The sequence below is a fragment of the Amia ocellicauda genome, chromosome 1 (genome assembly GCF_036373705.1).
Source record: "Amia ocellicauda isolate fAmiCal2 chromosome 1, fAmiCal2.hap1, whole genome shotgun sequence".
In the NCBI taxonomy this organism is placed as follows: domain Eukaryota; kingdom Metazoa; phylum Chordata; class Actinopteri; order Amiiformes; family Amiidae; genus Amia; species Amia ocellicauda.
Genome location: NC_089850.1, coordinates 61,440,648 through 61,502,529, shown reverse-complemented (window position 1 = coordinate 61,502,529; position 61,882 = coordinate 61,440,648). Strand labels below are relative to the sequence as shown.

Here is a 61,882-nt window from a genome sequence, read left to right as displayed (position 1 = left end):
ATATAAACCCACAACAAAACACTCCATAATAAAAAAACATAATCAATAAACACATCAATTATTATTTGGCAATACAAATCACCCCTCCCAGCACCTCTTGTAATACTTATACAGTGAGGGAAAAAAGTATTTGATCCCCTGCGGATTTTGTACGTTTGCCCACTGACAAAGAAATGATCAGTCTATAATTTTAATGGTAGGTGTATTTTAACAGTGAGAGACAGAATAACAACAAAAAAATCCTGAAAAACACATTTCAAAAAAGTTATAAATTGATTTGCATGTTAATGAGGGAAATAAGCGTACAAAATACAAAAACAAAAACGTACAAAATCAGCAGGGGATCAAATACTTTTTTCCCCCACTGTATATATATATATGATATATATAGCTCCTGTTTAGGTTTCTCTTTCTTGGTTTCTCCATTTCTTGCTCACTCACGGTTTCAGTTAATGCCACTGCAGCTGTCGGTAACTGTGCTCCATCATTTAAAGACTTGAGAATGCTTGGAATGGAATGCGGTGCTCAATGCTCATTAGCTAGGCAATCAGTGCAATCAATAAAACACAACTCGTGTAAAACCCAATAATCATAAGTGTATAAATCACAAATAAAGTGTCAAAGAACTCAAACAAGCAAGTGTTAAATGTATAGGAACAAATTCACGTTCTCTTGGTGTAGCAGTGAATAACAGAGAGGAAGCAGGGTTCAACAAACAGGAAGTTTATTTGGGCACAGTGCTACTTCAGGCTGGAGACACTCCTCAATCACGCATGGCTCAGCTGTGCACTCTTGCTGGAACTCACTGTACTCTGGAACTCTCCCAACGACTCAAACTGATTCGGCGGGCACCGGGCACCCATATTTAAGCCCTCTAGCCCTGTGACCGGCTCCTCCAATCACAGCGCCCCCTGTATTCCCGTGCTGGGCAGACCCTTCACCCCAGAACTACCCCCCCCACAGTAACTAGCACGCATGTGAACCACCAAGCACGCACGCACACCATAAACCACCCCCCCAACACACACACATATACACATGTCCATGCCCCCCCCAGTCCCAGATCGCTACAGTATATAAACAAATACGTATAATAAGTATAAAAACAAAAAACAAAAAAGTAAAACCAAGCTAATTAAGTATCAATGTACGATGGGAGACATGCATATTAGTTTGGAGAGGGACGCTGATACGTGTTTAGTTAGACTCAGTGAAGAGTTAGGTTTTTGCTTTTGGATTCCTTGATCACACTAAACAAAACCACTTAATCCAATGGATTCAAAAACATGAAGAACAGATTCTACTTTTTACAATTTTAAAAATAGTTTATTTGTTCAAAACAAACAGAATTAAAAACAAAATAACACAACAATGAGAATGACATTGAATATTTAACATGGCAGTAAAATACAGCAGAATATGAACAAACCATATTGAATATGTTACAACCTGCAAATATAATTAATAAGTATAGCCGGTATTATTGTGTATATATATATATATATATATAAATATTTATACTGTAAAAGTTGCTCATATCAGAATAGTAATTGGAGTCTTAAATTGTAATAGACAGATATATCATAGAGACTGCCTCCATCCCTATTTCTCCTGACTCTCCTCCTCTTTCTCCCTCTCTCCCTCTCTCAGAAAGAGCTGACAGCGCACTGAGGTATTCCCACACTAACTCGACGGCAGTGTCCTCTGCGGCAGTATATACACAGTATTATACACCGGGCAGCAGAAACAGAAGCTACTCCCAATCATGGTCCCAAAACTGGCCTCCAGAAAATACTCCTTCTTCTGTCTGCTCTCTTCTCCTCTCCTCTCCTCCCCCTCTTCCTCTCTTCCCTCTTCCTCCTTCTCTCAGGGTCCATAGAACGTTTTGGGTTGAGGACTGCAGTCAGACAGGGGGGGGGGCGTTATAGAGGTACACAGAAACAGACAGACCGCGGGGGCAAAGCGAGAGACAGACAGGCAGACACACACACACACACTGACATACAGTAGACAGACACACACACACTAACAGAGAGACGCAGATAGAGACACACAGACATATACACCCACAGACACACACACACAAATACAAATGCACAGACACACAAACACATAGAGACAGACACACACACACACACTCACTGTTTGCATCGACAGTATCTTGTCTTGCGTTTCTTGGTCCTCCTGAACGCGTGGTTCTGTAAAAACAACAGAGCTGTATTGTATCCAACTGTATAGTATCACACTATACTGTATTACACTGTACTGTATTAGACTGTACTGTATTACATTGTAACCTACACTATTATATTTATACTGTATTTGTACTGTACTATATTACAATGTAGTGTATGACACTGTGCTGTGTTAAACTCTGTTGTATTGTATTGTATGACGCTGTGCTGTCAATAGGGAGATATCCAATCCCTTGATAGATAGGTGGACAAGGAAGACTCAGGGCCCGATTTCATTAGAAAAACACCAAAGCAGTTTATTCAACAATAACAACCACATTAACACAAATGTCTCTGGAGCAACACACCACACTCAGATTCTCACATGGGTTACACAATCTTGCTGCAACAATGGGGCATGTGGCCTCCAGACAGGGAAGTGCGTTAAACTTTCTTGTACTGAATTGCACTACGCTGGGCCACGATGAACTCGACGGCACCGTGCTGCGCTGTACTGACCTGTCTGCACCTCCGCAGGACACAGATGAGGAGGAGGAGGAGCGAGAGGAAGAGGAACACCCCTGAGCACACCAGCACCAGCAGCCAGACCTTGACCGGGGCCCGCTCTGCACAACACAAACACAGCACAACAATCCGTCAATGCAATCCACAGCCCGATCGACATACAACGCAGCACGAGGAGCACATGGCACAGGAAATACACATAGCACGAGCGGCCACACGGGAGACGACACAACTCAAACACAACAGCAACACATTCAATACACAGCACGGCTAATACATAACTCATACACCTCACAAGTGAAATGCAGCCTCCCTCTCTCACTCAGTCCCTCCACCCCCTTCTCTCTCTCTCCTCGCACCTATCTCTCTACACCCCCTCTATCTCTCTCCCCATCCCTCTCACTCCCTCTCATCTCTACCTCTCTTCCTCTCTCTCCCCTCCCCCTCTCTTACCAATCCTCAGAGTGAATTCCACAGAGGTCAGCACTGCATTCCCCTTCTTTATGCTACACTTCCACCGGCCCTTCTCTTGCTCCGTCGCTCCCTCCTTCCTGCTCACTACCCCCCCCTTCACGGATACCAGGCCCTGAAGGAAGTGTCGGTAGGTCCAAGTCAGCTGGAGGTCAGGGGTCAGAGGTCGGCCCAGGTCGCAGGTCAGATTGAAAGGCTGTCCCTCAAACAGGGTGGCGTTGGGAGAGAGGACGACTGAGAGAGAGAGGGAGAGGAATGAGAGGAAGGCGGTGAGGGAAGGGGGAGAGAAAGAGGAGTTAGTGTGGGACATACACACTGACTGAGAGACACTACAGTACTCTATTATTATTATTATTATTTTATTTCTTGGCAGACACCCTTATCCAGGGCGACTTACAACAGAAGTGCAAAACAAAGTGCAAAAATACAGTGAAGTACAAGGCATCAATCATTACAAATTCAATTTACATAAAACATAGCAATTCAAAATATAATACATTTTACAACTTCCAATTTACAATTTACAACTCTACCCCCCCGCGCCGTCTCCTACTCCGCCACCCCCCCTCACCTCTCAGCACGTTCAACTCGACTGTCCTCTGTAAGACAGTCCCGTCTTTAAAGAAAAGTGAGCACGTGTAATTCCCTGCGTCCCCCTCCTGGATTCTGTCTATCGTGATGGACAGATTGTGGGGGAGGGATGAGGAGATGTACCGGGGGTTTAGCGAGTTCCCCCACATCTCGCCAGTTTCCAGGGAGAGGAGAGGAGAGGGAGAGAGAGAGAGAGAGAGAGGGGTGAACGTCCACTTTATTGCCAACAGCCCAGCTCTGCGCAGGGAGGAGAGAGGGAGAGGGGGAGAGGGCGAGAGGAGGCAGGGGAGGAGGAGGGAGCGGGCGCCGGGGAAGGAGAAGATGGTGGAGGGGTACGCTGAAGAGAAGTCTGAGAGAGAGAGAGAGAGAGAGAGAGAGAGAGAGAGCTATTAGTATATGAACTTGTTGACCCTACAGTACATTAACACTGACTGACTGGACACTACAGCACATTAACACTGACTGACTGACTGGACACTACAGCACATTAACACTGACTGACTGGACACTACAGCACATTAACACTGACTGACTGATTGGACACTACAGCACATTAACACTGACTGACTGGACACTACAGCACATTAACACTGACTGACTGGACACTGCAGCACATTAACACTGACTGACTGACTGGACACTACAGTACATTAACACTGACTGACTGGACACTACAGCACATTAACACTGACTGACAAACTGGACACTACAGCACATTAACACTTACTGACTGGACACTACAGCACATTAACACTGACTGACTGGACACTACAGTACATTAACACTGACTGACTGGACACTACAGTACATTAACACTGACTGACTGACTGGACACTACAGCACATTAACACTAACTGACTGACTGGACACTACAGCACATTAACACTGACTGACTGGACAATACAGGACAGTACTGGACACTACTGGACACACTGACCTATCACAGTCACTTGCACAGAGGCCAGCGTCTGCCTGTCATCATACTTGAGTCTGCAGTGCCATTTCCCAGTATCATTTGCTGTCAGCTCCCTCAGGGTCAGGCTGTTGTTGTGAGTGTGGAGAGAGAGACGCCCATCCTGCTGTAATTGGTTGTTTTGAGGCCCCACCCACTGTACGCTGACTGAGACTGAAGTGAGATCATAGACACACTGGAGAGAGAGGGACTGGGAGGCGATCGGAGTGAAGGGCGAGGTCAGGTTGAGGGAGATGACTGAAGGAGACAGAGAGAAGGGGACAGAAGGGGAGAGGGGAGAGAGAGGAGGAGCAAGGAGAGGGAAAAGGAGGCAAGAGAGGTGGTTGGAAGGAAGGGGGCAAGAGAGAGAAAATGTAATTTAGTCAGTATATCACAGTACATACCTGTGCAGTAACAGTGCCCCCTAGTGGCAGACATAATACTAATAGAATCAAAAATAAAGATTCATACCACCAGTGCAGAACGTATCTATATAAGTTGTTATTATTATTATTATTATTATTATTATTATTATTATTATTATTATTATTGGTGATATATTAAAATTAAAAGTGTAACATTATGCCTTTTCTCTATTCCCCTTTCTCCCCCATCCTCTATTTCTCTCTATTTCTATCTTTTTCTCTTCAAAATCATATTCAAATTGCTTTATTGACCAGAATCAGTTCTGCCAAAGCACTATTGATAAATGTCAAATGGTACAAACACACATATATACATAATTATATTGATGGTCAACAAATAGAAAGTAAAAATTATAAACAGGTCAATTTATATAAATAGTATGTCAAGTAATACATGATTAAATAGATACATAATATAAATCATATAAAAATTACACAGTAATTATATATAATTTATTATATTTATAATAAATATCACAAGTCTCTCTCTACCAGTCACTCTGCTCAGTCTGTAGATAGTTTCTATAGAATTGCTATCTTCTCTCAGCAGACACCGATAGAAGCCAAAATCCTTCTCCCCCAGGTTCTTAATACGAAGGGACTTCTCAGAGGGAGCGAGAGACACCCTACCAGAGCGACTGGGATCTGAGAGAGAGAGAGAGAGAGAGAGAGAGAGAGCAAGATTAATATTATACCTACAAACTGGCTGAATATACACAGAAAGAGGGAGAGGGTAGATGGGCAAGGAGAGGGAAGCAGAGGGAGGGAGAGGAGGAAATAAGGAAATGGACCGGGAGAGAGTGAGAGCGAGAGAGAGACACACACACACACACACATAGACACCGACACACACATATACAAACACATACGCACACTCACCTGTCCTGGGAGCACCGCTGTATGTCTCAGAATAAACCTCATTGTTGATCATTGAGGAGTCTGATCCAAAATACCAGAAAGTATTGACCTTGTGCCCCCCCCACTTAGAGTGGGGCAGGGTGACTTCCGTTCCCACCTGACCATAGACCACAGTCTCTGACCCCGCCTCACAGCCTAAGAGGGAGAGAGAGAGAGAGAGAGAGAGAGAGTGAGAGAGAGATGTGCATACACTACAGTACATGAACACTGACTGAGACAGATAGATAAAGCAGGACAGCTCAACACTCGGAAGAACTCTACTGCCACACAGTGGTGTAATTAATTATTGCACATAACATTACATACCTGTAGACAATACTGCTTCTAAGAATACTGCAATTACTGCTATGAATGTTAGAGCCACTACTAGTATTACTAATGTTATTATTTGTACGGTAGCTAATTATCACAATATTAATAATAATAAACAGACATACTCATTAGACACTTACTTGTAAGAAACACTGAGGTGATAATTAGGGTAACAAGGTTCTGATTAAAATCCATCCGCACTTCAGGTCCTCTGCAGAACTAAATTCATTATACAGTGCAAATAAATAATTAATAAAATAGCTTGGTTCATTAAATATAACATTTCTCTATACACACAGTCCGTTCGCAGGTGTCCATAAGGGGATCTGGGTTATTAAATGGGAGACAAAGAAGTGAGATCGAATGAGTGACAGAGTGAGAGAAAGAGAGGGGAGGGGGTGGAGGAGAGAGAGGGGGCTGTGGTCTGCGACGCTGGGAGCTGCGGAGCGAGAGAGAGCGAGAGAGGGAGGGGGTGGAGGTTAGCTGTGATTGTGAAAGATGAAGAGGGGGATGGAGAGAGCGAGAGAGAGAGTGGGGATTGCGGTGGGCTCTGGGCTGAGAGGCAGGAGGAGAGGAAGAGAGAGAGAAAGTATGATGGGGGGATGTGGTGGGGTGTGATTTTTTCAGAAGCTGAAGATTTGTTATCCATCTTCTTATCTCTCTCTCTGTCTGTCATGCACCCTCCCTCTTTCCTGCATTCCACGAAAGGCAGGTTTGTGTCGTTTACCAAGAGAAATTCAGTGATTTTTGAAAATATTCTCATAGAGAAAAGTGACTGACTGACACACTGACTGACTGACAGACTGACACACTGACTGACTGACACACTGACTGACTGACAGACTGACACACTGAGTGACTGACACACTGACTGACTGACAGACTGACACACTGACTGACTGACACACTGACTGACAGACTAACTGACACACTGACTGACTGACAGACTGACACACTGACTTCTGACTGTGTGTGTCTGTAGGTGTGTCTCAACAAGTTTGTGGCTCCCCCCCTCTCTTCAGGAAATGTGCTGTGGTTGCAGTAGCTGACTGAACTACAAACAACCTCCAGCTCTCTCTTGCTCTTTCTTTGAAGCCCTTGTCATTCTCTGTTCTTTCCTTTCTCTCTCTCCCACTATTTCTCTCTACCTCTTTCTCTCTCTGTCTGTCTTGTTCTGTCCTTCTTGTCCATTAATTCGTTCATTCTTTCTTGATCTTCTCAGAGAAAGAGATTGAGACAGAGAGAGAGAGAGACAGAGAGACTGAGAGGGAGACTGCGAGCAAGGGAGTCAGAGAGAAAGACACTACCACCTGAAGAGTTAACCTAGAAAAAATAAGAACAGATGAGAGATTGTGGTCAGGAGGTTAAACAGAAAAAGAGATAGTGAGTAAAATATGGTCTGCGTAAGTGTGTGTGTATCTATGTCTATATATGTGTGTGTGCGTTTGTGTTTGTGTCTCTGTGTGTCGATGTGCCTACGTGTGAGTTTGTGTGTCAGTTGATCTGTCCATATGTGTGGGTCTGTGTGCATGTGTGTGTGTCTGGTTATTTTTATGGAGGCTACAAATTTTATTTTGGCCCAATATCGTATCGTTATGCTCTCATCTTATTACAGTATTGGCTCAATATCGTATCGTTATGCGCTCACCTTATTACAATATTGGCCGTATCATGAATGTGGTATTGTTAATGTGGTATTGTTATGGGCTCACCTTATTACAGTACTGACCCAATATCGTATTGTTTTGCTCTCAACTTATTACAATATTGGCCAAACATTGTATCGTTAATGTGGTATCGTTTGCGCTCACCTTATTACAGTATTGGCCCAATATCGTATCATTATGCGCTCACCTTATTACAGTATTGGAAGTACAGCGTTTTATTATGCTTCTTGCATTTTTGATTGTTTTCCTCCTTGCTCACTTTCCAGTAGCCCTTGACTGTGACCCTACATCTTGACAGCACTTAGCTTTTACTGTCCAGGATATATGACCTCACTTACTGTACTTGCCTGTGTAAATTGTAAATTGTAAGTGTAAAATGTATTATATTTTGAATTGCTATGTTTTATGTAAATTGAATTTGTAATGTTTGATGCCTTTACTTAACTGTATTTTTGCACTTTGTTTTGCACTTATGTTGTAAGTCGCCCTGGATAAGGACGTCTGCCAAGAAATAATAATAATAATAATAATAATAATAATAATAATAATAATAATAATAATAATAATAATTGGCAATAACGTGGGATATCTTTCCAACATTTATTAAAATATATATACAAAAATATATATGCATTTTTCCTATAGGACTTTATAGAGGTTATTATTACAAGGCAACAACTGCCCTGAAAATAGGACATGACAGACACAATAGATCTCTGTCTGTGTCTGTGTGTGAGTGTATCTGTGCATGTGTCCCTGTCCTAATGTGTCTCTGACTCTGTGTCTATGTGTGTGCTTGTTTCTTTCTCTCTCGGTGTCCCTGTGTGTGTCTGTCTCAAGTAGACCATTAGGCCCTGGTGAATTTAAATTTGGTTGCTTTAATGGTGTCAGCTAAAGAATAATAATAATAATAATAATAATAATAATAATAATAATAATAATAATAATAATAATAATCATTATAATCACAATAATCATAGCATTCAGTTGTTCATATAAACTTAATGAATACTATACTGATTGGGACGGTACTGGTATTACTACTACTGCTGTTAGTACTACATAGCAAAAACAACAACTATATTACTGTTAAAGATCAATTAAATTAACACGACCACTATTCTGCTAGCAGGGCTAACAATAACACCACTAATAATAATATTAATACTTACTTGGGACGGTAGACTAGGTAGCGTTGCTCTATCTTGGTGTAGCGAGGAAGACTGGCGAGAAAGTGACGCGAGCCTAGAGCAAAATCTTTGCCCTTCCGCTTGTGCAACTACCCGCCCTCTGATTGGTGGAGAGGACGGAAGCTTGGCGAGGGAGGGGAGTCACTGTTCTGCCTGGTAACAGCGCCGCCTCGCGTTCTGATTGGCTGGAGAGTGGACGAAAACGCACAAACGACCGTGATAAAATAACAATTGCTCTTTCAAACAATATTATAGAAATGCGCACTCGATATCTTATTATACCAGTGTTGCTGTCGCGCCTGTACGTGTTGTTTCTGTTGTTTTGTGTACACTTGTGTCTTGCTCTCAGTAGCGCCCCACGGTCAGATGCGCAGTGTCTGCGAGTGGAATGGCGTTGACATATCGTCATAATAAAAAAATAAAATACAAAAATAATTACATAATAATAGTAGTAATAATGCAAATTATATATATATATATATATATATATATATATATATATATATATATATATATATATATATATATAGAGAGAGAGAGAGAGAGAGAGAGAGAGAGAGAGAGAGAAATGTAATCCTATACTAATTTATCTTATTGCAACTGCCACATAATATCTGATGCTTTGAGTCAGTCTGCGTGTCAAAAACGGGGTTATTATTTTATTATTTTATTATTATATTAGTAGTAGTAGCTGCCAATACCAGAAGCACGTATGCTACACAAAGTGGGGAATGTGTATGTTTTTTGAAGACAAATGAATAACATATATTTACGCGTGTGTACTGCATTCACCATTACCATTGGGTGTGTGAGCAGGCCTATTGTAATTTACTCATGATATACTACTTCTACTGCTATTATTACTACTACTACTACTACTAGTAGTAGTAGTAGTAGTAGTAGTAGTAGTACTAATGGTATGCCTACTCATACTGCTACAATCACTGCTGAAAATAATAATAATAATAATAATAATAATAATAATAATAATAATTTTGATGATGATGATGATGATGATGATGATTATTATTATTATTATTATTATTATTATTATTATTATTATTACTTATAGGGCTACTGTTATTACGGTTACCATTATTACAACTACTACTAAAAATACGTATAAAGTACTTATAGTATAAACGTACCTTACAACTACGTTCTACAACTATTACATGAATATTGTTACTATTAATGTAACTAATACTACTACTAAGGACAATAATGATATTGCTGCTGTAACACACAGAATCAGTGGTAAAATGACAAAGACACATTTAAAGACGAATGTGCTTGTTGTTTTGAAAAAACACGGAGTACAACAAGCTTGTATGCCTCATCATCACAGACGCGCAGGTTTGGGATGGAGATTCAAAACAGCCACAGAGCACCGACGCAATTAAAAGCCTGTAGTTACTTAATTAGCAACATTGTCCCCTAATGTGCTAAAGTGAATATATATGTATATGTATTTGTGTGTGTGTGTGTGTGTATGTATGTATGTATGTATGTGTGGACGCTGTCCCTGGCGGCCCGGTCTGCAAGAGACACGCCGGGCGCTGCGAGGCTCCTCTGGACGCGCAGATCTGACCACTGAAGGTCACACGTCTCGTTCAAATTAAGAGAACTACATTTTGTGTTACCCAAATTGTATTATTTATTTATATATTTATTATTATTATTATTATTATTATTATTATTATTATTATTATTATTATTATGAACATAAGAACATAAGAACGTTTACAATCGAGAGGAAGCCATTCGACCAATCGTGCTCGTTTGGTGTAGTATAACATTATAATAGAATCTATTATGTACAGCACAGTGTAGTATATTACAGCATAATATAACATTTTATAGTATTGTATAGCATATTATAGTACAACACAATATAGTATAGCGCAAAATAAAATACATTGTATGGTAGAAGTACGATGGGTCGATGGCCTCCTCTCGTTTGTACATTTTCTTAAGTATATAGTATAATATAATACAATATAATATAATAAAATACAGTATAGCACAACACAGATAAAATCTATAGTATAGAACAATATAATATATACCACAGTACAGTAATTTAGTATAGTATACTTCAGTATAGTACAGTCTAGAACAGTACAATTATAATAGTATAGTATAGTAAAGTACAGTGCAGTATGGTATAGGAGAAGGAGGGTGAAAAATCACAGGAGTGGAAAGAAAGAACAAAGGAAAAAGAAAGATGGAACAGAGGGATGGAATAAAAAATAAAAATATATACCTCTTGATGTTCTCTCTCTCTGTCTCACTCTCTTGTTCTGAAATACCAAAACGAATACAGAGAGCATTAAAAACAGGAAGAAAGAGTGAGAGAGAGTGAGAGAGAGAGGGAAAAAATACAAAGAAGGGGAAAAGAGGAGGAAAAAGAAAGATGACTTGAAAGAATGTGAGAGAAAAGGCAAGAGGGACATACAAAAATAGCAAAATAAAAATGGTGAAAAAATTTAAGACAGAGAAAGAGACAGATAGATAGATAGATAGACAGAGGCCAGATATACATTTCCTTTTACCAGTCCTTTATTAACAAATTATTTTCCACTTAAGAGTATACAAGGTAAATAAATACAAAATCAACAGTTATGTTGTTGGCCACAGAGCATCAACACTAAAACTCAATATCACAATTTTCCTTTATCCTGCTTTATTTATTACTGTTATAATAAATATATAAATAATATAATATAAATAATCATTTCAAACAGAGCCCCATCTGCGCACCACAACACTTCAAACATGTCCAGCTTGTTGGTTTAAGTTTAATTCCAAGTAATTAGCAACACATTTTAAATACTAAGCAGATTTATGTTTTCGTTTCCAACAACTTCCACTTCCAGACAAATATTTATTTTGCCACCTAGCACAGAAATTTTTTATTCCTTCTATATTACACTCTCATGGTAAAAGAGAGAGAGAGAGCAGAGGGATATAAATACTTAAATACAAATTGTGAAAGAGTGAGAGAGAATGAGAGAGAAAGCAGAAAAGTAACATCTAATGCCGTTCACAGATAAACAGAGAGATGCAAAATGTTGAACGCAGGAAAGAGAGGGAGAGACAAAGTAGACGGAATAAAGTTAAGAGAAAAGCAGCAAAACATGACAGGAAGAATGGCAAAAGAACATGAAAGAGTGGCCAAGAGAGAAAAGAAAAAGAGTTAATGAGAGAGAAAGACACTGAAAGATGTAAAAATAATGAATGCATGGGAAAGAGAGAGAGAGATTTTTGAGTTTTACAAACACTATTGAAACAAAATTTAAAAACATGAAATCAAAGAGAGAGAACGAGTAAAATGGTAAATGAATGCTGTTTGTTGTCTTCCTAGAAGAACAGAGAGACAGAAAAGAACAAGAGAGAGAGAAGGAGGGAGAACATTAGGGAGATGAACAAATATTGAACCAATTGAAAAAAGCAGAGCGGGGGAGAAAGATTCGTTTTAGATTTTTGTGTTTCCAGTTTTTAAAACACTTTTATTCTGCAAACGACGCAAAGCCAACACAGTCTAGACAGACAGAGGTGAAGAAAGATTCCAGTACTATTAAAAATGCCTTTACAGCATTGATCTTTTGTTGTAGTTCTTAATTATTATACTGATTATGATGATGATGATGATGATGAATTTCATAGCAGGTGCTTCTCACCCTAGACAACTGACACTGAACAACTTTTTAAAGTACAACAGCATGCAGTGAAAGACACAAATTGCACAAATCTGTAAGAAGAGCACAAGCCTAGTGATTGTGGACAAAGGGTTCTTTAGTTGCCCTCTGGGAGCCTAAGATTGGACTGGAGGATCGAGGCTGCTAATCTTGCCCCCTGCACGGATGTGGGTTATTGGTGCGTGTCAAACGTAGCAAGAGGCACAACTCCGTGCTTGAAACCGATGACCCCCCAGCCCCTCAAGAAAATATACCCCGCTGAAATAGACAATATGTGTAAAAACATGAAGAGAGGACAGAAAAGTCAAATCGAATGTCTTTCATAGACAGATGGAAAATATTGCCTGCATGAAAGAGACAGGGAAAGAAAGAAAGGAGAATGCTGAAAGAAAGTAAGCAAATATGTGAAAGGGGGAAGACAGAGAGAACAGTAATAAAATCAAATGTCTTTTGTTGTCTGTAAGAGAATTTTATACGCTTGGTTTTGCAGTCAATCTAAATAAATAGTTGAACTGAAAACTCATAGGTCAATTGGTTTCTCTTTTAAGATTCTTTTTAGAGGGAAGATGCGGTCAAGTCACAGATGTGCAATAATAATTTATTTTGACAAAAATAGGAAATATCATTCAATTATATTACTGAAAATAAGTAATATTAAGCTTCTGCTGGATTACAGTAAGAAATAAATAAGTTTCTCCTTTCTCCACAGGACAGCTTAGGTGAGTCTGATCATGTAGGCAGCGGTGTGTCTCTCTCTGTCTCTCCTCTCCAGCTCTTTCTTGTGTCTCGTTGCAGAATGAAGAATTTAAGAGACTAAACTTCTTTTTGTTTTCCTTTTTATAAGGTTTCCTTCCAACCAATTGCATTTTGCCACCACCATGACTTGGGTGCCTTATACTAAAGTAATTTAGAAGTCTGGGGTCCTTTGGAATTTGGCTAGGAGCCAATAAGAGGACAGGTCCCTTTTGGTCTTCTGGACATACAGATAAGGTTACCAGGGGCTACCAGGGAACTTAGATAAAAGGAAGGAAGTCTGTTTCCTCTACCGAACCAGATAGAACAGAATTTCCCATAGAAAAATACATTCTAACAAATAATATCTTACATGTCTCTCGACCAAAGGACCAAATAAGGAAGAAACAGAAAAGAGAAGGAGAGAGAGGGTGAGAAAGGAATGGAAAGGAGCACATATTGAATGAATTATAAGAGGGAGAAAGAGAGAGGACGAATATTTTAAAAAGTCATTGTTTTCTTTCTTGACGAAAGAGAGAAGAAGAATGAAGAACATGTAAAAGAGATGATGAAAGAACAGAGGGAGAAAAAGAAATTGTGAAATGCTGAACAAATTAAAATAGAGAGTGCTGAGAGTAAAATGAATGTAATTTGTTGTTTCTCATCTAAAAAGAGTAGAAAACAAGAGAGAACAGCAGAGAATTAGGAAGACGTACAAATAGAAATTGAATGACTGAGAAAAGATATACAGAGAGGAATAGAAAATTAAATGTTTTGTATTGTGTTGTTTATCAAAGCACTTTTATATTTTAAATTACAATCCAGTTGGTTTGTATTGTTGTTTATCGGCTTGAATAATCTTTCTCTATCTGTCTCTGTCTCTATTTAGTGCAGCCTGGTGTAATATAGTATATTACAGTACAGTGAGTCAGTCAGTTTTAATGTGCATGTCTAACAGTCAGTGTCTGTATGCACTCCTCTCTCTCTCTCGCTCTCTCTCTCTCTTTTAGATGAAAGATGTAAGTATGTCACTAGTATTTACCCAATTTGAGAATAAAGGATGAGAGAAAGAGAGGGAGAGAAACAGAAGAGGGTTTAATACAGACATTGACTGACTGACTGGACACTACAGTGCTTTTACCCTGACAGAGGGAGAGAGAGAGAGGGAGGGAGGGCAGGAGGAGGGAGAGAGCGGTTGTAGTGAAGAACCACATGAGAACATCACCCAGGCCCCTCTCTCTCTTCCTCTGAGGTTTCTGCTGCTCTTTTTCTTTCTTTCTTTCTTCTATCTTCCACTCTTTCATTTTCATTTGAAATATGGCTTTTCTTTTTAAGAAGAGAGAGATTTGGTTTAGTTTGAACATTTTAACCCTCCACTCTCTCTCTCTCTCTCTCTCTCTCTCTCTCTCTCAGTCAGTGTTAATGTACTGTAGTGTCCATTCAGTCAGTGTTAATGTGCTGTAGTGTCCAGTCAGTCAGTGTTAATGTGCTGTAGTGTCCAGTCAGTCAGTCAGTGTTAATGTGCTGTAGTGTCCAGTCAGTCAGTCAGTGTTAATGTGCTGTAGTGTCCAGTCAGTCAGTGTTAATGTGCTGTAGTGTTCAGTCAGTCAGTCAATGTTAATGTGCTGTAGTGTCCAGTCAGTCAGTCAGTGTTAATGTGCTGTAGTGTCCAGTCAGTCAGTCAGTGTTAATGTACTGTAGTGTCCAGTCAGTCAGTGTTAATGTGCTGTAGTGTCCAGTCAGTCAGTGTTAATGTACTGTAGTGTCCATTCAGTCAGTGTTAATGTGCTGTAGTGTCCAGTCAGTTAGTGTTAAAGTGCTGTAGAGTCCAGTCAGTCAGTGTTAATGTGCTGTAGAGTCCAGTCAGTCAGTCAGTGTTAATGTACTGTAGTGTCCAGTCAGTCAGTCAGTGTTATTGTGCTGTAGTGTCCAGTCAGTCAGTGTTAATGTACTGTAGTGTCCAGTCAGTCAGTCAGTGTTAATGTACTGTAGTGTCCAGTCAGTCAGTCAGTGTTAATGTGCTGTAGTGTCCAGTCAGTCAGTGTTAATGTGCTGTAGTGTCCAGTCAGTGTTAATGTGCTGTAGTGTCCAGTCAGTCAGTGTTAATGTGCTGTAGTGTCCAGTCAGTCAGTGTTAATGTGCTGTAGTGTCCAGTCAGTCAGTGTTAATGTACTGTAGTGTCCAGTCAGTCAGTCAGTGTTAATGTACTGTAGTGTCCAGTCAGTCAGTCAGTGTTAATGTACTGTAGTGTCCAGTCAGTCAGTGTAAATGTTCTGTAGTGTCCAGTCAGTGTGTTTACACTGTATTTACCCCAAACTCTCTCTCTCTCTCTCTCTCTCTCTCTCTCTCTCTGTTGTATAAAAGCCCCAGTTAATTAGGGATGCCTCGTTAGTCATAGCCCTAATGAGAATTTTCTGTGTCCCACACAACTGTATCAGTTCTCAGTGGGAGAAACAGAGAGAGAGAAAGAGGAGGTGTCTTTCGAGAAATTCCCTCTACTTTCACTCTGTCCTCCCCTCTTCAATCTCTTTCTCTTTGTGTTTCCCCTGCTCTCTCCCACTGCCTCTTTCTCATTACATTTTTTAATTGCTTGTGTTTCTTGCTTAATTCTGCTATTTCCCTCCCCCCCGTTTGCAGCCATCTCAGCTTCACATGCTTCCTGTTTCTATTGACTGTTTAGCAGTTCGACAATATTACAGTATCAGACCAATTTAACACAATTACACAATAAACAATACAATAGAATACAGACCAGCCAATACAGTCCCACACAGACCAGTCTAAAACACTCCCGTCCAGTTCAGTCTAACAGTCCAATACAGTGCAGTTTCTCCTGTGCCTCCGTCTTATCTACAACTTCACGACATCATGTCTGCATTTGTTACCTCTCCGAACTAGGCTTTGTATTTTGTATTAACTGTGTTTCTGCATTTTTGTAATTCTTAAATTGTACGTTGTATGTATGCTTAATTTGAAATGTGTATTGAAGTGTATTGCTGCACTGTAATGCTTGTGTAACATGTAAGTCGACCTGGATACGGGTGTCTGCCAGTAAATAAATCATAATCATAAAAATACAGGCCAGTTGAACACAATAACAGATGAAGAGGCCACACTAATACAGTGCAATAGAGAGGAGTCCAGTGCAATTTAATACAGTGGAATAAAGTCTACTACATAATAAAGTCTAACGTGAAACAGTGCAGTTACAGTAATCAAAACTGAAATAACTACACACACACACACACACACATAGACACGCTACACAGGCTGAAGAGAGACAGAGAGAGAGAAAGAGAGAGAGGAAAGTTGGTCATACAAATATATTTGAAAGTAGTTCTGTAACAAACGGGTCGCAGCAACTGATTGAACGAACAAATTACAAAAACATCACCGAGAAGAAAAAAAAAACATGTTGGCAAAATAGAATTTAAATGTCAGTGGAAAAACCACAGAGAGAGAGAGAGAGAGAGAGAGACGTGACATTTGTAAGTTGTAAAATCGAGACAAATCCATTTTAGCAGCACAGAACAATTTCGCAATTGTCAGTCTTGGGCAACAATTTTAGCAAACACTGCTGATCCGTTAGTTTTCCGATTGCGCCACCGAATTATTGTCATTAATGTTATTATTTTTGTTGGTGTTGCTGTAGACTAAAACAGTGTAACGTAATGCAGGTTATCGCAGTGTAATGTATTATGACGATAATATAATTATTGTTGTGTACTGTGTTGGATAGTGTTGAAGTCTACTTTGTAGTCTCGTGTAGTATAATCATATTATGATTAGTTTGTGATGTATAACAGTAGAGTGCAGTAATGTATTATTATTTGTATTATTACAGATGCATTTGTTTGCACTTAAGGATAGTGCAGTGCCTATTCTATAATAATAACATATATCACAACAACAACAATAATAATAATAGTAATAATAATAATAATAATAGTAATAATAATAATAATAATAATAATAATAATAATAAAGCTCAAGATCAGAGCGGTATAGAGGCGCACAGATTTGAATTGCACCACGGCGCAGTACTGCACACTTTAGTTCAGCTATAATAATTGAAACAGTACTTGTGCTCCTTTTGCTCTCCGCTGTGCACCGTGCAGTGCAGCGCAGCTGGTGTGCTTTACTTCGTCCTGCAAATTATTGTTGATTTATTAATTGTGAATGACAACCAGTTTAAACTACAGAGCGGTCGAAATATCACGCTGTATGTTACAATATTTCAGACCTGTTAGGTATATTATATTATAATTCAATGATATTATACTGTACACAAATAGTGCAGTACAGTACAATTCGTAGTATACCATACGTGTAGTAGCAGCAATAGTATGATACTAATAATTATTATTAACATATATATATATATATATACTGTCATGTGCCATGTGTACTGTCGTGTAGGAGGGCCTAAATTATATATATTTTTATGTTCAGTCAATAAAAACACGACTCTCTATATACATATTCGATGATCAAATCACTTTTTTCCAAAAAATATGAAAGAAATAATAACCTGCAATGTGAAATTTGAATATTATTATGGTGTAAACATAATAATCTTAGTAACACTGCAGCACGATTTAAAGGTAATATACTACTACTACTACTACTACTACTACTACTACTACTACTACTACTATTCTGTGTTCTGATTACATTGTGGAAGTTTGCACAGAACTGTATTGTACATAATTATATTGTACCGCATTTCAATGTATTTAATTGTACTGCACAGGGTCGTTTTACTGAATTACATTTTGCTGTACCGTAATGAACTCTCATATACTGTACCATGTTGTATAGTACTGCACGGTACACCAGTTGAGTTAATGTGAAAATTATTATTATTGTGTAGATTAGAGTAGTACAGTGTATACAGTGTTGTGCAGTATTGCACTATTATTATGATGATTATGACTATGATGATGATGATGATGATGATGATTATTATTTCCTGTTAATTATAGTGTCATTTGTACAGCGTACTGTCTTTTCTATATAATGATAAGTAATAATCTATGTAAAAATAAAACAATAAATGTTGAACAATACAGTAAGGTGTAGTACAGTACAGTATCATACAGCACAGTACAGAGAAATACAGTTTAACACATTATACAGTGCAGCACAGTACTGTACACTACAAAAAAACAACAACTATACAATCACAATGCAGCATAATACAGTGCAGCTGAATGCAATACTGTATAGTGTATAAATGCCACACAATACAATGCAGTTTAATAAAATACACTGCACAGCAGTACAATATATATTTGCACTGAATTTAATGTGTGTGTGTATGTCTGTCTATGCATCTTTCTATCTGTGTCTGTTTCTGTGTCCCTGTATTCAGTCACTGTGTGTGTGTCTGTTTCTTTTTTTTTCATTCTTGTGTGCATGTGTTTCTGTGTTCAGTCACTGTGTGTGTGTCTTTTTCTGTGTTCAGTCACTGTGTGTGTGTTTTTCTGTGTTCAGTCACTGTGTGTGTGTGTTTCTGTGTTCAGTCACTGTGTGTGTGTTTCTGTGTTCATTGTCAGTGTGTGGGTCGCTACCTGTGGAATGTTCTGAGGGAGTAAAATACAGAAACAAGCCCTGTGTGTTTTTTCACTTTCGGGCAGAAGAGAGAGAGAAAGAAAGAGAGAGGATTTTTCTTTATGAATGTTTGAAAAGGGGATTCCTTCTCGTGTGCGTGTGCGTATGCATGTGTTTCTTGGTATTCGATTTGTTCGAGAATATGTATCTGTTTCTCGATGGGGTATCTTTAGCCTGCAGCGGCAGTTAGGAGACACGCAATTACATAGGTCCGTGGTGAAAAACAACTGAAAACATCTTGTTTTCAATAAATCTACAGTGCCTATAGAAAGTCTACACCCCCTTTCAAAATGTTTACCTTTTGTTGCCTGAAATTAAAATACATGAAAATCGCTTTTTTTCATTTAGCTATACATCCTACCCCACAACTGAAAAAAAGATTCTAGAAATGTTTAGGAAATTAATTAAAAATAAAAACTAAAATAGCTTGGTTGGATAAATATCGACCCCCCTTGTAATATCAATCCTAAATTAGCGTGGGTGTGACCAATCTCCTTGAAAATCACACACCAAGTTAAGTGGCCTGTATTGAACTGTATTCACATGATTTCTGGATCCATTCAGCAGTTCCTGTAGGTTCTCTCTGCTGTGTTGAGCGTTTCAAAGCAACGACTCAACCATTAGCACCAAGGAGCTTTCTAAAGAACAATGGGGGGCAAATGATTTAAAAGGCACAGATCAGGGTCTGGGTATATAGACATATCAAAGACCTTGAATATTCCCTGTACCACGGACAAGACGATTGTTAGGAACAGGAAGGTGTATGGCACCAACAAGACCCTGCCTACATCAGGCCATCCCTCCAACCTGGATGATTGAGCAATAATGAGACGATCAGAATGGCAACTTTGCAAGAGCTACAGGCTTTTATGTCCAAGACTGTTCTGCATGTGTGTATGTGATGACAATATCCCAAGCATTCCACTAATCTGGCCTGTATGGTATTCACGAAAGCACACCTTGAATCCTGTTTGAAGTATACAAAAAAAAACATGCAGGAGATTCTGTAGCCATGTGGAAAAATGTTTTGTGGTCTGACAAAACTGAAATTGAATGTTTTGGACTAAATGCAAAGGTTATGTTTGGTGCAAACCCAACTCAATGCATCACCCAAAGAACACCATCCCCAAAGTGAATCATGATGGGGCAAAATCCTGTTATGGGGATGTTTCTCATTGGCAGGACTGGGGCAAAAGTACAGAAAAGCCATTGAGGTAAACCTTCTGTCCTCTGTAAGCAAGCTGAAACTGGAATGGAAGTTCACCATTCAGCGTGGCAATGACCTGAAACACAAAGCCAAAACTACACTGGAGTGGCTAAGTAACAAAAAGGTAAATGTCCTTGGGTGGTCCAGTCAGAGCCCCAACCTAAATCCAACAGGAAATATGTGGCATGACATGAAAATTAGAGTCCATCAATGTTCCCCAAGGAACTTGACAGAGCTTGAACAGTCAAATATTGCCAAATGTAGGTGTGCAAATGTAGTAGAGACCGATCCCAACAGCCTCACAGCTGTAATTGCTGCCAAAGGAGCTTCCACTAAGTATTAACTCAGGAGGTGGAGACTTGTCTATTTATGATATTTCAGTTTTGTATTTTGAATATGTAATTGTTCACAATAAAAACATTTCCTCTTAACAGTGTGGGGTATGATGTGTAGATCAGTGGAAACAAAACTCATTTAAATGCATGAAACTTTGACGCACTGACACAACTAAATGTGAAAAGAGTTCAAGGGGGTGTAGACTTCCTGAACATTAATAGGTATGTAACGCCTTAACTTATTTTCATGTACATCTCTTGTAACAGTTCAGGAAACACATGCATTGTCAAGGCAAATCAACGATTTTAATAATAATAACAACAAGCCTAATAATAATAATAATAATAATAATAATAATAATAATAATAATAATAATGATACTAGTCTTACTTGTAATGTTGCTACTACTACTAGTACTGCAAATAACAAAAATACTGACATTTCTAGTACTGCTACCTGTACTACTATTTCTACTACTACTGCTAATGCTACAACTATTAATAAAACTAGTACAGCTACTACTTCTAATAATATTAATAATATAGAATCTTACTACTGTAAGGTATGAAAACTGATTATCTTTTTTTACATTTTGTAGAGTCTTACATCAGCTTCCTGTATAGTGAGGCAGAGCAGAAATAACACAATTCTTCTGTCAGTCAGCTAGTGATTCAGTCAGTCAGTGTATCAGTTTAACTTATGTCTGATTCAGTCAGTGAGTCATAAAGTGAAGACCCAAAGGAGAATCCCTCAGTAATAACATGACAGATAGAGAAAGAAAGGGAAGAAGGGAGAGAAACAGAGAGAGTGTGAGGGAATCCCACAATCACAACCAGATTACAAAAAAAACAAGACAAATAATAATAATTATTATAAAAATACTGGAAATAATAATACAATATTTATAATCTCCAATAATATAATATTCCAATTCAGCGTGTGCTAAAAAACAACAAAAACAATGACAACACAGTCAATTATTTTATTATTATTATTTAAATTATCACACTAGTACAAATGTAAATTCTCACAACCCCAACTACACAGTACTTTAGTGTAGGTTAGTGTCGTTTTGTATCACGCAGAATACTGTAGAGTAGTATATTATTATTATTATTATTATTATTATTATTATTATTATTATTATTATTATTTATGTTTAACTGTTGTTGTTTACTGCAGTGTGAATTAGTGCAGTGGAAGGCAGAGTTGAGTCCATTGTTATTTATGTATTTACAGGTTTAGACAACAGAGTGGCCATTATAGTGTTACACTATATTAAGTGTGTTGAAAATGTATTGTGTGTAGTTACAGTTTATTAATAATGTATTATGTTTGTCGTTACAGTGTATTAACATTGTGTTAATAATATACTGTGTGTAGTTACAGTGTATTAACAGTGTAATAATAATGTATGTGTCGTTACGGTATATTAACAGTGTATTAATAATGTATTATATGTGTAGTTACAGTGTTTTACCAATATTTTGAGATGATTTATTTACCTACACTGGAAATACACTGTTAACACATTGATAATGCCACGATAATGCAACAATATTATACTTTAACTACCCTGTAAATATACTGTTAATAAAATGGAAAATGACCTGTAAAGGAAATAGTGTATTATGCTATTAATAAAATGTTAATACACTGTTTACACAATCTTAATACACTGTACATAAACTGACAATACACTGTAAATACTAATATACTAAACAATGCACTGCAAATACACTTGTAATACACTGTAATTACAATAGGATTTAACCCAAATCTAGGTATTTCTGACAAGCGGTTTTCTTTTTAGAAACTAATTTCAAATCCTAATAAGGAGGAAATGTAGAGAGAGAGAGAGAGAGACTCAGTATGTGCAGGTCGCTCTGGGAGTTCTTATAGACTCCTCATTCATTTTTAGACCACACGAAGTTGGTGTACAGCGACGTCGGAATAAAATAACTAACTGATGAGTTCTTGGGGATAGACGGTAACAATCTGTGAGTTTCTCTGTTGTTTCTGGAGATGGTTTTTTAAATTAAATAAAGGAGTAATAGAGTGAGGTAGACAGGGGGAGACAGAAAGAAAGAAGGAGGGAATATAGGAAAATGGAGGTTGGGAGAAAGGGAGGGAGAACTCAGGAAGGGTGAGAGAAACAGGGACAGAGGGAAACGGGAGAGCGAGACGGAGTGGGGAGTGTGTGGAGGATGGGGAGTGGGAGAGAGATGGGGGTGGTGGAAGAATAGAGGGAGTGAAAAAGGGGAGGGGGTGAGGGAAGAGAGCGAAGGAGAGAGGAAGATGGGGCATATGGATTTAGTAATCTGTATAATATGCTGTACCACTGAGATATACTGAACATTAATGACAGATAGAGTACTCTACACTCCAATTCTGCACAATAAACTACTCTACAGTACACTACATCATAGTACAACATGCTACAGCACACTACAGCATAGTACAACATGATACAGTACACTACAGAATAGTACAACACACTACACCACACTACAAGATAGTACAACATGCTACAGTACACTACACCATAGTATAACATGCTACAGCACACTACAGCATATTATAACACCCTACAGCATAGTACAACACGCTACAGCACACTACAGCACAGTACAACACGCTACAGCATAGTACATCACACTACAGCATAGAAAAACATACTACAGCATAGTACAAATCGCTACAGCACACTACAGCATAGTACAAAACACTAAAACACTAAATTACAGTACTGCACACTACAGTAAACTTTAGTATAATTAAGTAGAGTACAGATTTGGCAACACAAAACAGCGCACTACTGTACAGCACCGTATCACAGTATATTCTGAAATGTAATACATTAAAATATTGTACACTACAGTACACTCTGGTGTAACACCATATACAATAGTATACTACAATCATTTACAGTATAGTGTGTGAACCAAATACCAAACTACACTGCACAATACTGCCACACACAACCATACACTACAATAAGGTATGCTACAGTACACAACATTATAGTGGAGTACAATTGAGAGTACTACATTATTTATAATACATTACACTACAGTACCCTACACTATACTGAATTACACTTTACTGCAGTGAGCTACAGTACACTATAATATGATTATGAATATGAGCACATTATTATACCAGTATACAGTGTATAGTATCCAGTGGTGAGTGAATGAAGCCAGGTCCCAGTCATGAATAGTGACTTAGTGCTGCAGTACAATGAGAGGTTGATTGTGATCAAACAATACACTCTATAGCACACTGTGCTATTTACTCTTATACAGTACAGTACACTCCACTATAACAGAATATAATACACTATACTAGACTACAGTACACTATAATACAATACACAACACTAGACTACACTATAATACAATATAATACAGTACACTACTCTATAATACAATACAATACACAACACTAGACTACACTGCACTACACTGTAATACAATGCACCACAGCACGCTACACAAAAGTGGGCAACCCGCGCAAATAAAATTGCGAGTTAGTAAGTAGTCTATTTATGACATCTCCTTATAATTTTGTGTCAATGTGCTAATCCCTTAAAACATTGTTGATGTATATTTACTGCATTATATGGCTCTTTTTCAATTAAATTGTAGCAGGCACTTATTTCACAGACGGACTTACGGCCTGCTCAATAATTTAGGTTGCTCACCACTCCAGTATAATACACTGCACTACACTATAATACAATATCATATGCTAAGGTACTCTGCACAGTAATACAATGCTCAACAGTACATTACAATATTATATATTACACTACAGTACAATACAATATAATAATGACAATAAATACAATACAGTATACAACTAATTACATTGTGTAGACTTTAGTAACACACACACACACCAGTACAATACAAAATAACAGTAGAATACAGTAGAATACACCATAATACAGCATAAAAATAAATGTGCAATACATTATTTTAGTCTCTCTCTTCTCAGTGCATGTTTGGACACACATTAAAAAGGCCAAAATTCAGACAAATATCTTCAGGGATAGAACATTTGATGTCCCCGCACTTCTGCATGAAAAAATGAAAACCCTTCCACCTCAGCGCCACTGAGATTACAGGGCTGTAATACTGCAGTGGGTGTCGGTTCAGATGTCAATTGTATTTATTTAATTGCGGGTGTCCCTCTCTCCTTCCTTTCGCTCTCCCATTCTTTCAATATATATTTGTATTAATTTATTTTTCTTAATTTTTTCCATTTCTGTTTGTTTTTCCCTCTCCCTCGTTACTGTCCATACGATATATTATTATTATTATTATTATTATTGAGACGAGTTGAGCCTTGAAGAATATAGTTGAGGCCTCCTTCGAATTTACAGTCTCTCAATCACACATACATATATACGTACATTCATATATTTATCATTTTAATAATATATATTTATTACAGCAATATGTACATTGATATTTATTATATAAACCAAAGTAATGTTTCAACTAGAAAAATTATTATTATTATGATTATGATAATTAGTAGTAATAGTGGTAGTAGTAGTATCTTTATCATTATCATTATTATTATTATTATTAATAATAATAATAATGTTTCAGTTATTATATATGTACTATTACAATTATTATTATCATTATTATAGTCGATAGTATTATCATTACTTTGATAATGATTTTGATAAATTATTTCCTGAGGGCCGAGATTATTCAATTGAATCATCTGCTGCCACGGTAACATCTGCAATAAATGAACCCATGGATCAATTAGCTGCTATGGCAACATGCCTCAGTGATGGGACTTAATCATTTATTGATAAATCAAAAATATATAGTGCTGTAATATTTTGGCTGCAGTCAGTATCAACAAAATCTCTCTCTCTCTGTGTCTCTCTCTATAACGAGTGTATAAACAAAGGTACACTACAGTAAGTGAGTAAATCAGGGGAGTAAATACAGAGTAACTTTTGTTTGATTAAACTTTTAAATGGACATGACTGACACAGAATACACATGCCTTAATATAATAATACAGTACATTGTAGTGCATTATGATACACTACAATGCAGTATATTATATTATTACAGTATATTATAATACAATACACTACACTGTAATACAGTAAGATATACAAGAGTACATTATAGTATAACACAATATGGTCCACTATACCTATGCCGTAGTGCTGTAGCCTGTAATATGCCACAGTCATTAACTATAGCACAATAAACTTTTGAACAGTATGGGATACAACACACTACACACTACAACGCACGACTCTATACTACACTATGCTATAATACAATTCAGTACAGTACATATAGTCTGCAACAGTATAGTTCCAACAATAGCTATAGACTGCAGCTGTTGTCCCTGTTGTACTTTTGTCACTGTATCGTTCTCTAGTCTCCTTCTCTCCCCTCTTCTGTTCTTCTTGTTTTATCTTCATCACTCTTTCTGATTTCTATCTCTCTTTTCTGTGTTGTTCCCTCTCTGTTTCTTGGCTCTCCACTTTTTTTCGTCCTCCCCCTCTATACCTCTCTAGATATTCACCTCTCTCACTCTCTCTCTATATAACAACAGTCCTTGGTAAATACTAGCACATGTATCTGATTTAAAACAGAGGAAGACAGAGAGAAAGAGAGAGGGGTCAGTGAATAAAGAGTCTCACATCGATTTCTTCATCCCTCCCTCCCTCCCTCTAATTCAGGGAATCCGCTTGTGTCCAGTCATCTCTGTTTCACAGCCAGAAAAACTCCTGACAAGATCCCACTGAATCAAGTCTGTTGAGTCTGACCTGACAAAAAGCCAATAGACCCACCAATAACACTGTTTCAGATGCAGAGAGAGAAAGAGAGACTAGAAACTTGTCACTACGGCCTGTGCTATGTAATACAATTACACACACACACACACACACACACACAAATATATATATACACTATATATATATACTATATATACACTAGTCCAGACAGATAATGTAGTATAATGTAGTATAAACAAAACAAAGCTTAATAGAAATTAAATACATAGTACTTACATCTATAGAATGTCTGTCACTGTTCCACTGTCACAAACTCTCTCTCCTTCTCTCTCTTTGTAATAGACACACAGATGCACTGATGCACACATGCGCGTGCACACACACACACACCTGGTGCAACAGGAAGTAATTTTGTCTCTTGCATTCACTGATTGACTGGCTGAGTTTTGTGTCATTCATTTTGGAGATTCTAATTGGCCGAGATGAAAGAGAGAGAGAGGGAAACAAAATATGGTAGTGTAGTGTACTGTAGTCAGTGTTAATGTGCTGTAGTGTACTGTAGTCAGTGTTAATGTACTGTAGTGTCCAGTCAGTCAGTGTTAATGTGCTGTAGTGTCCAGTCAGTCAGTGTTAATGTACTGTAGTGTCCAGTATGTCAGTGTTAATGTACTGTAGTGTCCAGTCAGTGTTAATGTGCTGTAGTGTCCAGTCAGTCAGTGTTAATGTACTGTAGTGTCCAGTCAGTCAGTCAGTCAGTGTTAATGTACTGTAGTGTCCAGTCAGTCAGTGGTAATGTGCTGTAGTGTCCAATCAGTCAGTCAGTGTTAATGTGCTGTAGTGTCCAGTCAGTCAGTGTTAATGTACTGTAGTGTCCAGTCAGTCAGTCAGTGTTAATGTACTGTAGTGTCCAGTCAGTCAGTCAGTGTTAATGTACTGTAGTGTCCAGTCAGTCAGTGTTAATGTACTGTAGTGTCCAGTCAGTCAGTCAGTGTTAATGTACTGTAGTGTCCAGTCAGTCAGTCAGTCAGTCAGTGTTAATGTACTGTAGTGTCCAGTCAGTCAGTCAGTGTTAATGTGCTGTAGTGTCCAGTCAGTCAGTGTTAATGTGCTGTAGTGTCCAGTCAGTCAGTCAGTGTTAAGGTACTGTAGTGTCCAATCAGTCAGTCAGTGTTAATGTGCTGTAGTGTCCAGTCAGTCAGTCAGTGTTAATGTGCTGTAGTGTCCAGTCAGTCAGTGTTAATGTGCTGTAGTGTCCAGTCAGTCAGTGTTAATGTGCTGTAGTGTCCAGTCAGTCAGTGTTAATGTGCTGTAGTGTCCAGTCAGTCAGTCAGTGTTAATGTACTATAGTGTCCAGTCAGTCAGTCAGTGTTAATGTGCTGTAGTGTCCAGTCAGTCAGTGTTAATGTGCTGTAGTGTCCAGTCAGTCAGTCAGTGTTAAGGTACTGTAGTGTCCAATCAGTCAGTCAGTGTTAATGTGCTGTAGTGTCCAGTCAGTCAGTCAGTGTTAATGTGCTGTAGTGTCCAGTCAGTCAGTGTTAATGTACTGTAGTGTCCAGTCAGTCAGTGTTAATGTGCTGTAGTGTCCAGTCAGTCAGTGTTAATGTGCTGTAGTGTCCAGTCAGTCAGTGTTAATGTACTGTAGTGTCCAGTCAGTCAGTGTTAATGTGCTGTAGTGTCCAGTCAGTCAGTGTTAATGTGCTGTAGTGTCCAGTCAGTCAGTGTTAATGTGCTGTAGTGTCCAGTCAGTCAGTCAGTGTTAATGTACTGTAGTGTCCAGTCAGTCAGTCAGTCAGTCAGTGTTAATATACTGTAGTGTCCAGTCAGTCAGTCAGTGTTAAGGTACTGTAGTGTCCAGTCAGTCAGTGTTAATGTGCTGTAGTGTCCAGTCAGTCAGTGTTAATGTGCTGTAGTGTCCAGTCAGTCAGTGTTAATGTGCTGTAGTGTCCAGTCAGTCAGTGCTAATGCGCTGTAGTGTCCAGTCAGTTAGTGTTAATGTACTGTAGTGTCAAGTCAGTCAGTGTTAATGTGCTGTAGTGTCCAGTCAGTCAGTGTTAATGTACTGTAGTGTCCAGTATGTCAGTGTTAATGTGCTGTAGTGTCCAGTCAGTCAGTCAGTGTTAATGTACTGTAGTGTCCAGTCAGTGTTAATGTGCTGTAGTGTCCAGTCAGTCAGTCAGTGTTAATGTGCTGTAGTGTCCAGTCAGTCAGTCAGTGTTAATGTACTGTAGTGTCCAGTCAGTCAGTCAGTCAGTCAGTCAGTGTTAATGTGCTGTAGTGTCCAGTCAGTCAGTCAGTGTTAATGTACTGTAGTGTCCAGTCAGTCAGTGTTAATGTACTGTAGTGTCCAGTCAGTCAGTCAGTCAGTCTTAATGTGCTGTAGTGTCCAGTATGTCAGTGTTAATGTACTGTAGTGTCCAGTATGTCAGTGTTAATGTGCTGTAGTGTCCAGTCAGTCAGTGTTAATGTACTGTAGTGTCCAGTCAGTCAGTCAGTCAGTGTTAATGTACTGTAGTGTCCAGTCAGTCAGTCAGTGTTAATGTGCTGCAGTGTCCAGTCAGTCAGTGTTAATGTGCTGTTGTGTCCAATCAGTCAGTCAGTGTTAATGTGCTGTAGTGTCCAGTCAGTCAGTGAGTGTTAATGTACTGTAGTGTCCAGTCAGTCAGTCAGTGTTAATGTGCTGTAGTGTCCAGTCAGTCAGTGTTAATGTACTGTAGTGTCCAGTCAGTCAGTCAGTGTTAATATACTGTAGTGTCCAGTCAGTCAGTCAGTGTTAAGATACTGTAGTGTCCAGTCAGTCAGTGTTAATGTACTGTAGTGTCCAGTCAGTCAGTGTTAATGTGCTGTAGTGTCCAGTCAGTCAGTGTTAATGTGCTGTAGTGTCCAGTCAGTCAGTGTTAATGCGCTGTAGTGTCCAGTCAGTCAGTCAGTGTTAATGTGCTGTAGTGTCCAGTCAGTCAGTATGTATATTTTATAACCCCCCTCCCTCTCTCTCTCTCTCATGTGGAGGAGGAAGAGGAAGGTCACACAGACAGCTATATGCACTGATTGACTAATACTCTGACTGACTCAGATATTGATCTGTACTGACTGATACACTGTATAATAGAATAGTGCTGTTACAATAGGGGGCTGTAGTAACAGTGCAGTAGAATAGTGCTGTTTCAATAGGGGGCTGTAGTAACAGTGCAGTAGAGTAGTGCTGTTACAATGGGGGTCTGTAGTAACAGTGCAGTAGAGTAGTGCTGTTACAGTAGGGGGCTGTAGTAACAGTGCAGTAGAGTAGTGCTGTTAGAATAGGGGGCTGTAGTAACAGTGCAGTAGAATAGTGCTGTTACAATAGGGGGCTGTAGTAACAGTGCAGTAGAATAGTGCTGTTACAGTAGGGGGTTGTAGTAACAGTGCAGTAGAGTAGTGCTGTTACAATAGGGGTCTGTAGTAACAGTGCAGTAGAATAGTGCTGTTACAATAGGGGGCTGTAGTAACAGTGCAGTAGAATAGTGCTGTTACAATAGGGGTCTGTAGTAACAGTGCAGTAGAATAGTGCTGTTACAATAGGGGTCTGTAGTAACAGTGCAATAGAGTAGTGCTGTTACAATAGGGGGCTGTAGCAGAATAGTACTGTTTTTGGTTATATGCTCTTCTCTCTCTTTTTCTCTCTGTGTGTTCAGCCACAAGTTCCCCTCTTTCTCTGAAAAATCATTCCCTCCGCCCCTTCTCTGAAAACCACCCTGAAGAGAGAGAGAGATAGAGAGAGACAGAGAAAGCTGAGAGAGGAAGGAGGATTGCAGACAGAAGAGCAGAAAGAATGAAACAGTAGCTAGAATGAGGTTTGTGGTTTTTGGCATCTGAGGGATAGAGACGGTGGAGGGAGGGGTCCTATCCTATCTGCAGTCTCTGCACTATCTATAGAGTCTATCTTCAGTATCAACAGTGTCTATCTGCATTGTTTGCTGGAGGGTAGTAGCAGAGAAGGTGAACAAACAGAAAGAGACATAATGAAAGAAAGAGATAGATGAAGAGAAAGAGTGATTGAGACAGAAAGAAGGAGGGGGAGAGAGAGAGAGAGAGAGAGAGAGAGAGAGAGAGAGAGCATTGAGAGACAGCTGGGGCCAATGCACCAGTTTAGATGAGAATGTGCTGCGTGCTTGGTTGTTGTAGCTACTATTAATGTGAGCAGGTGCTCTCTGTTTTGCCCCAGTTTTGGGGAGTGGTGGGGAGGAGGGGGGCAGGTGGGGAAGGAGGGGTGAGACAGAGGGTAAGAGAGAGAGGGAGAAGAGGAGGGAGGATAAAGAGATGGAGCAGAGAGAGAGAACAAATGGAGAGACAAACAGTGAAAGGAGTAGAGCGAGACAGTGAATGAAAGCAAATAGGAGAGAGAGAAAGAGAGAGAGAGATAGAGAGAGAGAAGAGAATCAGAGAAATGTAGGAGAGTAAGGGGAGACAACTTGCAACAGGTGTATAACTGTTAGGACACCTGTTTAAATATGGCACATAAAAAAATGCCTGTCTCTTTGCAAACTTTGCAGTGAAAACCACACAGGCTAACCTAGGGTCTGTTGTTTGTAATACCTTGTCACTGTGTTAATGTACTCTACTGTTACTACAGACCCCTATTGTAACAACACTATTCTACTGCACTGTTACTGCAGCCCCCTATTGTAACAGCACTACTCTACTGCACTGTTACTACAGCCCCCTATTGTAACAGCACTACTCTACTGCACTGTTACTGCAGCCCCCTATTCTAACAGCACTACTCTACTGCACTATTACTACAGCCCCCTATTGTAACAGCACTATTCTACTGCACTGTTACTGCAGCCCCCTATTGTAACAGCACTATTCTACTGCACTGTTACTACAGCCCCCTATTGTAACAGCACTACTCTACTGCACTGTTACTACAGCCCCCTACTGTAACAGCACTATTCTACTGCACTGTTACTACAGTCCCCTACTGTAACAGCACTATTCTACTGCACTGTTACTACAGTCCCCTACTGTAACAGCACTATTTTACTACACTATTACTACAGCCCCCTATTGTAGCAGCACTATTCTACTGCACTCTAATGCTACAGTTGTTTGAAACAATTATAAAATAAACAATGTATTCTGGAAGATGTGAATAAAAGCTTTTTATTAAAAATTATATTCATAAAACTCTTCACATTGAAGTAAATCACATTATATACATTTAATTCTGATTAAGAAAATAAGTGTGAAACACAAATATAAGCAGTATATATAAGAAGCTGGGAAAAATAATCTCACTGTCTGACATTCGCTGATTTTCTCTCTCTCATGCTCAAACACACACTCTCCCCTCGTCACTCTCTCTTTTTTCCTCTCTCTCTCTCTCTCTCTCTCTCTCTGTCTCTCTCAGGAAGCCTGTTTTGGTTTCTTCAGGGATCCACTTCCCCTCTCTCTCTCCCTCTGTCTGCGAGCATTTCCATTTGCAACGTTTCTGAAACAAAAACAGCATTATTATTATTTTTATTATTATTATTATTATTATTTTTATTATTATTATTATTATTGTGTTGGTCACCGGTGGCACTGGCAGTAGTCTCTGGCAGTGAGGGGCTGTTTCTGGGAGCGGCGCTTCCTCAGTCTCTGCTGGAGAGAGAAAATCCATTCATTTATATCAATAAATACATTTCTATATAAATACATTACTGGTCAGTGTGTCAGTCAGTCAGTGTGTCAGTCAGTCACTGTATCAGCCAGTCAGTGTGTCAGTCAGTCAGTCAGTGTGTCATTGTATCAGACAGTCAGTGTGTCAGTGTGTCAGTGTGGATTGGTGTCTCTGTGACCTTCAGCCTCCTCTTCTTTCTCCACATGACCCCAGTGAGGATGAGGAGGGAGAGGAGGAGAACCCCCCCCACCACGATACACAAAATAATCCACAGGGGCATCTGCAGCACTGAAGTAGAGCCTGAGAGAGAGAGAGAGAGAGAGAGAGAGAGAGAGAGAGAGAGAGAGAGAGAGAGATAGAGTGAGTGAGTGAGAGAGGCAAGTTAGTATGGGATGTACATACTGACTGTCTACAATACAGTTACACAGACTATCAGAGAGAGACAGACACGAACACATACACACACACACACACACACAAACACGCAAACACACAGTCAGCCACTCTAGTCTCTCCCAGTCATTCACCTGTTTTGGTGTCAGTGCCAGAACCCCGCCACACCTCCACCTCCAGAGAGATAGTGGAGTTGATCACCCCCTGCTGGAACTTTAGGAAACAGCTGTACTGCCCACTATCCTGAGCTTTAACCTGCAAGCCAATTGAAATGACAGCAATCAATACAGATACGCAAAGGACTACTCTTCCCATAGGGCTCTTCTACAGCATGTCATGTATTCTTGTTGTGGTGCACTGCGGGAAATGTTTAATTTAGTTTATTCCTAATTCTATTACACATACACACCTGACAGAGAGAGACACACAGACCTCAATACTTAAGATCATCTATCCAAACAAGAATGTAATCTCCACAACTAGAGACAGCACTTCAGAGATAAAGCACTCTTGCCACACCACGTGAAAAGATAGACAGTTTAAATAATAAGTGTCTCTATAACAATCCAGGTGCACTGTGTTAAAAAATGCAATCGTTTACAAAAGAGGACATTGCTTTCCATTATATAGATAAGGAGAAAAGTGCCACCAGAACTTGTTTTGCTAATACAGACCCCACAGACTCTCCTGACACAGAGAGCCACACACCTCCTTGAGGACCCCAAAGTCCCTCCCCTAACCACTGCATGGCCTTATGGGAGGCGTATTCTGGGGCAGAGAGAGGGACAGAGAGAGAGAGATGAACAGGGAGGTGTACCTTCTTGAGAATAATGGTCAGATTATTCGTCAGAGCCTCTGTTGGAAATGAAAGCAATGATTGGCTACTGTTGCTGGAGTTCCATTTCAATTGGCTGGCATGTGTTTGTAAGGTCAGGAGTGGTTGGTGACATGGTCCCTGCCAGCCTCCAGTCATGAAAGTGAGAGAAGAAGAGTGAGAGGGGAAAGGAGAGATGAGGAGACAGGGCAGAGGGACAGAGACTCCTTCCTTCACTGAGAGGATGTGCTGGGGCTGGGGCTGGAAACCTGAGGGAGAAAGAAAAGGAAAGGAGCAGAGTGAATGGATAGGGGAGGGGTAGAAGAGAGAGAGAGGGAGAGAAGGAAGGCAGAAAGGGTTAACACTGACTGACTGGACACTACAGCACATTAACACTGACTGACTGACTGGACACTATAGTACATTAATACTGACTGACTGGACACTACAGCACATTAACACTGACTGACTGGACATTACAGCACATTAACACTGACTGACTGACTGGACACTACAGCACATTAACACTGACTGAATGACTGACTGGACACTACAATATATTAAGACTGACTTGAAACACAGATACACAGAGACACACACTGTAGTAGAGACTGTACCTAGAATATTGATATAGGTGGATCCCATAACCTTGTCACCAATCAGACATGTCCAGGTGCCAATGTGGGAGGGGCCAACGTCACTAATTGTCAGAGTCCCGTCTGTTGTGGTTTCAATTCTATCCTTACTGGGCCACTGCCATGTCACTCTGGGCAAGATACCGACCTCAGCCTGGCAGCGCAGCACCAGCTGGGACAGCTGGAGTATCGGGCTCGGGGGTTGGGCTGAGACTGATAGAGTGAGAGAGAGACAGAGGGTTAAGATATATGTTAATACAGTACAGACACACTGACTCACTGACTGACTGAACACTACAGTTCATTAACACTGACTGACTGGACACTACAGCACATTAACACTGACTGACTGACTGGACACTACAGTACATTAACACTGACTGACTGGACACTACAGCACATTAACACTGACTGACTGGACACTACAGCACATTAACACTGACCGACTGACTGGACACTACAGCACATTAACACTGACTGACTGGACATTACAGCACATTAACACTGACTGACTGGAGACTTCAGCACATTAACACTGACTGACTGGACACTACAGCACATTAACACTGACTGACTGACTGGCCACTACAGTACATTAACACTGACTGACTGACTGGACACTACAGCACATTAACACTGACTGACTGGACACTACAGTACATTAACACTGACTGACTGGATACTACAGCACATTAACACTGACTGACTGACTGGACACTACAGCACATTAACACTGACTGACTGACTGGACACTAAAGCACATTAACACTGACTGACTGGACACTAAAGCACATTAACACTGACTGACTGGACACTACAGCACATTAACACTGACTGACATGCATACTATAGATCTCAGTGAGTCAGAGAGAGATGTCACACAAACTGAAATCCTGTTGTACTAGGTGTGTCTTTGTGTATTATAGAGAGAGAACCAGATAGGGACAGAGCTTTGGTCTGTCTGCAGCCTTCCTCCCTCCATGTTGATCTCACCTGTGAACAGGTCCAGCTTCTGCTCTGTCTTCTTATTATTGAAGACACACTGGTAGTCTCCCCCTTCTCCTGTGCGGACACCATCAATCCGCAGGGAGCTTCCAATCAGTCTCGCCCTGCTTGATATCAGAGTCCCCTGTCCTGCACATTTGGGATAGAATGGAATAATTATTGATATCACTATTATTATTTTTATTATTATTATGATTATTACTGATATTGTCATTATTTTTATTGTTAGTGTCATTATTTTTCTTATTGTCATTGTTGTTTAGGTAATTTAGACTAATGGCTCCCAGACTCTCTCCTATGGCAGCAACACTATACTGCACAACACACACACACACGCACACACACAGTGGTGGAAGAAAGATTTGGAGTCGGGAGTTCTAGTCAGAATTTATTACGTGCACGGGAGGAACAGCGCAACACAGAACTCAAAGGATTTTAGGCCAGCATGACACTGTTCCCCGAAAGTTTTGAGACAGAACAAAGCTTTTATACCCCCTCTGGGACATACCCTCAAGGGGCCTTAACATTTTACAAACAGTGTCTGAATGGTCATTTCTAATAACTAGCAGTGATTCCATTGGCATTCTAAACTACGCCTTCCCATCTTATCAATATTATGATTATTACTCATGAATAATAATCATTAACCTCTACATTGCCAATTGCATTAGAATGTACTTTGCAGTTAATACGTTGCAAGAAAGGAATGTGAGCTGCTGATAACCGAGTGAGGAGTAACAGCACACCAAGGACAAAGGCAGGATAGGATTTCTATATTTTCCCCCCACAACACACATACAATATGTACTGCACAACGCACTGTACTGGATAACACTCTCAGACACTCACACTAACACACAGTGTGTTCAGTGTGTGGGAGGCACTGCTGTAGACGACACTTTAGTATTGTATAAGACTCAGACTGGTGTCAGTGCCATGTGGACTACAGTATAACATAGTATTGAGCCCAAACTGGATTGCAGAGCCAGTGCCCTGTATTGGACTATAGTGTATAGTACAGTTCAGTATAGTATAGTATAGTACAGTACAGTATAGTATAGGGCCTATATTGGCTTATAGTGCCCACCTTTCATAATTCCCCCAGACCTATCCTGTGTGAGGATCTTGGTGTTGTTGTAATGCCACTCCAGCGTCCTGGGCGACCCCACGGCTCCTGGACACGGAATGACAACTTGACTGCCCACCTGAGCGTACAGCACCTCCCCCAGCACTGACACCGTCCCCACTGCACAGAGCGAGAGAGAGACAGAGAGAGAGAAAGGGTCCATATGGTACACTAACTGATACACTGAACTTATGATTATAATGATGATGATGATGATGATGATGATGATGATAGACTCACCCAGCAGCAGCAGCAGTACTGCACTGTGTCTTTTCATCCTTCATTCAAATGATCTCTTTCCTTCCTGGAGAAAAACAGAGAGAAGGACAGAGAGACAGAGGAGATCAGTGACACTTGAGAACCAGAGATCAGCACAGCATTTACTTTCACTATCAACCTCATTTCTCTCCACTAACACAAAAGCACAGAGACACAGTAACACACCCATGAAAACACACAAAGAGACACACATTAACTAAAAAGCACAGATACACACACACACTAACTCACAGAGAAAACAGACACACACAGACACCATAATACACTGAAACACATGCACGTATAGACACATTACACAAAAACACAGAGGTATACACACACCCTAACACACATAGAATCAGACACACGCAGACACCATAATACACCGAAACACATGTATGTATAGACACATTTACACAAAAACAGAGGTGCACACACTAACACACTGACAAAACAGACACACAGAAAATAAACACACACATAGAATCAGATACAAGCCCAGAAACTTCTGTCTCCCTTTCCTTCTCCACCTCTTCAAGAGAGCGAGAGAAACAGAAGAGCAACAGAGAGAAAGAGAGGAAGAACTCAAGAAAGAGACGATTACAGATAACAAAATGGAGAAAAGACAACAAAGACAAAATTAAAAAAGGGAAACAATATTGTTTATGATATATATATATATATATATAATTTTTTTCATGAAAAATATATAACATTTATTATTTGCAGTGAGTTGAGAACACAGTCTATTTATTTGATTATGGAGTACTGTTGAATCAATTCCCAGTTTATAGTTATTTTGTAATAATCATAATAATAAGCAGTACAGTACAATATATTTTAACATAACAGCACAGTGCATCATTAAATAATACAGTATACAGTTCAAAGTAATTTATTTTCATACTGCAAAAATGTGACCTGTAAGCTCAATATCTTTAATAAAATACACTACTACAATTTGTAATGCAATACAAATAATTATACAAATACAGTAGAATGTATATTACAGGAGTACACAGAGCACACTACACTTCAGAACAGCAGAATACGGTACATTGCAGTGAAGTATATAGTAGAGGAAAATACAGATATTATGTTTAAAACCAGACGACCAGAGACATCAAATTCTCTCTTTCGAGTGTTGGGAAAATAATAATAATTTTAGACTAATTCCGTCCTTTTGTTTTTAATTAGACGTTCATTCTAATGAACAATAATTAATTCAAACGTAACGTTGTTACGTGACAATACAGACTTGCGATGTTCTGCAGGTATTTAATTTAACACCAACGTTTAGATTTATTTAGGGAATTATTGACATTTGAGAAAGGTTACCATTATGATTATTATGATTATGTTTATTATTCATTAGGAGTAGTAGTATAGCAGAAAAAATACATGGTAATTATATCAGAAATTATGATATTATTATTATTTCTATAATTTGCAAGCCAAGCAAGACCGCTAATGTAAGCGTTATAAAATAACCCCCCTGACAGTGTAATACTGACAGATCTCGCGTTCTCGTGTGTGTGTGTCTTATTTATTTCTCATTTAAAACACGGTTTAAACGCTAACAATCACAGTATTTGATTAATTAATTGAAGTATTTAAACACGTCTATGTGTAGATAGGGCTGACTATATAATAACTGTATGGTAAACTGAAAAATGACGAGAATATCCTGTACAATAACCAGCGCAGCTATTAAAATGCGTTTCATTTGTGTGATCCGGAGTATAATTATTCACGCTATGACCAGGACATTAATTGCGCTTAATTGGAATTAACTGATCGTTCTACAATCGTTTAGTGGTGTCAGATTTAGGCGCTAATTATTTTGCGGACGTCGACCCGCTGATTTGATTATAATCTCCGTTAAGGCATCGGTTCGATGGCGGCTCGGGCCCTTGTTTACCAATATAGCTGATTTTGTATTTATTTATTTATGAATATTTATTAGTTAGTGATTGAAGTCGTGTGCAAGTACGTGTATAGTATTATATGCATTCGTTTTATTTGAATATTATTAAATGTTGTGATTGTGTGTGCGTGTGTGTAAGGTGTTTTTAAATATTTTTAAAATGTGTTTAGTTATATATAATGAGTCGGTTTTGAAGTTATCTACGTGTGCCAGTACGTGTATATTGATTATCAATTATTAAATGGCTTGATTGTGTGTGTAAGTTGTACTGTATTATTTTTTACAAAAATGTTAACTTATATATGCAGCGAGAGACAGAGAGAGAGAGAGAGAGAGATAACTTGTTATTATATAATTAATATATTATTAATCGACTGAATTGTGTACGCCCATATTTCCATTGTAGGCCAACTGTATTTTTTGTTTTAATAATCTCTTTCATTCTGTCCATACAGGTGTCTGTGCTATTATTATTATTATTATTATTATTATTATTATTATTATTGGGGGTAATGATTCAACAAGCACAAAAATACGGAAAATCAATTTTAACAATAAATGAACAAATACAGAGTCAAAATAATACGTCATTCAGTAGCCAGGACTATACGTTTGTTAGTCAAGTAAGTACGTATATAAAAACCCTAAAGTGTATTTGTCGTCGTCGAGTGGCGGGCAGCTCAACGTCATGATGTGATCTATGAAGGACTAATTACCTTTTAATTGTTTTAAGAGACAGTATGGTTTTAAGAGTCCTCCACCTCCACCTTCAGTAAATCATCTGATAGTTTTTAGATCTTTTATAATGGCAAATAACTGCGAATAAATAAATAAACAAACAAGTATTGGTGGTGGTGTTCTTGTTTGTTTGTTTATTCACAGTCATTTGCCAATAAATACATGTATACATTGATTTATTTTTTAAATGTATATATTTTAAAACATATGTGTTTAAAAATGTAAACATTTAAAAAATGATTAAATTCCCATTCAAGAAACATACATACACCCCAAGAACAAGCAGGCACTAAAGACAGCTGCAGTGCAGGCCTGGCAGAGCATCACCAGGGAAGAAACCCAGCATCTGGTGATGTCTATGGGTTCAGACTTCAGGCAGTCATTGACGGCAAAGGATTTGCAACCAAGTATTGAAACTCACAATTTAATTCATGATTATGTTAGTTTGTCCAATTACTTTTGAGCCCCTAAAATTGGGGGACCACATATAAAAATGGGTGTAATTCCTACACTGTTCACCCATTTTGGATGTAACTGCCCTCAAATTAAAGATGACAGTCTACACTTAAAGCACTTCTTGATTGTTTCCTTTCAAATCCATTGTGGAGGCATACAGAGCCAAAAAGATGACAATTGTGTCACTGTCCAAATATTTATGGACCTAACTGTACACACACATGCACACACACATACACAAATATGTTTTTCATTGTGTTTTTACCAAATTGTGTTGCAATACCAAAGAGAAAGGCTATTCCAAAAAAGCTCATTTTGAATTTTGAAAACAAAGAGATATAGATGGAGAGAACAGAACACAGGATGACAGAAAGTCAAGTAAAGAGAAGTAGAACAACAGGAAGGATGAGAGAAAAGATCAAGAAAAGGAAACTAGAGAGAAAGAATGAGGGAGAGGAGAGCAAAGAGAAGAAAAGCAAAATGGAAGGTAGAGAAAAACATGACAGACAAAAAGAGACAGAATAAGAAACACAAAGGAGACTGAGAAAAAGAGGAAGAGGGAGAGAAAGAAAGAGAAAGACAACAAAGAAGCAGAGTGAGAGAGAGAAAAACAGAACAGAAAGGAAAAATACACTTACATGTAATGCATTCTGTGTTTGTTCAAGGACAATATGAGACGTATATTATTATTATTATTATTATTATTATTATTATTATTATTATTATTAATAACAACAACAACAACAACGTGTCCTTTAACTCAGCTACGATGTGTCCAGTCATCTCTCTGGGCTGACAAACTGCTGACAAGATCCCCCTGAAACCAGTCCGTTCTTTCCGTTACAGCCAATCGACACACTGATATCACTGTCTTATAAACATGCTATATATTATTATTATTATTATTATTATTATTATTATTATTATTATTATTATGAGATGATGATAATGAATAATAATCCAACTATGCAATTGAGAATGAGAGACGGTACAGGCCTCCAGTCTGCTGTGCAACACTGTGCTACAATGTCATAAGAGTGGCTGTTCGGTCCTGTTCTGTTGTTGTTGTTGTTGTTATATGCACTAGGAGCTGCAGTATTCATTGTAAAAGGTCTGTGTTAAAGTGCCTCGTCTAGACCTATATCACTTGGTGGCATTACAGGATACTGTATTAAATAACTGTTGTACTGTACTACATTTTCAAAATGTAGTGTATTGTATTGGAGTAGAACGAACTGTATTATATTGTGATGCACTATATTATTTTGTACTGTATCACACTGCTGTCTAATATACTGTACTGTATATACTGAGCTGTATTTTTACATTATATGATAGTGTACGCGCCTATATTATAATACTGTTTTGTATTATATTAAACTATAGTGCGCGGTACTGGATTATACTTAATTACATTAAATTATATTGTGCTGTATTAATTTATAGTGTCTGATATTATGTTGTGCTGCATTATTCTGTACTGTATTATATCGTGCTGTTCTGTATTATAACGGTGCTTACTCAAGACATCTTTTCAGACAGTACTTGTAATATTAGTCCTTTTAATCCCTGTTAGATTGCACTTCACAAGAGTTTTATTATGCTTCTTGCGTTTTTGATTGTTTTCCTCCTTGCTCCCTTTCCCGTAGCCCTTGACTATGACCCTACATCTTGACAGCACTTAGCTTTTACTGTCCATGGTGTATGTCCTCACTTACTGTACTTGCCTGTGTAAATTGGAGGTTGTATAATGTATTATATTTTGAATTGCTATGTTTAATGTAAATTGAATTTGTATGCCTTGTACTTAACTATATTTTTGCACTTTGTATTGCACTTATGTTGTAAGTCGCCCTGAATAAGGACGTCTGCCAAGAAATAAAATAAAACAATAAAAAAATAATATAATGTGCTGTGCTTTATTATATCATGCTGTACTGGTCTGTCGACTGTCTCGTTGCCGGTGAGTTACCGGGCTGGAGCCCTCTTCCCCCCGGGTCATACTCACGGTGTGCTGGCTGGGCTGCTGTCTCCTGGGACTCGGCAGCGCAACTGAAGAGCGAGAGAGATAGATGCCACTGTCTCCACCGACTCTCACAGAGGAAGTGAAGAACAGAGAGAGAGAGAGAGAGAGAGGGTTGGGGGGGGGCGGTTGTCAGTGTTGTATTCTTAGTATTTATTGGGAAGGAACTGATAGAGAGATGGGTTATTTCTGTCTGTGTGTGTTTTGAAACTGATTTACATGCTTACCATTATGTATGCATTTTAGAACAATGTATTTATTTATTTATAATTTACTTTTTCTTCCGTAAACGTTTGCCAAACACCGAAGAGCCACGCAGGTCTTACTAATAAACGCATTTAAGATAAATGTCTAGCGACAGAGTACGTTTGTGTGGAGTTTATCTCCCTCTGCTGGTGAGATCGCCGAGATGCCGGCCCAGGCGGTGCAGTGCCGTCAGAGCAAGACTGCGGTACACTAGAGCAGTGGTTCTCAAACTTGTTCAGGTCACTTAGGGAAGTAATGATTCTCTTTCTATTTTATATAAGAACATAAGAACATAGAAAGTATACAATCGAGAGGAGGCCATTCGCCCCATCGTGCTCGTTTGGTGTCCATTAATAATGAAGTGATCAAGGATCCTATCCAGTCTGTTTTTGAATGTTCCCAGATTTTCAGCATCTACCACATCGCTGGGGAGTTTGTTCCAGATTGTCACTACTCTCTGTGTAAAGAAGCATCTCCTGTTTTCCGTTTTGAATGCCTTGTAGCCCAATTTTCATTTGTGTCCCCAGGTGCGTGTGTCCCTGCAGATCTGGAAAAGCTCCTCTGGTTTGATGTGGTCGATGCCCTTCATGATTTTGAAGACTTGGATCAAGTCCCCACAAAGTCTCCTCTGTTCCAGGGTGAAAAGGTTTAGTTCCTCAGTCTCTCAGTAGGACATTCCCTTCAGACCTGGAATAAGTCTGGTTGCTCTCCTCTGAACTGCCTCTAGAGCAGCGATATCTTTCTTGAAGTGTGGAGCCCAGAACTGTCCACAGTATCCAGATGAGCTCGGGCATTGTACAGTCTGAACATCACTGCCCTTGTTCTCAATTCTACACTTTTGACAATATACCCTAACACTCTGTTTGCCTTTTTTATTGCTTCCCCACATTGTTTGGATGGAGAAAGTGAGGAGTCCACATAGACTCCTAGGTCTTTCTCATGCGAAACTTCATCTAGTTCTATTCCTCCCATAGTGTAATTATAGTGGACATTTTTGTTACCTGCATGTAATAACTTGCACTTGTCTACATTGAATTTCATCTGCCAGGTATTGGCCCACAACTGAATATTATCTAAGTCCCTTTGAATATCCTGTACTGCCGAGATTGTATCTGCTGAGCCGCCTATTTTAGTATCATCTGCAAATTTGACAAGTTTGCTAACTATCCCAGAGTCCAGATCATTAATATAGATTAGAAAAAGCATCCCTGTGGAACTCCATTAACAACCTCACTCCAGTTAGAAGCGACTCCTCTAATCGACACCCTCTGTTTCCTAGACATCAACCAGTTCATTATCCATCTACTTACATTACCCTGAATGCCTACAGCTTCCAATTTGAGGATCAGTCTCTGGTGTGGAACCTTATCAAAAGCTTTCTGAAAATCTAAGTAAATCATATCATATGCTTTCACCTGATCTACAGCTGCAGTTGCATGTTCAAAAAATTCTAATAGATTAGTAAGACATGATCTGCCTCGTCTAAACCCATGTTGACTATCTCCAAGAATATGGTTTTCATTAAGATGCTCCTCTATTTTCTGTCTAATCATTTTGTCCAACATTTTACAGGTGATGCAGGTGAGACTGATTGGTCTGTAATTTCCTGGCTCAGTTTTGTCCCCTTTCTTGTGGATTGGTATGACATTTGCTGTCTTCCAGTCAGTCGGCACATCCCCTGTTCTAAGTGTCATTTGGAATATTTGAGTTAGTGGCCTATAAATAATTTCCCTCATTTCTTTAAGTACTGTTGGAAATATCCCATCTGGCCCAGGTGATTTGTTGGTTTTTAATTCTGCTAGTCCCTTTAGTACCTCCTCCTCATTTACCCTGATCTCTCTTAGGGTTTGACTGGACTGATTGTCAACCTGTGGCATGTTATCTGTCTTTTCTTTTGTAAAAACCTCTGTGAAATACTCATTTAAAACATGTGCCACATCTTGTTTGTTTTCCAAGATACTTCAATTTTTGCCCTTTATCTGTTTCACTCCCTCCTTTATTGATCTCTTGCTGTTGTAATATTGAAAAAAGCTATTTGCATTAGCTTTATTTCCAAGAGCTATGTTTCTTTCTAATTCCCTTGTTGCTTTCCTAATCTCTTTCTTAACATCTCTTTTGCAACATATTCTCTGCATTTTGTTTAGTCTCCACCCCTTTTGTATGTGCTATACAACATTTTCTTTCTCTTGATATTTTTTTGCATACCTCTATTAAACCATTTTGGCCAATGTTTTTTGGTCCTCAATTTGCTAAATTTTGGTACAAATTTCTCCTGAGCCTCAAGTAGTATATTCTGAAAATATAACCATCCATTTTCAACTTAATCTTTCTCTTGATATTTTTTTGCATATAATTCAATACAATATACAATGTCTTAACACAAGAGTGACAAGCCTTTACGGTATGTGTCATCACCAGTCTTACATGCTCATCATGGTTTTACAATTATATCTCACACCTTCCCTATCTGAATCAAAACTCTTGTTGTTTCTAGCAAGGCAAGAACAGAAGCATGCAATGTTCAGTCTTGTTTGGGGTCTTAAAGAGCTGACAGAGGAATCAATATTACAGGAGTCAGGGACTCCATTATTCTAATGAAGTGAACAGAAAATAACACTTAAAACCATAATGAGTCTTGGTAAGTAAATAAGTACATGAATATAGAACCTCTATATTTACCTTTCTTTTCACTGCTGGCCAAACTCCTCCATCAGTGTCAGAGGTGTTATTTTCATCCTCAGTACCATGGTCGGGATCCTTCTCATCATCTTCAGACTCATCTGCAGTGTTGACACCTTCATCTTCATCAGACATCTGGGCAGCCTCATGGGGGCACAGGGGAGGGGTTTCTACACCAGTCTTTATTTAAACAAACAAATAAGAAAACAATGTATTTAAATTAACTTTTCTCTGAAATGTATATACACACTCATACAAACTAACATGTAAAACCCAAGTATATGTTTTAAAAATAAAATAATAAAAATGATCTAAACACATTTTTCTAAGTAAAGTCTTTCCTCTTTAGTGTCTCCATCTTCAGTCCTTCTAAGTTTTGTGCAGCGAGCTGGATGTACCGATCTGGTGACATGTTTACAACGCTTTATACCACAAAAGGGGGTGGAGGGGTCTTTGAGGAGGCGAGGAGTAGGCAGAGTTGGATATATCTTTTCTCAAACCGTTGGGTGGGTGGGACACGTGGGTACAGACAGCATTATGCCCCATGACGGCTGTGTCCCGAACGAATGTATGATAACACTTTATCTCTCCAAATGGTCACCCCCACACCCAGTGTCCACCTTTTATATTTTACACAAGGCCGTGTGTAGACACTCCTGCCCCCCATGTTGTCTCTTACCTTAGCACAAACAGATACAGATGGGTGTTAAAATAAACTTTATCATGCTGTAATGGTCTCAACCTTACCCACACCCAACCAACAGTATAATATTATGAAAAAAACATGTTTTGGCAGTTTCTGAGAATGTGAATAAAATTTGTGCCAGTTTCTAATGAAATACCATTTATTTTAATTTTTTAGGGATGTGTGGGTTTTAAAACGCACTCACATTTTGTCCCAATAAATAAGCAGCACCGTACGTCCCATTTACATGTCAGACACAGCTGCTGTTATACCCCGGCATATTTTCAACATGATATATTAACCAACACCTTCTTCAACATGTCATCTGACTGGGACCTCTTTGATAAGACAGAACTACTAGAACTAGTATCAAGTATTGATGATAAGTATAGTTCTGAAACAGGATTATTCGGGGTGGGTATGTACAGTAATAGAGTCTGGTTCAAAATTATTAGTATATCGTACATAGTTTATGTATATATGTTTATATTATTTCAGCGTAAAAACTGCATGTGGACTTGAACAGCGCAGAATAACAGACCCATCACTGTCGGACCGAACGTCCAGCTGTACAACCCGGAGAGTGTCACTCACAACCCCCCAGGCATACGTCACGAATAGCGCCTTCCAAACCGCAGGAAGCACAAGTTCTGAAGGTAGGCCGAAGCAATACATTCAATGCAACACTTGATACAGACTTTATGGTATGACATAGAACAAGGTGTTTCATATAATTAAATAATTATACATTGTGTCTTCTAAAACATAATAACAAATAATGTGTAAAGTTACGGTACCCATGTCTGTTTTCACTTTTCATGTTGATAGTTGTGAGTGATAAACACATTGGTGATAAACAACATGTATTTTCAGAGAGAGAGAGGGAGACCAGTAAGGCATCCTTTAACCTGCATTACTATGCACTCCCCCAGCCTGTCCAAGTCACAGAGCAAACTTTGAATGGAGGTATGTAACATTCACTGTTTTTTACTGATGTGGTTTTTATTATTATTTATTTTTTTCAAAATGCAGTGAAAAGTCACTGTACAAAGTGTAATACCATGACATTATTTATCTGTTTCTTATAGCTGAAAACACTGCACAGCCAGGGCAATCAGCCCCCCTGCAGAGGCCAGTGAAGAGGCCCACTTCTGAAGAAACCCGATCCTGTTGATAAGGGAGCTACTGGTGTACAGCGTGGCAAACAGCCACCAGTAACACAGCGCATACACACATTGAGAAACAAAGTACAATTCAGTTGTACAGAACCAAGAAAAGCACTCCGTAAGACAGCCCGTGTTGCTCACGATTCCTCTGATGATGAGCAGGTGGTGACACCTAAACGGAGCCCGGCTTGTAAAAGACAACGAGTTATTGATGACACCTTCGATGTGGAGGCACACTGTGCTAAAGTGATCAAATCGAACCCCACTACTGTTAAAAGAGGTAGACAGGCAAATAGCTCTGCTAACACCACCCTGAGTAGGCATAACGAGAGCAAATGTGATCAGATGCCCTGTGCAGACATTCAGACATCTGATGATTCTAGGGCCCTGTTGTGTAGCAAGATATGCCACATTTGTTGGCAGCTTGTAGAAGACTTACACACTGTCATGTCTACCCCTTGCACTTCCACACTTTAACACCAGAGGTCATCATCCCCTGAATACTGAACCCAGCTCCTCACCCTCCACAATCATCCACTTTACATTCCAGGCTTCCATGTGCACTTCTTCCATCACTCTCTTCTCCCATTGGTCCTCACTGCCTACCTCTGTCACCTGCTTCCCTCAGCCCTGTGTATTTATATCCCTCTGTTTCCCTGACTCACTGCTAAGCCTCATCTACTTCCTAGTAACAACCTAAGCATTTATATCCTTTGTATTGCCTTCCTGTGTCTCGACTTGTGCCTGTTCCCACGTATTCTGATTATTGGATTCCCTGTATTGCCCTGTTTGCCTGGTTCTGACCTCTAGCTTGATTTTCTTGACCTTGACTTCTGGATTGCCTTCTTGCTCCTGTTTGCCGGCTTCTGACCCCATGCCCATTTTTTGACTTTGCTATTTGGATTTGTTAACATCGCACTTGGGTCCACCTCCCCTAGTTTCTGAACCTGTTACACACAGCTCATAGAACAACACACGTTTTGAAAAATGTGTTAAAACAAAAAGGGTATAGTCACGTTCCTGAAGAGAATTTGCTGAATGGGACCACTGTGAGTCAAACAGTCCCTCTGCAAGATGTAGAAGAGCTGATTCAGAAAATAGCCACTTCTGAAAACTGCTATTGACAAACAATAAAACAAGTAAAGTGCAAAAATGCTCAGTCTGCTCGTGTAATCACAGCAGTACTGAGAAAGAAAATTAATGCTGCCAAAAGAATACTGCGTAGGCTTAAATCTAAAATGGATGTGTTACACTTAGCATGATCACAGACACCGTTAGAAGCTGATAATGTAAGTTGGGCACAGGTTGGTGACAACTCATCAAACTTGGAAATTCAGGAATAAATAGATTTGGATCTGTCTGATGAATTAGCATTACAATCTAACAATAATGACCAACCAAACTTGGAAATTCAGGAATATATAGATTTGGATTTGTCTGATGAATTAGCATTACAAGCTGACAATAATGATAATCAGATTGGGGGTGGTGATGCTGTAATGTTAGCAGGGGCGTCGCAAGGGGGTAGACATCCTAGGCAATTGCTTGGGGCCCCGGGCTGAGAGGGGCCCCCCAAATGGGGATCCCCCCCCCCCCGTCCACCGCCCCCCTGCTCTCACGGGACAAAACTCTGCCACACCCCCCCCGCGGCATCACCGTCAGGAATTATATTTTGCCTGGGGCCCCCACATACCCTAGAATCGCCTCTGAATGTTAGAGGTGAATAATGAAAATGATGATCTACAAATGGGGGTGGGTGGTGATGGTGGGGACCCTTCTTGGGTGTTTTTGGAGCGTATTCGTCGCTATGACCGGGAAATTATTAGATTTCGGGGTTAGGAGTTCTATGAAGAATTCAGGTTTGTAAATCTCGATCTTGTAGAATCTTACAGAGAGGCTGTCCGTATTGTACATGGAGTTGAGCAAGGGCTTTTAAATGAAATATCACACAATGTGGGTCCTAAAGGTTTTTACAATTGAGACTGAGCTCGGGGTCATTAAATAATGCTTTCTATTCAAGGAGGCAGAATTTGTGGGAGATGGATGAGACAGATTTCCTAGAGAGCATAGCTAATTTACTGCAAAGTCACACCGAAATCCTAACAGATGGGAGTTTGAGAATAACGGTCACCATAATTAGAAATATGCAAGGTGGTATCTAAAAGGTGTTTTGTTTAGCAAGATAATAGACACGAAAAGGTGTCATCTAATTGATTTCAAAAACCAAGGTAACAATTCATGTTTCACTGCCAGTGTGTACTGTTTGTGGAAAAGGAAATAATGCACAGATGCAGAAATGTTTGATGGTGCCAAATGAATACATAGTCAGCTAGGGTTTTCAATTCAGAAAAAAAAAAGTTTTTCAGACATCCAGACATTTGAAAGACTATTGGGGGTCGTTATCAAGGTATTGTACTATGGAAACGGGTGGGAATATTTCACTACAGGGCCCACACCTATAAATTCTAAAGTCCTATTTGTATTACTTCATGAACATTTCTACGGAGTTTTAAACATCAGATTATTCATATGTGCTGGCAATTTCTGCGACTATTGTCATGTTGCCTATGGGCATAAAAATAATCACACGTCGGAATTTGTGCCATGCATGTTTAGATCCTCGCTGCTTTGAGATTAAAGATACCATCACAAGATGCGGTGTATGTAAAATATTCTGTAGAGGCGGTGCCTGTCTCAGGAGACACCTGGCTAAAGCCACGAGCAAAGAAATTCAGTGTCTTCAGAGCTTTTACTGTACAGAGTGCCGTATTTTTCTCCCAATAGCGCACACCTGTGAAGAAAAGCTGTTTGTCCGTGTTGTAGACATGTTATCGAGATTCCTGACATTCATTTATGCTACATGAGTGTAATACACATTCCCAAACAATCGGAAAAATACATTTTCTTTGATTTCAAATGCTTGTAAGAAACAGGGACACACATCCCAAATTATGTTTATGCCTCACACATAAACAACGAACTCTCATGGGAGTTTCATGGAAATTCTTGCTTATCGGACTTTGTGAAATGTTTCATCGTCGTGCGTTTTAAAAATTACACTTTTATTTCACACAATGGTAAAGGCTATGATAACTACTTGGTGATTAGACAAGGCCGTAGCCATGGAGTCAACATTGGTGGGGACCAAATCTGCTGGGGGAAATATTTGAAAATTCACTAATACATGTGTGAAACCTGGACTCTCCCGTTACTGTCGTATCACCGTCTGTCCGAAGGGAGGCAGAAAAACAGGCTGTACTCCATGGGTTCAGGGATTAGTTGGGCAAATTTTATTTCACACACACTTGTTTTCTTTTTAACAGCATTATTTTCTTCAAAGGTCTCCTACTGGGACCCGACAGAACCCAACCACGGTCTCAACTGTATATATAACAGTATATATTTTAAAATATTTTTTACATTCATAAAAAAATGTATTCCTAATATATGGCCTCCATTTATCTATTAATCTATAATGAGTTTGAGCCATATAGGCTCCGAGCTGACGTGATTTGCTCTGTTGTCAATCACGTGTGAAACCCTTGATACTTGGAGCTGATTGGAGGAGAGAGAGAGACGTGACAGAGGGAGGCAGGGAGAAGGTTTGAATGAGTCGAGCGGGGAAGATGCAGATTTGGATAAATATTGCAAACAATGGACTGTTTTCCTTTTTGCTTTATGTTAGTTATGTAAAATGTTTTCTTGAGCGTTAAGAATTAAATTAAGAGATTTCAGACAGACAAGGATTAAAGACTTGTTTCTGACATGTGTTTTTTGAGATTGAGTCGCCGGCGCCAGTGTTTGTTGTGTTGAGTTTAAACCAGTGGCGATCAGGACCAGAGCTTCCACTGAAACCAGAGCAAGATGCAGATGGAGACTTCAGATAGGTATGAGACATGAAATCCAGTGTTTTCTGTGTGTGTGTAACTCTGGGCTGTTTTTGTTTTGTGCTTACAGTTATTCTAATGATATGAAAGTTGTACAGGTGATCAATCTGAAAAACTGATATATTCTGATTAAGATAGCATGTCTATCAAACATTATTATTATTGTTATTTTCTTTGTTTTCATCCCTAGTGATTTTTCTGTGAACCAAATCCAGGTAAAAAGCATAGTTTTGACTTGTCTAGTGTAAGTGTCAATACTTGATTTGTGTAAACATCACATACATTATTTTGTATTAATAATGTTAATATTTTAATTATCTTACTAATTTATTTAGTACTAAAAAAGGGGACATCAGGGAGACTCAACAAAATATTCAACGAGCTTCGTTACCAGCTGAACGAGAAGGAGGACACTGTGTATTTCAGTGTTAATTGCCTCGGGGCGGAGGCGATCATGTGCCGTTTTTATACAATCGCATGTGTTTAGTTTCCACTGGACTGCGCACGTCTAGAAGTCCTCGGTCTATTGCAGAAATTCATTCACATTTTACATGTATATGCATGGTTTTATATTATTATTGCTCGTTTTATTGTTAGTTGTACTTGTTAAGTTTTAGTTGATGTAGTTTTTAGCAAAAGCTATACAGTGCTGTGATGAGATACATTCAGAAAACAGTGCTGAATACAAGGCAGTGACAGAGCGTTTGCGGCGCCAGATCCATCACAATGCTGCGCCTTTTTTTTATTGAAATAAAATTATATGGCACAGGTTTTGGTTGTGACTGAGTTAGTTGATAGTTCATTGTTTATTATTATTATTAGAGTTTGTGTATTTTCATTTGTGTTAATTTCATATTATTTAAAATTGGTTTCATTTGTATTTCAGTGTATTGTTTTTATTATTACAAAAAAATATATAATAAAGTATACTATTGTAAACTAAAACGTTATGTATATCGCATTTGCATGGTTTTAGAAAAGAAAATATATTGTAATGTATATTTATCTATATTTTGATGTTTTGATAATGTATTTCTCATATATTGGTTAATTCCATGTTTGTATTTTCACATCCCTGTTTATATTATGATGTTATTGTATTACTATTTTGTACATACTCTGTTGTATTGTAGAGGACTCTGGTCATGCCAATAAAGCTAATTTTAACTTGAATTTGTTAATGTTTTGTAAAACTATCTCCATATACAAACAATTTATATATTTTTAAATATATTGTAGTATATAATAAGCTATTATATATTCTAGGACAATCTATTTTAACATGTTACAATATATTTTGATGTTTTCATAATACATTTAAAATATATTCATACATTTTGAAAAATATATCACAATATACAAAAATATATTGTAATATATGAGAGTATTGAAACCGATATTAAAATAGTTTTTTCCAATAACATTTTGAAAAATATATTCTGCATACATTGCATTTCTGTAAGGGGACGATGACTGTGTCACCTGGAAACGGGCAAAAGAGCACCACACACAGCTGTAAATGTAAATATTTGTATCTCCAGTTTCACCACTGCCTATGCACGGTTAGAACTATACTCTCTTCTAGATGCATTACAAGATCGTGGTTTGTATTATTGTCACCGTCTACGCAACGACTAGATTTTACAGTCTCTTCTGTTCACAATAGGGGACACCATACGGAAGGATCCCCCTTCCTCTCGGAAACACGTCTCCTTGCAGCTGGGTTGGAACCCCGACTGCCAACTGGGACCCCAACAACTGCAGGTAGAAACAAGTATTAGCAAGTCTCCAACTGCACGAATTCAAATGTAATTAATGAATGTCTTTTCTTCTATCCTGCAGTCACCCGTCTGCATCACAAAGACCGAAAAATAAATCACAGCAGGTAAGTCTCACCCCAGGACAGGGAACCCTCGCCACAAAGCAACCCAGCAGAGGAGATCTCAACAAAGTCTTAATAAAGAAAGTTCAACCTCCGCAATGTGTGGCTTCTCTTTTCAAATTATTCCCTTCTAAAGAAATACAACCGGTACTTAACGTTCCGTAGCCTGCGCGGTCATCTCCAGCAATCCAGTGTGCGTCATTTCCAAAGCTCCCTTTATAATCCGTGCTTGGAGAAATCTTCGCCGTTCACTCCTTTCCCAGCCTTTTCTCTCTCTCTCTATTTCCCTGGGCTTAAATACTACATAGAGGGATAGGGGCACAGGTAAAAGTGACCAATGAGAAAACGTGCAGAGTTAGTCCGTGTGGGAATGTGATCCGGCAGATTGCGCTTGGCAACAGAAGCGATTAATTAATTAAACCAATAATCACCCCAAATAACAAATTAACTGTAGAAATAGAAACAATAAGGAAGTAAAAAGAACATACTTCATAAATAAAACGCCCCGCCCGTGACACTATGACACTGATTCAATCATTTATGTAAGCAGGCCAAACCAGCGGGATCCCGATTAGGAGATTATCTGGGTCAATTGACAAGTGAGCTGCCTCCAGGTCAACACATTACCGAGTTTGTTGTAACAGCACCTAAATCGTATGGATATAAGCTCTCAGGAGGGAAAGCGTGTATCAAGGTTAAGGGAATCACATTAAACATGGCAAATAGTGAGAACATTAATTTCGATAGCCTAAAAGATTTGATACTTGACTATGCGGATACGGAGGCTGGTACAAATGGTGAAATAAAAGACATTACACTGCGACAACCGGGTATAGTATGTGTTAAGCGTGACTTAGAAATGAGAACACTGCAAAAGACACCGAAAGTCGTGTATGATAAACGTGTCCTGTGACCAGACCTTACATCCTTGCCCTACGGGTATTGAACAATGGATTTGCAGCACCCATTTAATGTATTTTGTCAGGGCCCTCTAATTGTGGGAAGTTTTTTTATCAGACAATTATTAGACAGTGGTACCCGTGTGTTATCGTGTATGCCTGATAATACTGTTTGGTGTTATAGTTGCATGCAGCCTCTCTATAAAGAACTGAAGTTAAAATACCCTTTTATTAAATGTATAGAGGGCTTGCCTGAAACATTTAATGACGAAGAATTACTGCCCTGCGATAAAGTAAACATGTTGATCATTGATGATCTTATGGAAAAAGCATGTGAAAGCGATGAGATTGAAAAAGCCTTCACTAAATACATGCACCACAGAAACCTCAGTATTTTATACATTGTACAGAATGTGTTTTGTCAGGGAGGGAAAAGTAGAACTATTACTTTAAACACCAAATATATGGTCCTTTTCAAAACCCGAGAGATAAATTACAGATTACAATGTTAGCTCGACAGATGTATTCTGGCAAATCTCAATAATTTTTGGAAGCTTTTGAAGATGCCACCAAGAAGTCTTTCGGATACTTATTTGTCGATCTCATGCCAAATACTCCTGATGAATACCGTTTAAGGACGGGTCTTTCCCCCCCTGTGGTTTATGTGTATAAAAAACAAAGAAAGTAAAAGACTGGTTTTCCAGCTTTGAGCGCATTTGCGGTCTGTGACTCTGGCTGTCAGTATGTCACCGCGCATGAAGAGAAACCTGGTTAAGCCGCCCGCAACACAGGAAGGCCATTCTGTGCGCCGCGGGGAGCGACCTGGTGCCGCCGCGTCAGAAATCGCGCTAAATACACTGAAAGGAAACATCCGCTTGAGCGCTAAACAATTTCGGAAACTCAAGAAAAGTGGGGACTGTTAAGAGAAAGAGAAATCTATTGAACCAGTCTGGGGGTTTATCGGCAATTTGCTAAGTATCGCCCTCCCTCTCATCACTAGCTTACTGACCAAGTAAAAAATGCAGTTTACAGAAAAAATGTATTTAGTTCCGCAGAAACAGATGGAAAGGATTAAAGAGGACTTTCCAGTTGAGCACGACATCCGAAAAATAGCCACGTATAAATTGGATGGGGAAATGAAAGATATTCTTCAAAGCTCTCATTTGGGAGAATATGAAAAAGCTTAACGCTACGCACAAGTGTTGCAGAGGTACTTGACCCTGACGCGTCAGGCGGAATCAGAAAAGGCCGTGTTAACTTTGCAGATGCCTGACACGGACACCCCGGGTGAAATAACACATACAGAGCCTGTTTTTGATGATATTTTAGAGGCTATACCACAGAGGCAAAAGAAAAATGCCGAAATATGACTTAAGAGAATGGTGTCCAACAATGCTGTAACTTCATGGAACGAGAATGGGGAGTTTGTGTACAAGGGGCTCCTATCCGCGGGTCTCATGTCATAGATCTGGTCAGGGCTGTCACACAGCAGCACACACTGGCCTCAGGCAGGACACCGAAAGGTTGGGGGAGTTTTATGACCGCTATGGCCGAACTTAATATCCCCGGCTCTGTTTTGTCCAACATAGTTAACCGGAAGTTATTAGAGAAACTAAAAATGGCCCCTACTAGAGATAGATATCCTATTTCTCCTGGTCCAGAGTTTATCTCACTGGAGGGGGCCGTTGCCCCACCCGAAACTCCACAGAGAGATCACCCCGCAAAAAGACGCAGACTATTTGGGAAATTACCATGGTTATCTCTGTAAAAATAATACGTTTTTTATTATTATTTTGGTGTGGGTTGTTTGCTTATATATAGGCTATAGAAATAGGCTGTAAAATGTTTAATCCTTGTGTGATTCTGATAATAAACAATAAACAAATTATTATTATTATTATTATTATTATTATTATTGTTATTATTATTATTATTATTATTATTATTGTTATTATTATTGTTTTTGTGTTTGTATACCAAATAACAATTGTCAGTGGTGTTTAATTGTTGTTTTTATATATATATACACTCACCTAAAGGATTATTAGGAACACCTGTTCAATTTCTCATTAATGCAATTATCTAACCAACCAATCACATGGAATTTGTTCAATGCATTTAGGGGTGTGGTCCTGGTCAAGACAATCTCCTGAACTCCAAACTGAATGTCTGAATGGGAAAGAAAGGTGATTTAAGCAATTTTGAGCGTGGCAGGCGGGCAGGTCTGAGTATTTCACAATCTGCTCAGTTACTGGGATTTTCACGCACAACCATTTCTAGGCTTTACAAAGAATGGTGTGAAAAGGGAAAAACATCCAGTATGCGGCAGTCCTGTGGGCGAAAATGCCTTGTTGATGCTAGAGGTCAGAGGAGAATGGGCCGACTGATTCAAGCTGATAGAAGAGCAACTTTGACTGAAATAACCACTCGTTACAACCGAGGTATGCAGCAAAGCATTTGTGAAGCCACAACACGTACAACCTTGAGGCGGATGGGCTACAACAGCAGAAGACCCCACCGGGTACCACTCATCTCCACTACAAATAGGACAAAGAGGCTACAATTTGCACAAGCTCACCAAAATTGGACAGTTGAAGACTGGAAAAATGTTGCCTGGTCTGATGAGTCTCGATTTCTGTTGAGACATTCAGATGGTAGAGTCAGAATTTGGCGTAAACAGAATGAGAACATGGATCCATCATGCCTTGTTACCACTGTGCAGGCTGGTGGTGGTGGTGTAATGGTGTGGGGGATGTTTTCTTGGCACACTTTAGGCCCCTTAGTGCCAATTGGGCATCGTTTAAATGCCACGGCCTACCTGAGCATTGTTTCTGACCATGTCCATCCCTTTATGACCACCATGTACCCATCCTCTGATGGCTACTTCCAGCAGGATAATGCACCATGTCACAAAGGTGGAATCATTTCAAATTGGTTTCTTGAACATGACAATGAGTTCACTGTACTAAACTGGCCCCCACAGTCACCAGATCTCAACCCAATAGATCATCTTTGGGATGTGGTGGAACGGGAGCTTCGTGCCCTGGATGTGCATCCCACAAATCTCCATCAACTGCAAGATGCTATCCTATCAATATGGACCAAATTTCTAAAGAATGCTTTCAGCACCTTGTTGAATCAATTCCATGTAGAATTAAGGCAGTTCTGAAGGTGAAAGGGGGTCAAACACAGTATTAGTATGGTGTTTCTAATAATCCTTTAGGTGAGTGTATATATATATATTTTTTTGTGATAATAGAGATGAATAAAAATGTAATGTGTGATGAACAATGGTGTTTGTATGTGTGAATTTATTAACTAGGTAAAACCGTACTTATTGTGCATATAATATTTTATTATCTGGTTAACAGGCATTGAATATATGAGAATTACAAATTTAATTAACAGGCACTATACATATATAGCGTTATTCATACATGGCTCTAACGTCGTTCATTTCTGTTCATGGCCGGTTTAGCAATTATGACCGATCCTAAAATCATGTATTCGGTTACACATCTGACAATTCTCATTTAAATGAAGCTTAAACAAATACATGTGTCTCATTCTCCTGTTATAACTTTTAACAAACTGTATTACCAAGTTGTCATTACTAATTAAATCTTCAGAATACAAATCCAATATCTGATTATAAGCTAAACCTTTACAACGCTGTTGTAAAAAATACACACAGTGGTTTCCACATGTTGTGGACAAAGCATCTTGCAACTGGTTACTGTTATACATGATTAAAAAGGCATTTGTGTTTAAAAAACGCATGATTGATTTAGGGAAAAAAGGAGCATTGGGTGGGAATCCATAAGAATCAAAGAATTCAGCCTCCCCATCTCCTCCTAGATAGATAGCGAGCCAGTGCTCCCCGGGTCGGTCGTGGGGGTGGGTGTTAATGATGAGACAGACTGGCCTCCTATTCGGGACTCGTGATCGTTTGGGAAGCTTATGAGATGGAAACACCCCCAGAAAATAGTCTCTTGTGTAAATGTCCTTATTCATGATGGCTAAAAGTTGTTTGGTATCCATGCCCCGTTTAGTGAAAGGTACAAATCAATAGTTTTTTTTCCTTTTCAGCTGTAGTCATAAAGGACTTGGCGTCTCATGTTAATTTCAACAATGTTGTCAAAAACAGCATACACTATCATGTTCACGGTGGTTGGTAATGGCTGGGCAAAATGAATTTCTGCTCTCAGGTTCCCTGTTTTTATTAGCGAATAGTGCCCGGTGCACTCTTGATCCGGGCTCAGGTTGAATGCAAACAGTGTGTAACCTCTGGCAAACTCCTTACGGTCCACTACCAGAGGCTTGTCTTTGAACGCTTTGAACGCTTCTCTGTTACGGGTGAGTTTAATTTTTATATCAACGCCGTTCAGCATTAATTTGTCTTGAAAAAACATGTCTGCATGAATACACCCCAACAATTCTAGTTTTCGGCTTCCTGCTGTATAGGCAGCTCTATTTTTGAACCCCAGGTTTGCCCCGTTCAGCGCGGTTACTTCATGCTGTCCGGCAGTGTCCTTGACAAAAAGGCCTGCAGAGTACTGTGTGTTCAAAGTGCTTTCACTGTAGATGAGAATGGATTCAATAATAGCTCTGTACGGATAACAGTTGTTGCTCTGGCTAATAAGTCGGTCCCCGATCGTGATGTCGACCTGGCTGAAAAGGGAGGCCACGGGGTAATTGACCAGGCCCACTTGATCATCCAGGGCCAGATCGGTGCCATCTAGCCTAGTTATTTTACAAGTCAGGTAGATGACGGTATTATTCAAGTCTAAATAATCTTCACCGTTTCCAGTGAAGTAGAATTCCAGGGGGGCATTGTCAGAGAGTGCTGTGAGGGGGGGCACCTCCACATAGAAACTCTTCTCGATGCTGGTCTGTGTGGGCGCAAGCTGAAAAAGATCCAGTTCAGATTTGGTGCACTCCCCAGAGCTACAGTGAACGAAAGCCATGTTTAAAATATATCCCCACAATGTTGTTGCCTGGAGCTCTTCTTCTTATCGGTCCTGTTTCTCTTATGATTGTGTTTCTTCTGTACGGCCCTTCTTTTAACAGGGGCCGGGGGTCCTGTGAGCTCCAGGGGTGTCATTCGTTTCCTTTTAATGCCTCTCCTGATATACATTAGTCCCGAGCCCTCCTGTTTCGGAGCGTTTATTCTACTGGCCACCGCACTTGTAACCTGGCCGACCACATCTTTAGCTATGTTTGTGGCAGCCGATCTGACGTGTGGTTTGACAATTTCTAACCCGCGTCTCAGAAAAGGCATAGCTTTTCTGAATAATGCTCTAAATATACCCGCTACCCCCGCACCGTATTGTACTGGCATCCCGGCGAAACCGGGGAGGCCGTTACCCGCCTGAGACTTGTAGTAGTTCCTGTACACGTGCGGGTCTCCATAGTTTTTAACAATCACCATGATTTAAAAGTGGTTGTATCTAACAGGTCGGAAATGCAACTTCACAATCACCTTGCCGTATGCGAATGTGACATGTTCGTTCTGGTCAGTCTTTATTTCAATGCTTATGGTGTCAAATTGATCCATGCTCAGGGGGACATAGTGGGGCTTATCATATAACAACGTAACAAACTTGCCTTCTTCCCCTTTTTTAGGTACACAGCGCAGAAGTAGGGCATAAGTGTCACCCACTAATTGGTGTTCAATTATATCGGTATAAACATACATGTGGTTAAAACCCGCAGTAATATCCGCAGGATGGGGTGATTTTTTCCCCCCCTTCTCGGGAATGAACCCCAAGACGTGTGCTAGCTGGCTCCTGGTAAAAAACAATATAGTCGAATCCTCGAAAATGCGCACACTTCTACTAATATAGTTGTATTGAAAGTATACCTTGGGCGATGTGGGGACAGCCTTGACAGCATTATTCATGGCTGTTAACAGCACATCAATGTTTTTATAGTAGCCTTGTGATATTTCATAATACCAGTTTGTGTCGGTTGTTTCAGAATGCAATTCGATGCTCTGTTTCCTGTCAAACGTATTGACAGTCATGGGGTAGTGCATCTCCACCATCCCTACCTCCCATTTCCCTGCTAGATCGATGGATTTGGCTAGATGATCAGTAAAGTTGGAGCTGTTGTTATTAGGAAATAGATCCTGTGACGCATTGCTGGTTAAAGTTAGGTAAAATCCGTTTTCACTCATTTTCTGAGCCTCTCACAACCCCGGGGCTATGTCTTTCACCTCCGAAGCTTTAATCCAACTATTAAATTTAACTCCCCACCCCAACCATTTGACTAAAACTTGTTTATTTTTACCACGACCTCTCGAGTCTAAAATGTTTTGTATACGATATACTCGGTCAACATTCGGGTTTATCTTTTGTAACTCTTCTGTGTAAAACTGGCCTTTTATCTCATCACCCAGATAATATTTTAGTTTGTAAATGGGTCTTAATCCCGGGATACATTCTTTGACTATGAAAATCTCATCAGTGAATGTCTGCTCATACCCCTTTTCAAATCGCCCTTTTACCCTTGATACTCTCACATGATCACCTTGTTTAAACTTTAATATTGAAGGTTTGCTTTTTAAAAATGATCCATACACTGTCCTCCATACCCTCAGGGCATTGTCAGGGGTGACATCTACTGGACGTTCCTTGACAGTTCTATGGAATGTGTGATTGTAACTGTGAACAAAATCTGGTAAGACATCCACATATCTAAAAGTGTTCACGGCTGTAAAGTACTTCCACATTTTCGATTTTATAGTCCTATTGAACCTTTCTACCACGCTGGCTTTCACTTTACTGTTTGTCACAAAATGCACAATTTGGTGTTGCTTGAGAAGACTTTGAAAACCCTGATTGAGGAACTCTTTCCCCTGATCTGTCTGCAGTTTCTTTGGAACGCGTCCTTGGGTGAATATTCTTTTAAAGGCTGTGCACACTTGCTGACCTGTTTTGTTTTTTAACGGTACTACCCAGGCATATTTGGACAACACATCAATGCAGGTTTTTCATACCGTTATTGAACTTTGAGAACTGCCCCATTTCCACCAGGTCTGCCTGCCATTGCCCGTCAATGTCTTGTACCAGTGTCAAGTTCCTCTTAAACCTAACCCGCGCTGGTTTGTGCACTGAATATGTGTATTGATCCGATAACCATTGTGAAACACGTTCTCTTTTCACATTGACACCCTTTGCTCTGGCACTTCTCAGTAGTGTATCGAGTCCTCCAAAACTTCCTGCTTCACCGGGTGTATAATATATCTCTTTTAATCTCTTTTCATAACTCATCCTCTAATGATTAAAAGATCTACACTGTGCTAGACAAAATAGCAATTATCTGTGTCGCTGCCCTTGCCAGGTAGAGGGTGTTGCTAGTGCAGCTGTTTCTTCCTGGCTGCTGTAGGAGTTGGGCATGGGAGATCACTGGTCACACGTGTCAGTATCTAAGCTCACTGTTTACTTCTGACCTGATACTATGTTGTCATGTTTAGATTGGTCACAATAAAAAGACTGTCATATTTTACTGAGTCTTGTATTTTTATTTACTTAAACAGTATCATAAAACAATATAACCTAAAATAATATATGTGTGTATTTAAAACATTTGGTATTCTCTTTTAATTTACTAAAACAGTATCATAAAACAATATAACCTAAAATAATATATGTGTGTATTTAAAACATTTGGTATTCTCTTTTAATTTACTAAAACAGTATCATAAAACAATATAACCTAAAATAATATATGTGTTTAAAACTTGTATTTTTTAATTTACTAAAACCGTATCATAAAACAATATAACCTTAAAAACACCGTTTATGTTATTAAACATTACACCTCCACACCAGCAGGGTGAGGTACCCTCGGACCCTCACCACGATGGATGTCACCCTAGCAAGATGGCTACCATCTTACCAGATGACCTATGACCTTACAAATGGCCGCCATCCAAGATGGCTGCCATCTAACCAGATGACCTATGACCTTACAAGATGGCCGCCATCCAAGATGGCCGCTGCCATCCAAGATGACCTATGACCTTACAAGATGGCCGCCATCCAAGATGGCCGCCATCCAAGATGACCTATGACCTTACAACATGGCAGCCATCCAAGATGGCTGCGGCCATCCAAGATGACCTATGACCTTACAAGATGGCCACCATCCAAGATGGCTGACAGGGGAGGGCGGGACTTCCGGTTGTCAAAATAGTAAGTGATGCCGCCATCTAGACTACTAACATCCCAACAAAACACAAAGAGGAGAATTGGTTTGATAAGGAGTACAATACAATAAGGAAGGAACTTAGGAAACCCAAACCAAAAGCACAGACAACCAGATAACCCAGATTTACGCCTTAGTTACTGTGAAACACTCAAACATTACAAAAAAACACTTAGATCAAATAAAGAACAACACACCCGAAAGCAACTGACAATAATCGAAGAGTCCATTAACACAAATAGATTCTGGGAAAACTGGAAAAAAATTAATAAATTAAAACCTGAAGAATTGGCCATTCAAAATGGAGATATTTGGAAAAAACAATTTGAAAAACTTTATGAAAACATTCACCACAGTAGATAGTAGGGTTTTTTGGGCGCGGCCTATTTTGTTATGACGTATGCCCTAAGCTTATTAATATTCCTACGTCATAATTGGGGGCGTGATTTTAGGTAGAGTTATTTCCTTAATTATTCCTACGTCATATCCGTCAGAAAGTGTACACCCATAAAACCCTGAACAACAAGGCCGCCCATAACCCGTTGTTCTTGTTGTTCTTGTTGGTCAACTGTAGAATGTGAATGGGTCGGCTCTTCCTGTAGTGGTTGGGGG

The 61,882-nt window shown here is 39.3% G+C and overlaps 2 protein-coding genes across 3 annotated transcripts; both read right to left on the bottom strand.

The window, feature by feature from the left end:
- Positions 1-1,340: 1,340 nt before the first annotated feature.
- cd4-1 (CD4-1 molecule) lies at positions 1,341-26,938 on the bottom strand. The gene is made up of 12 exons (XM_066712358.1): positions 26,879-26,938; positions 11,492-11,528; positions 9,208-9,410; positions 6,509-6,587; positions 6,018-6,191; positions 5,631-5,783; positions 4,699-4,971; positions 3,742-4,110; positions 3,153-3,404; positions 2,694-2,800; positions 2,143-2,198; positions 1,341-1,897 (listed from the first exon to the last, which is right to left on the bottom strand). Exons 4-12 carry the CDS (start codon positions 6,561-6,563, stop codon positions 1,867-1,869), a joined length of 1,470 nt encoding a protein of 489 aa, XP_066568455.1. The 5' UTR covers positions 6,564-6,587; positions 9,208-9,410; positions 11,492-11,528; positions 26,879-26,938; the 3' UTR covers positions 1,341-1,866.
- Positions 26,939-31,725: 4,787 nt separating this feature from the next.
- LOC136756922 (T-cell surface glycoprotein CD4) lies at positions 31,726-41,707 on the bottom strand. Of its 2 annotated transcripts, none has more exons than XM_066712356.1 (10): positions 41,601-41,707; positions 36,454-36,517; positions 36,175-36,333; positions 35,076-35,216; positions 34,065-34,295; positions 33,451-33,716; positions 32,768-32,888; positions 32,419-32,540; positions 32,154-32,221; positions 31,726-32,069 (listed from the first exon to the last, which is right to left on the bottom strand). In XM_066712356.1, exons 2-10 carry the CDS (start codon positions 36,488-36,490, stop codon positions 31,985-31,987), a joined length of 1,230 nt encoding a protein of 409 aa, XP_066568453.1. In that variant the 5' UTR covers positions 36,491-36,517; positions 41,601-41,707; the 3' UTR covers positions 31,726-31,984. The 2 variants fall into 2 exon arrangements, with proteins under 2 accessions (XP_066568453.1, XP_066568454.1); XM_066712357.1 differs by having other exon boundaries at positions 32,154-32,218.
- Between the last annotated feature and the right edge of the window lie 20,175 nt (positions 41,708-61,882).

What these genes read in the sequence shown, in the direction of transcription:
- cd4-1 (XM_066712358.1), bottom strand. Translation starts at nt 6,563, where the DNA reads ATGGATTTTAATCAGAACCTTGTTACCCTAATTATCACCTCAGTGTTT. An exon ending in CAGACTGAGCAGAGTGACTG is followed by an intron (nt 4,972 to 5,630) that starts GTAGAGAGAGAC and finishes TGTCTCCTTCAG; the next exon opens with TCATCTCCCTCAACCTGACC. An exon ending in TGTGCAAGTGACTGTGATAG is followed by an intron (nt 4,111 to 4,698) that starts GTCAGTGTGTCC and finishes TCTCTCTCTCAG; the next exon opens with ACTTCTCTTCAGCGTACCCC.
- LOC136756922 (XM_066712356.1), bottom strand. Translation starts at nt 36,490, where the DNA reads ATGAAAAGACACAGTGCAGTACTGCTGCTGCTGCTGG. An exon ending in GAAGCTGGACCTGTTCACAG is followed by an intron (nt 34,296 to 35,075) that starts GTGAGATCAACA and finishes TCACTCTATCAG; the next exon opens with TCTCAGCCCAACCCCCGAGC. An exon ending in CACCTATATCAATATTCTAG is followed by an intron (nt 33,717 to 34,064) that starts GTACAGTCTCTA and finishes TTTCTCCCTCAG; the next exon opens with GTTTCCAGCCCCAGCCCCAG.